The sequence below is a fragment of the Impatiens glandulifera genome, chromosome 6 (assembly GCF_907164915.1).
Source record: "Impatiens glandulifera chromosome 6, dImpGla2.1, whole genome shotgun sequence".
NCBI classification, from domain to species: domain Eukaryota; kingdom Viridiplantae; phylum Streptophyta; class Magnoliopsida; order Ericales; family Balsaminaceae; genus Impatiens; species Impatiens glandulifera.
This window is the reverse complement of record NC_061867.1, coordinates 34,245,314-34,317,402: the sequence shown is the minus strand read 5'-3', so window position 1 is coordinate 34,317,402 and position 72,089 is coordinate 34,245,314. Positions and strand designations below refer to the sequence as shown.

Below are 72,089 nucleotides of genomic sequence, written 5' to 3'. Positions count from 1 at the left end.
TTATCTTCTAGGCATCATAGTCTTCCTTCATGAACATGATATTTTTCTTAGGATAGACATGGTTTTGATATCTGAAGATCCTTAAGAATAGAAAACTTGGCTCTGATACCACTTGTTAGGATCAACTTCAACAATAGAGGGAGGGGGGTGAATATTGTTAAGCTAATTAACACTTTCAATTCGATTTTAATCCTGTTAGAGATTGAAAATATGTTTCTATTCATCACAAATCGTCGCAATCTCTTGAACGGATTCAAGAGCGAAAATGCTTGCTAAATTTGAAGCGGCATATGCAAGACAGGAAGATGTAGAAATGAAATAACACAAGAGTTTTATGGATGTTCAGAGATAAAATTCCTACGTCACCCTTCTTCTGTTTCCAGAAGAATATTCACTAGATGAATTTGATTTGAATAGAAACTACACATATCCAGTCAGAACACATGACTTAACAATTGCCTATTTTTGAACTCCTAGCTATCACTCTATTGAACAAATCATCTATGTTCAACTTACAATACTAAAAATATACTCAAGTAGTACAATAAATTATCGCTCAGATTAGCTTAGTGAATTACAGAATGATCGTAGAGAGAGAGTAAACACAAAGCTTAGCAATTTTTAATTTCTGCGATCAAATTCAAGTGCAAAAGAGAGTCAAGAGATTCGTCGTTGTACTCTAATCACCTTTTATATTGAAGTGTAGCATCGGTCGAATTCGTCTATTGGATACGTGTCAGCTTTCTGATGGATGTACGCTAAGGTGTACGAGATCATACTCAAGAATATAATCGTTAGATTGTGGCGTACCAAATTGTAAATATTTGGTAGAACTTGACGTATTGGAAGGTACAACGCAGACTAAGGGAATAATTGAGTACGTGGCAGTTAAATAGTTTTACGTGTTAAGTAGACTCAAAAGATTGGTGATAACGAACACTACTATTCTCTATGCTGATGAGTAGTGTAGATAAACGGACGCTTCTTCAGACGACTGCTGAAGCAAGGGGTCTGCTCGCGCACTTCTTCAGACCAGGGCATCTGTTGAAGTGAGACTACTGCTCGCGCACTTCTTCAGACCAGTCTATTTTGAAGTGAGACGTTTGCTTGCGCACTTCTTCAGACCAGAACGTCTATTGAAGAGAGACGTTTGCTTGCGCACTTATTTAGACCAGGACATTTTTTGAAGTGAGATGTCTACTTGCGCGCTTTTTTAGACCAGAGCATCTGTTGAAAAGAGACGTCTGCTCGTGCACTTCGTCAGACCAATGCGTCTGTTGAAGTGAGACGTCTGCTCATGCACTTCTTCAGATCAGAGCGTCTGTTGAAGAGAGACGTTTGCTCGCGCACTTTTTCAGACCAGACCGTATGTTGAAGTGAGACGTCTTCTCACGCTTCAAGACTTCTGTACCTACGCAAAAACATTTACAAAACTTAGTTTTGTTCACGAACAAATCATTAAAACTTTATTGTATTGATTTAAACTTATTCATTTAAGTTTATTTTAATCAATCAAAACATTTTTCCTTGATTAATTATTTCTCTAATAATTTTTTTTTGAACTTAAGTTAAGCACACATAAAATTTTTAAAAATAGAATTTCAAACGAGTCCTAAAATTGAAATAATTTCCCGATATTTTTAAATAATATTTAAAAAAATTATTTTTGTCCGAAATTTTATAAAATTATTTGAAGCATTCAATATAGAAAATTACTTAGATAATTAGAATGCAAAACAAATAGGTCTAGCTAAGTTTGGAAGCTCGGTGAGGCTCGGTAAGTAAGGACCTACTCTGAATTAGTAAGTAAGGGAGAAGGTAGAAGGTAGAGTTCCAAGAGGACTTGGGTTCGAATCCTCGACCTCACATCTCTTTTTGTTGATATTTTTTCCATGTGTCAAACACGTATGGTACACGGGACTTTTATATTTTTTTAACAATTATTATCTAAAATAACTTATCAAACCTACCCTATCTCTAATTAAGCCACCCTCATCCAATCCAATATAACGATCTTCATCTCCCCTCTTCTCTCATATAGGGTCACTACCGATTTTATCTTCTCTCATATATCTTATCTTCTCTCATATATCCACCCTATCTTCTCTCATATATCTTATCTTCTTTCTTCTTCTTCACCCCTCTTAGGAGCCTTTACTACCGATTTTACTCCCCCTATTTCACCACCATTGGAATTTATAGGATCACTAGTTAATAAATAATTGTATAAATGTCATATTTAATATAAGCTAAAATAATGTGATATAATGTGAAATTAAGTTTATGGCTTATGGTTGTATTTGTCATGAATATAAAGTGAGGATACCTAAGTGGGATTTTTAATTTTATGAAGGGCTAAATTAGAAATTACCTAACTATAATAACTAACTTAATGTTGGTTATATATAACGGTAATGGTCCCCATTTGAAGTACGAGCAATTCTCCTTTGCATCCCCATCAACAAAAGAGAAACATATTGTCGTACTCATAAAATGGAAGAACCATTCCATATAAGGAAAGTTCAAGGAAAGAGATTAAATAATCATTCAATCCATGTAAAGTTATAAAGTATAAGAAAGAGAAATAATGATTCATCAAATTAAGGTATGCTTCTGCCGCATTAAGATTTTAATTTTTCACACATTAAATTAGAATCTAATTAAAATAATTCTAACAATTGGTATTATTATTGTGAGAATATATATATCATTCAGCATAAGGTATATTATGGATTATGATAGTTTCAAATAATATATATTGACAATTTCAAATCATATCAATATTATTAGGAATATATATATTGATTATGATAATATTATTAAGAATATATTAGATTTGAATATAAATTAATGAATAATTGGATTTCGGTAATAAGTAATAAGAATATTTGAAATTTGGTCAAATAAATCTTGGTGGTTTATTATTTAATTTAATTATTATGACACATTACAAATTTCAAATTCAAGAAGTATGATTTAACTTACGGTATAATTTTATTTTTTATAATAAAATAAATTACATGTTTCTTGGAAAATTGTATATTATTGATTTTGGTTATATACAATAATATGACATTTAAATTTAAAATAATGATATTATTGTTCATTATTTGGATTGTATTGATTGATAAAAATAATCACCAAAGTGATAATGTTTGTTAAAATTAATTCAAGACAATTTTGAATTGTAGTATTGTTTAATTCATCTGATTATATTATTTGGCCCAAAGGCTGATAATTAATTGACAGAATTGCATTAATACTTGTGATGGTAAATATGTAATAATTATAAAGTCTTATTTATGTGAATAATTAATTCATCCAAAGATAGATTGATTATTTGACATGTCTTATTATTAATGTTTGATCATCACACCAAAATACTATTAGCAATTAATATTATTGTCCAAAGACTTGATATTAATGTTGCATTAAGTATTTTGAGATGGATAAATCATTATTTGAATTTAGTTGTTACTTAAGTTTATAATAAATGTGAGCAACTATTTTATTAAATATTCCAAGTGATTAAGGGTTATAATTTTTATTATGTCAAGTTAAATATAGTTTTTTAGACGAGACTGCAATATTGTTTTTGAGGATATTAAGTTTGAGGTAGAAATAATTTTGTCTTTAAAAATGATTTAGATCAATAATTCCTATTGTGTAATATTTGATTTATATCTCAAGTGTTTTTGACATTGATAAGGATTTTATTGATATTATGATAATGTTAAAAAGTCAAGAGTAACAAGACAATATTGATCAAATTCATTAAGTACAAACTCAACAACCTCAAAATCAAGTGTCTTTATGACAATCCAGTTTAATTGAATTACTCTTTAAGGACAATTTATGGTACTCGTTGCATATTTTGATATAGAGCTTCACCATAATAGATATTAAGGGGTTTTTCAATATATACATTGAAAAACAATTTGGTGCAATGAGAAAACTTTGTGTCGAGAGACCAAATTAATATGGTTTGCAAATTAAAGAAATTCATCTATAGACTTTAAGAAGAATCTCATTAGTGATAGCATAAATTTCACAAAATAACAATTCTTTCTTTTGGTTTTGAGGTGAATTTAATTGATTATTTGTGTATCACAAGTTCAGTGGGAGTAAACGTCTATGTATGGTTTTATATATGGGTGACATTTTGTTTGTCACAAATTTTGCTTGACATTAAGTAGCCAATACTTACGAGATATTTGAAAAGAACTAAGAATTAAATGCTAACATATAGAAAGTCGGAAAGTCTTGAGATCATTGAGTATTCTGACTTCGATCTTACGGAATGCCAAAACAGTATGAAATCCAATTTGGGTTATATTTTTCGCTAGCTGGTTTTGTTGTTTCTTAAAGAAGTGTCAAACAAACACTTAAGGAATCATCTAATATTGTAGCGGAATCTGTGACATGTTATTAGGCATCAAATCAAATAATATTGATATCAAGTTTCTTGTATGAAAAAAAAATCATACAAAGTGGATAAATTTCTATAAAATATTTATGCACAAACTCTGTGGTTATAAACTCCTTGACAATGAGTTTATCGCCTAATGTCTTTCTTGAAAATATTGCTCGTATGAGTATCATAGAGATCGACGATCTCTAACTTTAGTGGGAGTTTATAGTTTGATTGTCTTTCAGTTTAGTTGTTTTAAAGATATTAATAAAGTTTCTTATTCTGATCAGAAATTAAGTATTTTTCAGTTCCATACACTTTGTATAATTATGTTTAAAGTATGATCTCACTAAAGTCAAGTAGGACCAGTTAAAAATTGACATGAAAAGATCACCTTGCATGGAATTTTCATTCCTCACATTCATGATATGATTTGTCAATTAATTGTATTGATTTATGTGATCATTGTTGGGTCTAATTGTGCTTAAATACAACGACGGGCTCTTTGGTCCTATACTGATATGATTAATTCATAAAATTGTTTATACAACATATGATTGAGATGACATAAAACTTCAGGCGTATTATGGTTGATAAAATTATTTTTTGTACATACGTGACCGAATGGGAGATTGTTGGAATTTATAGGGTCACTAGTATAATAAATAATTGTACAAATGTCATATTTAATATAAGACAAAATAATGTGATCTAATGTGAAATTAAGTTTATGGCTTATGGTTGTATTTGTCATGAATATAAATTGAGGATACCTAAGTGAGATTTTTAGATTTCTGAAGGGGCTAAATTAGAAATTATCTAACTATAATAACTAACTTAATGTTGGTTATATGTAACGGTAATGGTCCCCATTTGAAGTACGGACAATTCTCCTTTGCATCTCCATCAACAGAAGAGAAACATATTGTGCACTATGTTGAAATTGATAAGAGTCAAAATCACGAAAAGAGAGAATTGATAATCGCAAATCAATTATTAATTGGTCTCACAATATCTCTCATAATGCCAAACGTCAACTAGAAGTTGTAGATCCCAATATCACGAGTGTCACGTGAAATATTGTGATTTTTGGTTATGAAGTTACAAATGATACTCATAGACATATAGTTAATTTTGCGACTAAAAAGTATTCTTGTAGACTTTGGAGTATACGTGTTATTTGTGTGTACATGTTATTTGGGAAATAATAGTAGTTTAGAAGATTATGTATCTCATTGATATAAAAAATATAGTTATTTAATAATATTTGTTTGGAATACAATCTTATAAGGGGCCATAGGCTTGGCATAGTAATCATTGAATTGAAAATTTTACTACACAAAGTATGAAAATCAGCTTGTAACCAAGAAAAACTATAAATCAAACTCTCGATGAATTGAAATCTCATGGAAAGAGGTAAAGAAAAGATATGATTATGTATTGCACTAATTGTAGCCAAGAATGACCTATAAAAAAGATGTAGAAATGGAAATGGTGGTATTGAAAATGTTCCACCGGGATATAATTAAGGTAATTATGACATTTTAGTTCACTATCTTGATTTGTTTTGAGATTTTAGATAACATTGATATTGTGGTACACTATTCCACAAATTTTGAATTTAAATACACTATTTTTGAGATTTTAGTTAATATTAAAATTTTAGCAATATTGATATTAGAGTTACACTACATTGCACTAATTTTGAATTTAAGTACACTATTTAGAAATTTTAGTTAATATTGAGATTTAATTAATATTTGGGTACACTATATTAAAGTAATATTAATATTGATATTGGGTGTGGTGTACAACTCAAGTTGCATAAGGTCAACCCACAATAGGCCAAACAATAATGTTTCAATCTACACGAGGTCAATACACAAAAAGCCAATCTTTAAAGGATCACGACTCACAAGGTCAATTTTCACGTGTCCAATCAACACAAGTCCATGTCTCACAAGTTCAATGTTCACAAGTTCAAAAAACACAAGTTCAACTCTCATAGACTCAATCTTGAGGATCAATCTATCTAGTCTACTTCAGAGATTATATGGAGGACCAAGTCAGAGATTATATGGAGGACCAAGTGTAGTTGGTGCATGCAAAGATAATGGTAATGGAGAAGGTGGACAATTCATAGTTGGTACAACTAAGTTACAACATGGTATTAGACCAACATGTATGACGTGGAATGGTGCACCAATGGTGTCAACGAGACAAATTGCAAGATGTGGTTAATGAATGAAAGAGCTCAAAACATTTTGGTAAGAAAATACAACTTTTTGTAATGATTAATGATGCTGTAATTGGTTGTACTAAATATTTAGGTGTATGGATGATTTATTTTGTTGGTGGTAGTAGACTTTTTGGTATATGGATGATGTTTTTTTGTTGGTGGTAGTAGAATTTTGGGTGTATAGATGATTTGTTTGGTTGGGGTAGAAGACTTTTGGGTGTAAGGATATTATTTTAGTTGGTGGTACTAAAATTTTAATTATAATAATTTTGCTTTTTGTTGGTTTATTTGTTAGGAATTTTGTCTTTCATTATAGAAAATATATTAAGATACAATGTTAAAAATAAATGAAATAAAATAAAATGTACGTAGAAACAAAATAACCAAATAAGATATTAATTTGAGTCACAACTACGCACCAAATTTGACACAGTACTTGAATTAATCACTAGGTTTAACGGAAAAATACCGAGTCAAAAACTCGAGAAACACTCACGAAAAAATTGTAAAAAAATTATCTCTTAGAATTTTAGAGAGAAAGAGTGTTAGATGATGTGATATGCGAATGATGTATTAAAGTTGAAGGGATTTTATAATGTTAGAAAGATAAACCATTAAATAAAATTAATGGTTGATCCAACTATGGTTATTGTTTGCCTTTTTATTTACTTTAACATTTTTTTATCAAAATAATTAAGACATTTACTATTTAATAACAACATTACATGTTTTTTGAATTTTTTTAATAATATTATTAAATTATCATAACAATTTATAATAATAAAGATAAGTTACACTAGAAATTAACAATATTTTGATAATTGCTCTTAAGGAATTTTAATAAAATTAATTCAAATATATATTTAGATTAAATGTCACTGTTTAATTCACGTTTAAATTTTATGTGAATTTTATTGTACATTTTAAATTCCATTCGTTTATAAAATTTATATAATTATTTTAAAATTTCAACATTCCCCCATTAATAATGGAAATTGAAAATTAACCCGGTAAAATGTTTAATAGTTGAATATGCAGAGAATAGGTATGTGTAATCCTTTCAACCTTCTTTTACAAAAGTATATAAATTTACTAGATGATTAGTAGACTTGTTGTCTTTAAACTATTATGTATTTTGTGTAAGTTATTACATACTTTCACATAGAATTTCTTCTTGATACATGTCAAACCCTCATGATTATGTCTCTTTTATCCATGGAATATGTGCCTAGTTCTATGAGATAGTCTAAAATTGAGCCGTACAATTCTATTAGAACAGCTCCACTTCTCTTTCATATAGGTGATCTCTTTGCTCACAAAGAATCATTAAAATCAATATGTTTATCCTCGTCAAAATACATATTGTTTCATTAGAGGATTAATTCTCAACAATAATCTTCCAAATTAGTACAATTAGGTTATTCCATTGAACCTAGTTTTTGGGAACTCTAGTCTACAAAAGTTGGGTTTTCCTAATACTAACTTATAGTATGCTCATGTCTTAAAAGACTTTCAAACAAATTCTATATTCAATAGTTTAATTAGTGAATCCAAAATATTATCTTTGACTAACATAGTCAAATATTATAACTTTATTAGAGAGTATAGTCTACTAATATTATGTCTAAGACATATATGTATAGACTTGTCATTCACTCTAAGTTTGTCCAATTTCAAATTACTATTACAATAATTAGAAATTTTCATTGGTACAATCTTAGATAATCTTGAAATATCTTAAAATAAAAAATGTAATTATTTGTACATGGTTATCATTTAAAGATTCTTTTATCAAAATATTGTTTACTTTTCTAACTAGTAGACAAAATGTCTTTGAACTATTCTTCCTTCTTGTAAACGATTACATATTTTTTATAGAAATATTTTATTTTTTTGACACAAATCAAAAACATATATTATATCATTTAATCTATCAATCATAATTTCCTTAAAAGATTGTCACACGTATATTGCACTTCCAAGTATAAACATATTCACTTGTAGACGTAAAGTCTTTCATTTGATAATATAAAATTATCATTTAATAACATGATATTTTGTGTAAAGCAATTCACTTTCTTAATGGATTTAATCATTTTTACCGTACCTTTTTGACGATAAAAATATCGTACACATAAAGACATGTAATTAAATAAACATTTTTATTATCTTCATGATATACACAATTGTCACTTTCATTGACTTAAATTCATTTAAAATAAAAGTATGATCAAAATTTCATATCATATTATTAAGATTGTTATAAGTCATAAAAAAATTTTGTAAGTCAATTTTTTTTATTAATATATTTTATAAAATATATTTTGAAGATATTAATTTCTTCAGATATGTATGAAAATAATATAAAAAAAAATGCATCTCTTTATTTTAAACCTCAAATTTGAAAGATAAATTTTAGCACAAACTAAGCAAATATAAAAAGACATTTTTTTGTTAATTTTTTATTAAGTTGCGAAAATATATCTTCTGTAGATAATATATTATCTTTTTAATTTATCATAATATATATAATATTTTTGGTGTTATTATCAATACAAATATTTTCCTCCACATTCGTATTTGTACCATTTTAAATCACACATATATGAGAAAAAATCCAAAATTTTCTAATCAAGTAATCGAGCGATTATTACATAATTCTTTTATTATACTTATAATTAAATTAATAAGATTACTATTTTGTGAATATTTAATTGAATAATAATTATATATAATTTATATATAAGAGATTAAAATATTTATTTATATATAAATCATTTTTAACATTATATCTATAAAACACTATAATGTTGAATCAATTAAAATATTCATTTCAACATATTATTTCTAAAAAAAAAGAATATTAATTAAATAAATATTCATCATTATGTCACATAATTTGTACAAAATAAATCATAATATTTCAAGCATCTTTAGCCAAACTTGAATATTTATTTTTAATTACATGTTTGCATTTGCTACATCTATGATCAAATTAAACATGCATTTAAGCCAATTATCAATTTTGGTCTTTCTAGGATTAAACAATGCCAATATTTTCTTTGGATAATATGTTTTATTCATTTTTCAATCTCCCATATTAATTGTAGTTAGAGCTTAATTCAATGTGTTTTAGCTGCAAACTCTCCAAAGTAGTTGTTTCTAAACTAGAAGTGTAGCTAATAATAAGTCATCATCTTTCTTGATTCAACCTAAAGAAGCAAAGAAATCAAGCAACTACTCAACATGTATTAATGGAGAATTATATTACACATACATATGTATTTGACTATTAAATGACTAATTTTAATTAAATTAAAACCATTCATTTTTTTCATAAATAATTACTATACAAGTTAATTATATAAATGATTAATAATTTTTTAGAAATCAAAACAGAATTATATATATATATATATATATATATATATATATATATATATATATATATATATATAAAAAAAAGAGATATTGACTAGGGCTGAGGTGGGCTTAAGCCTATCCTAAAATAAAAAAAAAATTTCTTAATTTTTAATTTTTTTAAACTATATAAATATAATAAAATAAAATAAAAATATAACATTTCCAAGTATATTAACGATATACACCTTAATTTTTTTTATAGATTTTAAATATTTCATAGGGCCTATCCTATTTAGTTTTTTTTCGGATTAATTTGGTTTATTCTCTCTCCTCTCTCCTCTCTCCATCATTTCAATCTCTTCAATCAATTTATTCTTTTATTTAAAATACCATTTTTATTCTTATAAATCTTTTCAAATTTTAAATTATTAAACTCTATTATCTAGTGGCACGTTTCATAATTTTTAACAATAGTGAGGACTTAAATGTCCCAAAACCTATTCTACCCAAATAAACTTATCTATATTTTATACCGTTTTTTGTTATCACTTTAGCCAAAATAAAACAAAAAACCTAATTTTGGACCGACCCCAAGTTTTACCTCGTATCTTAGATTTTATTCTACTAATTCAATATTCTCTATTCTCTAATTATTTTTCTCAAAATTCTCATATTTATTTTTCTAGTTTCAGAATAGGTAAAATATCTTTCTTTTTAATTGTATTCTTTTAATTCTCTTCATAATTTTCATGTTCTTATTTGGTATAATCGTTAATTTAATCATGTATATAATATTTATAACTGATTTTATGTATGTTTGATAATGTAGAATTTTGAGAATTTATTATGTTAGAATTACTTAATTTTTTTATTTTACTTTTTTTTATCATTGTACTCCAATTTTTCGATTAAATATTTACTGAGTTATTTTTAATATTTTTTCAACCTTATATTCAATTGTTGGATAAAATACTCAATTTTGAAAATTATGTATATAAGAAAATAGAACATCAATATGCTCTGTAAAGAAAAGAAAGACATTGATATCTTCATTCTTTAAGAAGATAGATCGCTCAACTAGTAAAGGTTTTCCACCTACACCTACGGTCTCTACAATCCAAAATTCATCTTTTAGTAAATCTTTAGACCGAAAAAAATCATCGAATCATTTAATATTGATGATATTTGTAAACTTGCAACGAAATTTTATCTTGAAGATTTTACAAATCAAAACATTATTAACTTTGAAATATAATTTGGTACATTATAAACTTGATGTGATGTCAAATTTGAATGTTTCTGTTGAGTTGTGTCAACAATTGACCGAAAGTGAGTGATCAAAAGTTTGTGTTATGTTGATTAAAATGATTAATCTTGTTTTAACATTGCATGTTTTTACCATTTACTGTTGAACGAGCATTTTCAACAAATGAATGATGATTTTCTTACTTAACTTATTTAAATATTATAATATTTTTAATATATATAATTTATTACATTAAATTCTAGCCCACTCTAACTTTAAATACTGGGTCCGTCCTTGTATTGACAGTCTTTTTTCAACTATAAATAATGACCACTTGACCACTCCTTTTTGAAGGATTTTGAATCTACTTCATCATTGATGCAACATTCATCATCTTTTTTTAACCTCACAGCTCGTATTTATGAAAATTAAATATAAAAGTTTTCGACGATAAAAGTTACTAAATAACTTAGTATACTTAAACTGTTTCAAAATTATTATGTATTTTGTCTTTAATTAAAAAAAACAATTATAAAAATACAATGTTACAAATAAATTAAATAAATTGTACGAAGAAAAAAATCACTGAATAAGATGTTGATCAGAGGCATGTGTTAGACACATTTTCCTGAAAATAGTTTCCTCTTCTCCCTTTTATTTCGAAGCTTATCGCAGATGGTTGTCTTCTATGATATAACGAATCTACTAATAATTCTATATTGAAATCACTAAGAAACAAACTTTAAAAAGTACATGAATCATTCACCGATTTAGCAGAAAAACGTTGAGTCAAGAACTCGAAGAACACTCACGTAAAAAAAATGCGGAGAGTATTATCTTTTATCTATAGAGAAAGAGAGTGTGAGACGTGAATAATATATTAAAGATGAGGAAATTTTATAGTATTGAAAAGATAAAACATTAAATAAAATCATCAATTAATCCATATGACTTCATTTACCGCGACATTTCTCTTCATTATGACTAATTATTTATCAATATTTAACACATTACTATTCAATACTAATATTACATAGCTTACCAATTTGTTAATAATAATATTAATTAAATTATTATAATAATTGATAATAATAATATTAATACTAATAGTAATAATAATGATAAAAAAACTATGTAAATTATATTACAAATTAATAACATTTTATTAATTGAACTTTAAGAAATTTTAATTTAATTAATCAAATATACATTTAAATCAAATTTTCCTCTTCAATTTACGTACTTAATGGTGAATTTTAATTGATTACACGCATTCTAATTTGAATTAATTAATGGAATTTATTGAATTAATTTAAAATTTAACATTTTTTTTTTTTTGATAATGGACATTATATGGAGTTAGATTTGGTCATAATTTGTTTATGTTGAATAAGTCTATTAGATAGAAAATATTTCCTTTAGGTTCTGAATTATTGGTGGGCTCTATCTATCCATGCACTAAAGGGGAAAAAGAAGAAAACAAGCAAAACAGACCAATGACTTCATCATTCTCCTCTTCTGATCTGTCATCTAGACAAGAACATAAAAAAGAGAATGTTGTTCAGACTTATTAAGAACCCCAAACAAATCTAATGGTCAACGGACCAATGGTATCATTCTCCTTTGATTATAATGCTTAGCTATAAAAAGAAAAAATAGAAAACATGTCAATAACATAAGCCTCGTAGTGTCACCAAACAACCACCTGATCGATCATGTTAATCTCTAATATTAGTTTTCATTACACCAAAAATTACAGATATTAATAGTAGAAAAATATTCAAACATATTTGTTCAACCTGAGCTTAGTATATCATTATTCATTTAAATGTTATAACAATAATATTTAATCAAATTCAAATTATTTTAATAAATAAATTAATATTAAACTCTTACCAACAAGGTAATAAATACTAGAATTCATAATTTTATTATTAAAAATTATTACGAAATTCTTAACAACTAAGTAATCAATTTCCAATTCTGACTATCACATACATAACAATACATAAAAAATTATTATAAATTTGAGAAATTTATCTAACTATTAATTTTCAATATTCAATAATCGAACACCATTCTTCAATTGATTTACTTTAGCCTTCAATGATTATTCTCCATTAATTAACTAACTCTCCAAATGTTTATTCTAATTCTCCAATTGTTTCAATAGGATATTTAATAACTCGATCTTACTTTTTTTTTTTCTATTTTAAATTGATTTCAGTTCATTATCTATTCATCAAAAAATTTATGTCGGCCACCACTTTCTACAAAATATAGAAACGTGAATAAAAATCCGCATTCATCCACCGTCATATCTTTAAAATATTCATAAACAAGATCAATAATTATTTGTTCCTAACAAGTGTATAATTTGATATAATATATAATGAATAAGCGATAACATACCACATTAAACTAATTTTAGGAATATAACAAATAAACAAGATCTGAAAATTTTTACTCTAAATCATGAAACCAATTCGTTGCGCAACTGCTCGAACTCTTGCTCTCTCCACTCCGATTTGCTTCTACGCCGCAAATCTCCTCGAAACGGTGTGGACCTCACCCCGGATACCATTCTAATGACCCTATCGTGCCATTGTCATCCAAAAACATTCTCATTCAGCTCATATTCGGACATAACGAGATTTCACTACATCATCTAACGCATCGCATCCTACAAAATGAAAAAAAAGTTGATTAATTAATTATAACATCATTAAGTAAGTGAAATATGAAGTACACTTATAATCTTCTAATGTACATGGAGATCCACCACACGAGTAGAGTCTTCTCCTGTTCCTTTCTACTGTGTATCTCGTAGAAAAAGTCAATGTGTGATGTCGCCTTACCCATAGTTCTCTCATGTGAATATTAAATATTAATCTTAACTATCAAAATATAGTTAACATATTATTGACTCTCAAATAAATACACTTACTATTTTTTATGCCACATGAGAGAATGACACACTCCCCGCATGTTGTGTCAATCGAACATTCTTCATGTTTTTAGAATTTCGCTCACTTCTTACCTATTTTTGAAAACATCAGTTAATAATTAGTTAAACTATAAATAAGGATTTATAAAGTTTAGAATTTAAAGATTCACCCGAAAATCATCTTGGAGAAAGTGGTCTTCCAAAATGTAATTACAATCATCTTGCGTATATTCATCCAAAATATGTTCTACGATAGTTGTTACATGCCCATCATGAGCCTTAACATGATTTCAATTGATATCACATCGGAACTTATCCCAAGCCACCTTAACATGTTCCATTATCTGTTGTCGATAATGCTCGATAAGATCCGGCACTGCCTCGAAACGATTTTGCAAATACATGGGATTAAGTTATTCATTAATTACTATTATGTATTAGAGAATAAAAGTTAATAAAATAATATATTAAAAACATATCATTACTAGCTTCCAAAGATGCTCTCTATCGGTGGAGTTCAAGTCTGACCAATGTAGCAGATAATATGATATCACAATGGGGTCCCGAACCACGATCCCAATATGTCTAGACCATATTGTGTTGTTGTCGCAACACACCTTCTCACTTGGCGATAATTGTATTGTTATTTTTTGACCCGGGGTCAATTTCGAGAGGGCAGTGTTCCTATTTTTACCTTGACCCTTTCTCTTTGATACAGATTCTGCAAAAGTATTAGACAATATTAATAATTGAATTTTTATGTATGCAATGAATTATAACATATACCTACAGGCTGGGAGGATGATGTCGTCGTCATCTCAACCTCTGGAAACGTTAGGTCTACATGGTTAGGTGAATCATCTAGCTCATTAATTACAGCCACCCGCCTCGAGGAGATCCGTTCTCCTCTAGAGATCCTCGAGCTTCCCAGACATGTCTCCTCTATAGGTTGATTGCTTATGCTTAAGTGTCATCTTTCCCGTTCAAAAAAAGATATTACATAAACTGATTAAATCAATATAAAATACCATGAAACCTTAATTTGATGTTCAAATAACGTGGGTTTATTGTCGTCACAATTTCCAACCCGGCCTGATGCCATATTTAGATTGTAAAACACTTGTTTCTCTTGACTCTCTAAGATAAACGACTCTTGACTCTCTAAGATAAACGGTTCATGATTCTATTTTTCAAAGTGCGCTTCATATTAACACTTATAAAACCATGTTTGTCTATTGTTATCCCCCGATCTCCTGAATGGACATCAAACCATTTGCATTTAAAAAGAATAACTTGTCTTCCACTAAAGTATTCAACTTCTTTAATATTCGTCAACACTCCTTAGTAGGACAATGTTTCGGCATCATTGTAACCCAATACAACAACACCACTATTTTAAGTGGTTAAGCATTCATCGTGCCTATAAATGTTGAATTTGTATCCATTAATTCGACACGACACGAATCCCTTCGCATAGCTAGTAGAACAACTTCCTAATATTCCTAAACTCTTAGAAATATTTTTCCCAAGTTGAAAAACCTAATAAGAGATGAGTAAGATTAACCTCAATAATATAATGCAATAAAATAATACAACAATTGTAACTCATACTTGTATTGCAATAGGCTACATCACGTTTATCACACTCTTCAATTTTTATGAAATGATTATCATATTCTCTCTTTACTTACTGCATACAATTTGAATGAAAATCTTAAGTCCATGCATGTAAATTAGAAGATAAATGTACAGGTAATTGAGTATTTACTTGTAAATAAATTCTTCCTCCGGACAATTCTTTAATATGTAGGAATGAGCTCTCTCTTGATCACCCGGTTCGTACGTGTAACTAATTCTATTTGATAACTCTTTTAAACATATAAATACAGATAGGGTTGAATATCGCCCTGAAGTACGCGGGGATCCTGATTTTCCAAATATTTCACACAAAAGCTAATACTTTTATTTACCAGATAAATCTCAATGATTGAACCCTCGCAAAAATTTTTATTTATAAGATAATTCTGTAATGTACCCATGTACTGCTCAATAGGGTACATCCATCGATAGTGTACAGGTCGTACAAGAAAAGCCTCGAACGCTAGATCAAGGCTGTCAAAATCGAGAGTTTACGTAGAATCGTTATCCAGTTGTAAACTCGTAAAATTTAGAGTTTACATAAAATTGTAAGAGTTTAATTTGAAAAAAATAATAGTTATATATTATTATTATTTATATATATAATTAAATATTTTATATTTAACCAATTTTTAAAAATTATATATTTTAATATAAAATTAATTAAAAAATAATAATAAGTAAATAACACTATAAAAAATTATACTTATAAAATTAATTATATTAATTAATTTATTTAAATAAATAAATAATAACTTTATTATTTAATTTTTAAATATAAATTTATTTATCTAAAGTAAAATCGTATAGAATTGTAAAATCGAAATTATTTATAAACTCGTAAAATCGTAAAATCTTATTATCGTAAATTTAAAATTGTAAGAATTTATATATTTAAGAGTTTACTTAAAATCAGAATCGTTAGCCTAATATAAAATTGTAAAATCGTATGATTTTAAGAGTCAACTCGAGATTTTGACAGCCTTGCGCTAGATGTACGGGCAAATGAACCATAATGTCGAAAAAAGATGGCAGAAATATTTTTTCGAGCTTGCATAGCGTTATAATATTATCAAGTTGAAGTTGGTCCAAGTCACATTTTGGGAATCTGAAGAGAAATCATTGTAGTGTTCATCAAACGACTTCCAAGTCATAAAATATGTGGGATGCCTCAAAATTTCATCAGTTACTCTACTATATCTGTAAGAACGATATCTGTAATAAATATATTACACTCATAATAAGAATTAGGTAAATAAGAATTTACTAGTAAAATATCATCTATGAGCAAATTTAACAATAGGTCGAATGATGTCCATTGACCAAAATTCTTAATATGAAGAAACTTAAAAAATGTGGAAGCCTTTGAAATTCGAAAACCTTCATACAAAATATGCATTGAATCATCATCCAACAATTTGTAGAATGTTTTATCATCATCAACCAAAACTTTAGAACTAGAGTGTTGAATGTTGGGATACAAATCATTGAAAATATCTTTCATATACAAGTCATCACCACAGTTAACAGTTTTTTAGTAAACACTGTATTCTCTTCTTATATAATATTTTCGTTAATATTATTTTCGTTATTTGATTTTTCATCATCATCATTATCAACAACATTAACACCATCATCAATAATATCATTTGTAGACCTCCTTTCACCGTGAAAATACCAAAAATAGTATTTCATTCTTATACTGTGTATAATAAAATGTGTATTCACAACACTAACACTTTCATAGTGTCAATTTAATATGCAAGGGCATGCAATCTTTTCCCTTCCAGTAGCGCATTGAGCGATGTTTAGGAATTTCGCAACGCCTTTCATATATTGTGGATGATCTCGACGTAGGAGCATCCAACTTTTGTTTGGAATTTCCATTTTCCACTGTAACATCTCCAACACAATTAATATATAATCTTTATCGATAGTAGATCTAGAAAACAGTATTATAATATAAACATTAAGATAAATGAATAACCAAAATCATCATCTACTTCTTGTATCAAATAAGAATTCTAAATATTGATGCCCCTTGAAAAGTTTCAGTATAGTGTATTGTTAGCACATAACCTCAACAACGATGACAAAATAGGACATATACTATTAGATCAATTAGAACCCTCTTTGTTGTAGTTAGGCATGCACTAACATGAGTTCATATTAAGTCTAACTAAAAACTTTGCTTCTCATCTGGATCATGAAAATTACCATTTGGGGACAATTTGTTAATTTTGTTCTTAATCTTTGTCATAGAGAACCTATAATAAAAACAATTTGTTGTTCTTCTTAGCAATTAGCATGCACATTATTTACATTTAACCTAGTTCTTAAATCCTATTTTTTAACATAATTAGTAAACCAATCATCTATAATCTATAAAATACCAGTCTATCTGTTAGTATTATCTAATTTAAGCATTTTTAAACAAACAATCAAACATAATATAACATAACAGACTAACAATTCCCCCCATAACCTCAATCATAAATAGATCAAAATGATAAGTGAAAGTAAAAATTGGTACTTGAAAGCTGGTCGGAAACTAATCTATGTGTTCTTGTGGAGCTAAAGATTGGGTCGTTAAATTGCTGCAATGCAATCAATATGTAACCTTGTTAAATCGCTGTAATTTGAAAAATCAATACGTTGATGAAAATCAGCAAAGAAATTAATGGTGAAGATAGAACCGTTGATGTAGAATGAGAATTCGTTGATGAAAATCAAAAAAAAAAATTGAACCTTGATCGTGGGAAATGAGTTGAAGCGCCGGGGAGAAAAGGAGCGACCGAGAGGAAGAAAAAAGAGGCGTCCGCGAGTTTAGGACAAAATATAATATTATCACTGAGGCCGTTGTCGGGTGTTCTTTGTGATAATATTAAAAAAGAATATCGTCGAGAGTTGTATCCCATTTTTCTCAGTTATAATACTTATCACCGAAGGAAACCATTTGCTTTCGGTAATATTAACAACTATCGTCGAAGGAAATCCTTTGTTCTCGGTGATATTAATATTCCCAAGAACATTATTTTACTCTCGACGATAATCTCGGTAATTGTTCAAATTTTACTAGTACTTTATCTTTAGATATTCCAAATTATGCATCCATTTTTGATTTAATATTCAAACTATTTTTCTAAAATTGTTAATTAGATTTAGGGGTTAAAGATTTTTAATATTTAGTATTAGAGCGAACTTAAATCTCTATATTACTCAGTTATCTTGAAATATTGGAAGACAGTCATCTACAATAAGCTCAAGTACAAACGGGAGACGATGAAACTGTTTTAAGGGAAATGTGTCTAACCCATGCCTCAAATCAACATTTAACTTTGGTGATATCGTTCTTCGTGTATTTAATTCATTTTAACATCATATGTATATATATTCTGTTATTTCAAGACAAGATATTTAACAAGTTTATCAAAGGATCAAAATAGTTTTTTTAGTTTTACATATTTTCTTATGATCTTCAATAGTCATATTTAGATTTTGAATTATCCAAAATACACAAAAATATGTAGAGAATCTTGTGATCTAAGTCTTGTCAATTTTTTTGATTCATTGGAGTTATAACATCTTGAAAGAATTTTGTTCATATCTCTCTTTTAGTCAAATACTCATACTACATTGTTTTAACCCCAATCTATTCTTCTCTACATAAATAAAAAATGTTACTCACCATATAAATACGAGAACTGACTTTCAGAGTAAAAAGATCTTGAACCTCTTCCGTCCCATCGATATGATTAATCTCATTACATAATTCATTGACTTTTCACAAATAATTACACGTTTCCCCACTTATCATTTTTTGAAGAGTTTCCTCAAGTTTCTCAAAATCGCAAAGAGATTTGACGATGTCAAACATGAGGGTTCTTGATTATCCCACCACTCTTGCACCTGCAGAAAAAAGTCGACCCTAGGCAACAACTTTTTTTTTAACATGGAAGGACAATATGCCTTACCAACTCCCTATATTCAAATGGGATAGATCGATGATCCAAACAACTCTAAGAAAAGGCCTTCTAAAAAGTATTTTCACTCCCCGAAAAATATATTCGCTAATAATAAACATGTCGATGTGGGACTAGAACAACCCACCTCTTTCATTACCTCTTCTAAATGTATATCACCCTAATTGTAAATCAACAAGGTTTTAAATAATCTTAGAGAATTTCTTCATAATGTTAGTCAATGTTCTAGCCCTAGTTCTTTTAGACGGGTGTCTCATCTCGTCCATATCACCCGAAAATGGATAGGCAGGTCCCATAAACCTGCCATTCCCGTCAATTCGCTACAGAATTTTGATTTATGATCTTGAAGCACTGACCCGTAAACCACCGATAACACACAACAAAAGTTGGTTACCATGTTCCTTAGTTGCACAGTCACAAAAACTCTTCCCACTATTCCATTTTCTCGAACAACTCGACGTTCCAAGCAGCTAGAATCTCGTATAACACCCTAATAAAGTCAAGAGTTTCACAACTACACAATCTCCAATTTTATAGATCCATAATAATTCACTAATTTATATAACAGATATTTGTATCATAAAAATAATAGATCCCACTATACATTCATCCCGCAAGAGATTTAAGGAATCATGTTACCATTTACTCATAAACATTCCATGTTAATAGTTTAATATTCTAAAAACTTAAGCAAAGTTTATCTTATTCGACTTTGAGGTAAGCATTCTCGATTTTAAAAATTGAGGGAGGTCATCTAACTTTTTTATCTCACTACTCTAATAACTATTTATCAAGTAGGGGATTTCGGATCATACACTTTGATTCTATTGCAATAATCTCTCTTTTAAGTAATTTATTTTCATTCAACGTCATGTAATGTGTCGAGAAAGCTCATCTAACTCTTCATTCACGTCGTAATGCTTATTTGATTTAACTGATTCTTCCTTTGTTCTCTCTCATAGGTAAAACATTAATAGTGTCACCCATAGGATCCAGAACTCTTGCTCATTTATCTCTTGCATCAGGTCTCATTCATTCGTAGCCAACTCCGAAACAGAATGTGGGGTGAATCCCTTTGTGTTTGATATATAACCACATTAGCATATTATGAGGCGTATTAATATTACTTATGTATCTCCTCTAAGTCGCTCAAAAATCGAATTCTGACTTGCTTAATACTAAAATCAATAAGGATAACATGTCTAAAAAGAAAGAAATATATATACACAAGAGTTGAAAGTTACACAAATTAAAGGAGAACTCATTTATTACTTAATAATCAAACGAATTGGATAACCTTATTTATATAAAAACTAATTTTGCATTCTGTTTTTTAGACAATTTGAGATTTAATTTCACCACGACCTTTTGAATGTAATGTATTCTTACTCTATCGCTATTTACTACTCCATTAGATAATATTTTAAATCAATTGCACATGCCAAGATGATTCGAACCACATGATCATTCAAATATAAAATTTTAAAATATTAAAATTATTCCTTTAAGATTTTTATTTTTCTTATGATCTTCTTGGCAATATGAACGTTATACTTGCAGCTAATTTTTGCAATAATCACTCTAAAGAATTTTATATGTATATTAGAATAAGAAGAATTGTTTTATCTTCAAAATTATGAAATAATGTATGTACATATATATATAATTATATAACAAAAATACAAAAATCAGGAAATACTATTTTATTGTTAGAAAAATATAAAAAATCTAGTCTGATAAAAACAAAAATGGAGCCATTTCTATGTTAAACTTGTTGTTAGCTAATGAACTTTCTTTGTTTGATAAGAATCATATATACTTCCAATATGGTACATTATCTCTAATGTCTGTATGATAGGTTTCCTGCATTGTCTAAAGTCGCCAATCTTTTAATTGGATTAACCATTTCAACATTTTCTTATAAAAATATCATTAAGTAATACATATTCAGACATCAAAAGAAAATAAATAGTTATATATTTAACTAATAAGAAATCTCTATAACATAACTACTAAACAAATTCTTTGTTTGTTTGCTTTCTTATAAATGTTGATTCATTCTAGCTCATGTTATCATATTCTTTAGAAGAAAAAAAATAAATTTCAATTTACAGCTAATGTGATTTAAACTTTCATCTTTATTATGAACTAGCATTTAGCTCGTGCATTTGCACGAGTAATAATATAAAAAACCGTGAAAAAAATTACGGATAACATTTTTAATTTTATTTTTAACCGTTTTAAATTTATGGGTGGGTCAACACATAATCCGACCCAAGTATCCATTTACTCAACATCATTATATATTAGTTAGTTAAAAAGTTGAACTTATATTAATATTAAAACGTCCCGCATTTATCAAATTTGGTGTTTGAATTAAATATATAAAGTCTTTTTACCCAAGTTGGTTAAATAGTTGTACTTGTTTTGTTAGGTTGCAAGTTCGAAACATACCTCTAGCATTTTTAATTTTATTTTTAACCGTTTTAAATTTAAAAACGGGTAAACCCACAATCCGACCCAAGTATCCAAATTAACCACAACTCTCGACCCGGCAATCCGGACACTTTAAAATTAAGCATCATTATATATATATATAGATTAGTTAGTTAAAAAGTTGAACTTATATTAATGTTAAAACGTCCCGCGTTTATCAAATTTGGTGTTGAATTTAAAATATAAAGTCTTTGTAGCCTAGTTGGTTAAAGATTTGTACTTGTTTTGTTAGGTTGCAAGTTCGAAACATACCTCTAGCATTTTTAATTTTATTTTTAACGGTTTTAAATTTGAAAACGGGTAAACCCACAATTCGACCCAAGTATCCAAATTAACCACAGCTCTCGACCCGGCAATCCGGACACTTTAAAAATTAAGCATCATTATATATATATAGATTAGTTAGTTAAAAAGTTAAACTTATATTAATGTTAAAACGTCCCGCGTTTATCAAATTTGGTTTTGAATTTAAAATATAAAGTCTTTATAGCCTAGTTGGTTAAAGAGTTGTACTTGTTTTGTTAGGTTGCAAGTTCGAAACATACCTCTAGCATTTTTAATTTTATTTTTAACCGTTTTAAATTTAAAAACGGGTAAACCCACAATCCGACCCAAGTATCCAAATTAACCACAGCTCTCGACCCGGCAATCCGGACACTTTAAAAATTAAGCATCATTATATATATAGATTAGTTAGTTAAAAAGTTGAACTTATATTAATGTTAAAACGTCCCGCGTTTATCAAATTTGGTGTTGAATTTAAAATATAAAGTCTTTGTAGCCTAGTTGGTTAAAGAGTTGTACTTGTTTTGTTAGGTTGCAAGTTCGAAACATACCTCTAGCATTTTTAATTTTATTTTTAACCGTTTTAAATTTAAAAACGGGTAAACCCACAATCCGACCCAAGTATCCAAATTAACCACAGCTCTCGACCCGGCAATCCGGACACTTTAAAAATTAAGCATCATTATATATATATAGATTAGTTAGTTAAAAAGTTGAACTTATATTAATGTTAAAACGTCCCGCGTTTATCAAATTTGGTGTTGAATTTAAAATATAAAGTCTTTGTAGCCTAGTTGGTTAAAGAGTTGTACTTGTTTTGTTAGGTTGCAAGTTCGAAACATACCTCTAGCATTTTTAATTTTATTTTTAACCGTTTTAAATTTGAAAACGGGTAAACCCACAATCCGACCCAAGTATCCAAATTAACCACAACTCTCGACCCGGCAATCCGGACACTTTAAAAATTAAGCATCATTATATATATATAGATTAGTTAGTTAAAAAGTTGAACTTATATTAATGTTAAAACGTCCCGCGTTTATCAAATTTGGTGTTGAATTTAAAATATAAAGTCTTTGTAGCCTAGTTGGTTAAAGTGTTGTACTTGTTTTGTTAGGTTGCAAGTTCGAAAAAAACCTCTAGCATTTTTAATTTTATTTTTAACCGTTTTAAATTTAAAAACGGGTAAACCCACAATCCGACCCAAGTATCCAAATTAACCACAGCTCTCGACCCGGCAATCCGGACACTTTAAAAATTAAGCATCATTATATATATATATATAGATTAGTTAGTTAAAAAGTTGAACTTATATTAATGTTAAAACGTCCCGCGTTTATCAAATTTGGTGTTGAATTTAAAATATAAAGTCTTTGTAACCTAGTTGGTTAAAGAGTTGTACTTGTTTTGTTAGGTTGCAAGTTCGAAACATACCTCTAGCATTTTTAATTTTATTTTTAACCGTTTTAAATTTAAAAAAGGGTAAACCCACAATCCGACCCAAGTATCCAAATTAACCACAGCTCTCGACCCGGCAATCCGGACACTTTAAAAATTAAGCATCATTATATATATATATAGATTAGTTAGTTAAAAAGTTGAACTTATATTAATGTTAAAACGTCCCGCGTTTATCAAATTTGGTGTTGAATTTAAAATATAAAGTCTTTGTAGCCTAGTTGGTTAAAGAGTTGTACTTGTTTTGTTAGGTTGCAAGTTCGAAACATACCTCTAGCATTTTTAATTTTATTTTTAACCGTTTTAAATTTGAAAACGGGTAAACCACAATCCGACCCAAGTATCCAAATTAACCACAACTCTCGACCCGGCAATCCGGACACTTTAAAAATTAAGCATCATTATATATATATAGATTAGTTAGTTAAAAAGTTGAACTTATATTAATGTTAAAACGTCCCGCGTTTATCAAATTTGGTGTTGAATTTAAAATATAAAGTCTTTATAGCCTAGTTGGTTAAAGAGTTGTACTTGTTTTGTTAGATTGCAAGTTCGAAACATACCTCTAGCATTTTTAATTTTACTTTTAACCGTTTTAAATTTAAAAACGGGTAAACCCACAATCCGACCCAAGTATCCAAATTAACCACAGCTCTCGACCCGGCAATCCGGACACTTTAAAAATTAAGCATCATTATATATATATATATAGATTAGTTAGTTAAAAAGTTGAACTTATATTAATGTTAAAACGTCCCGCGTTTATCAAATTTGGTGTTGAATTTAAAATATAAAGTCTTTGTAACCTAGTTGGTTAAAGAGTTGTACTTGTTTTGTTAGGTTGCAAGTTCGAAACATACCTCTAGCATTTTTAATTTTATTTTTAACCGTTTTAAATTTAAAAAAGGGTAAACCCACAATCCGACCCAAGTATCCAAATTAACCACAGCTCTCGACCCGGCAATCCGGACACTTTAAAAATTAAGCATCATTATATATATATAGATTAGTTAGTTAAAAAGTTGAACTTATATTAATGTTAAAACGTCCCGCGTTTATCAAATTTGGTGTTGAATTTAAAATATAAAGTCTTTGTAGCCTAGTTGGTTAAAGAGTTGTACTTGTTTTGTTAGGTTGCAAGTTCGAAACATACCTCTAGCATTTTTAATTTTATTTTTAACCGTTTTAAATTTGAAAACGGGTAAACCACAATCCGACCCAAGTATCCAAATTAACCACAACTCTCGACCCGGCAATCCGGACACTTTAAAAATTAAGCATCATTATATATATATATAGATTAGTTAGTTAAAAAGTTGAACTTATATTAATGTTAAAACGTCCCAAGTTTATCAAATTTGGTGTTGAATTTAAAATATAAAGTCTTTATAGCCTAGTTGGTTAAAGAGTTGTACTTGTTTTGTTAGATTGCAAGTTCGAAACATACCTCTAGCATTTTTAATTTTACTTTTAACCGTTTTAAATTTAAAAACGGGTAAACCCACAATCCGACCCAAGTATCCAAATTAACCACAGCTCTCGACCCGGCAATCCGGACACTTTAAAAATTAAGCATCGTTATATATATATAGATTAGTTAGTTAAAAAGTTGAACTTATATTAATGTTAAAACGTCCCGCGTTTATCAAATTTGGTGTTGAATTTAAAATATAAAGTTTTTGTAGCCTAGTTGGTTAAAGAGTTGTACTTGTTTTGTTAGGTTGCAAGTTCGAAACATACCTCTAGCATTTTTAATTTTATTTTTAACCGTTTTAAATTTAAAAACGGGTAAACCCACAATCCGACCCAAGTATCCAAATTAACCACAGCTCTCGACCCGGCAATCCGGACACTTTAAAAATTAAGCATCATTATATATATATAGATTAGTTAATTAAAAAGTTGAACTTATATTAATGTTAAAACGTCCCGCGTTTATCAAATTTGGTGTTGAATTTAAAATATAAAGTCTTTGTAGCCTAGTTGGTTAAAGAGTTGTACTTGTTTTGTTAGGTTGCAAGTTCGAAACATACCTCTAGCATTTTTAATTTTATTTTTAACCGTTTTAAATTTAAAAACGGGTAAACCCACAATCCGACCCAAGTATCCAAATTAACCACAGCTCTCGACCCGGCAATCCGGACACTTTAAAAATTAAGCATCGTTATATATATATATAGATTAGTTAGTTAAAAAGTTGAACTTATATTATTGTTAAAACGTCCCGCGTTTATCAAATTTGGTGTTGAATTTAAAATATAAAGTCTTTGTAGCCTAGTTGGTTAAAGAGTTGTACTTGTTTTGTTAGGTTGCAAGTTCGAAACATACCTCTAGCATTTTTAATTTTATTTTTAACCGTTTTAAATTTAAAAACGGGTAAACCCACAATCCGACCCAAGTATCCAAATTAACCACAGCTCTCGACCCGGCAATCCGGACACTTTAAAAATTAAGCATCATTATATATATATAGATTAGTTAGTTAAAAAGTTGAACTTATATTAATGTTAAAACGTCCCGCGTTTATCAAATTTGGTGTTGAATTTAAAATATAAAGTCTTTGTAGCCTAGTTGGTTAAAGAGTTGTACTTGTTTTGTTAGGTTGCAAGTTCGAAACATACCTCTAGCATTTTTAATTTTATTTTTACCCGTTTTTAAATTTAAAAACGGGTAAACCCACAATCCGACCCAAGTATCCAAATTAACCACAGCTCTCGACCCGGCAATCCGGACACTTTAAAAATTAAGCATCATTATATATATATAGATTAGTTAATTAAAAAGTTGAACTTATATTAATGTTAAAACGTCCCGCGTTTATCAAATTTGGTGTTGAATTTAAAATATAAAGTCTTTGTAGCCTAGTTGGTTAAAGAGTTGTACTTGTTTTGTTAGGTTGCAAGTTCGAAACATACCTCTAGCATTTTTAATTTTATTTTTAACCGTTTTAAATTTAAAAACGGGTAAACCCACAATCCGACCCAAGTATCCAAATTAACCACAGCTCTCAACCCAGCAATCCGGACACTTTAAAAATTAAGCATCGTTATATATATATAGATTAGTTAGTTAAAAAGTTGAACTTATATTAATGTTAAAACGTCCCGCGTTTATCAAATTTGGTGTTGAATTTAAAATATAAAGTCTTTGTAGCCTAGTTGGTTAAAGAGTTGTACTTGTTTTGTTAGGTTGCAAGTTCGAAACATACCTCTAGCATTTTTAATTTTATTTTTAACCGTTTTAAATTTAAAAACGGGTAAACCCACAATCCGACCCAAGTATCCAAATTAACCACAGCTCTCGACCCGGCAATCCGGACACTTTAAAAATTAAGCATCATTATATATATATAGATTATATAAATTCGCATCATTAATGTATTAAGATTATTAATTAATATTTATAAATGATGTTTATTTATCACAATAAGGCGGTTCGGACCGGAAATACATATACTATTTCCATCCAGTTTTATTTTTTAGATTTTTTTTAATATATTCCCATTCGTTTGGTTTCGGGGAATTCCAACGGGGCACCGTTTATAAAATATTTTAAAAAAATTATATAAAAAAATTATATAAATGAGTTTTTTAATATAATATATATTGTAATATATTGAAACTTTATATTATTATACAGAAATAAACTTATCACTTTTATCAAATATAATGAATAAATAAATATATTGGTGATTTTATATATTTAATTGTGCTTATAGTGTTAAGTATAGAATCGGGGTAAGAATGGGTCGGGGCGGAGACTCAAATATCATCACCGCTTATCCCCGTTCGGTTTCGGGGAAAAAACGCTTCAAACAAGATAATTCAGTTCAGTTATTACAAGGCAGTTTCAAATTGTCATCATCAGGTATGACTCATGGTGATATGTATATTAACCAGTTACTTATATTTATTTACATTTATTTATATGAAAATCTAACTATACTATTTAAACATATAACTAAATTAGCTTGTGTTAATTATTATTATTATTTTTGGATAAAGATGCTAGTCGAATCTATCGTCCATAACATTTATGTAAATTTAAGATGTTTTAAGCAAAAATTGAACATGTAATTTTAGTGGGTTAATATTATTAGTACAAGTATTGTAAGTTAATCATTTGGTAACATAAACGACAATAATCAATGTATATAAAATTAAATTTTAAAAGTTTAATTTTAATTAGGATGTGTTTGATGATTGGAATTAGAATTGGAATTGGAATTCGAATTCCATGAGAATTGGAATTGAATTACAATTCAATTCCTATGTTTGGAAAAATTATAGAATTGTAATTCAATTCCAATTACTATGGTTGGGAAAATGATAGAATTGTAATTCAATTCAAATTCTTATATTTGTAAAATAAAATATCGGTTCAAAATGTTAACTTCTTAAATATTTTTTTACGTTTTTAACACGTTTAATACGGTTTTGACATTTTTAACACATTTAACACGTTTTTGACATGTTTAAAACGTTTAACACGTTTTGACATGTTTAACACGTTTTTGGCACGTTTAAACACGTTTTTGACATGTTTAACACGTTTTCACACTTAAAACACATTTTCACACGATTAACATGTTTTCACGTTTTCGATATGTTTAACACATTTTTGACATTTTTAATACGTTTAACATGTTTTTTTACACATTTTGACAAATTTAACACGTTTTACACGTTTTTAACACGTTTTTCACGTTTTGGCAAGTTTAATACATTTCCACAAATTTTTCACGTTTTTCATATTTTGTTGCACATTTAACACGTTTTTGACATTTTTAATACGTTTAACATTTTTTTCACACGTTTTATAAAATGAACACGTTTTCACACTTTTTGATAAGATTAACACGTTTTTCACGTTTTTGGCATGTTTAACACGTTTTGACATGTATAACACGTTTAACACGATTTTGACATGTTTAACACGTTTAACATGTTTTTCACACGTTTGACACGTTTTTGGCACATTTTACACATTTTTAACACGTTTAACACGTTTTTAACATGTTTAAAATGGTTAACACGTTTTTGGTACGTTTAACACATTTTGATAAGTTTAACACATTTTGGGTACGTTTAACACATTTTTTTACGTTTTTGGCATGTTTAACACATTTTTGGCATATTTAACACATTTTAAACATGTCATAAGTGTGTTAAACAGGCCAAAATGTATTAAAAATGTCAAAATATGGTAAATGTGCCAAAATTTATCAAAACATGCCAAAATGTGTTAAACATACTAAAACGTGTTAAACGTGCCAAAAACATAGAAAACATATTAAACATGTCAAAAATGTGTTTAACGTTCCAAAAACATGATAAATGTGTTTAATATATTAAAAACGTATTAAACATGTCAAAAACGTAAGAATGTGTTAAACGTATCAAAAATGTGTTGAACGTGCCAAATAAGTGAAAAACTTGTTAAACGTGAAAAATGTGAAAAACGTGTTAAAAACGTGTTAAACGTGTCAAAAACGTGTTAAATGTGTTAAAAATTTGTCAAACATGTCAAAAACATACAAAAAAACATGTGAAATATATCAACGTGTTAAATGTGTTAAAAACGTTTTAAACGTGTTAAAAACGTTTTAAACGTGTTAGAAATATGAAAACGCGTCAAAACGTGTTAAACGTGCCAAATATGTGAAAAGTTGATTAAACGTGTCAAAACGTAAAAAACATGTTAAACGTGTTAAAAATGTGGTAAACTTGTCAAAAATATAAAAAAAAACGTGTTAAACGTGCCAAAAACATGATAAACATGTTTAATGTGTTAAATGTATCAAAAACATGAAAACGTGTTAAAAACATGTCAAAAACGTTTTAAACGTGCTAAATATGTGAAAAACTTGTTAAACGTGCCAAAATGTACAAAATGTGCCAAAATGTGAAAAACGTGTTAAACGTGTCAAAAACGTGTTAAACGTGTTAAAAACGTGAAAATCATGTTAAACGTGTCAAAAACGTGTTAAATGTGTCAAAGACGTGAAAAACATGTTAAATGTGTCAAAATGTGTTAAACGTGTCAAAAATGTGTTAAACGTGCCAAAAACATGAAAACATGTTTTTTTTTTTGGGAAAACGACTTAGCGTCATTTCATTAAAAATTCCCAAAAACGTGAAAAAAAACCACGAGTTTAAAAAACGGTAAATTCCAGTTCCTGCAGATATTCCAGTTCTGCTCCGTGCTTGGAATTCCTCTCCACGTTCCCGCGAGGGCGCTGCAATCCGATACAATATCTTTCCATAACTCGTCAATGCTCCTGCGGGTTCTGTCATATACCCTTGCATTCCGTTCTTGCCAAGTGTTATACACCACTGCTCCAAAGCCGCACTTGAACACGCTTGTTGCAAATCTATTTCCTTTGGCTTTGAGTAGTGCCGCTTCTTTGATTTCATTCCATTCGCTCGGGAAACTAATCAGCTCCAGGCTTTTATAGAATCTGTCCCAAAGCTCCGAAGCAATACAACAGCTCCCGAATAGGTGATCTATGGTTTCTTCATTTCCTATGCATAGAAGACAGCTCGCGTCCGGGATGCTCATATACTTACTGATACGATCACGTGTGCTGAGTCTTTCCCAGAAGGCGAGCCATAGGATGAACTGGTGTCGAGGGATAATCTTCGTTGACCATACAAGAGGAGCCCATTCTACTTTTTGCTCTTTTTCCCGGATTACCTCCCATATTTTCTTCAATACCAGCTTCCCATTGTCCTCAGCTTTCCATTCATGAATATCCGGTTTGTCGTGTAGTTGTATGTTACTTATATGATCAAGTATCCTCTTTCCTTCTGGAATTCTTCTCAAGAGCAAGTTCCAATTCCCGTATTTGATGTCTCTGATTTTCGCTTTTGCGCAGTCCCTTCTGATACGAGTATTTTGAAACTGCTCCTTGTCAATGATAGGCTGGTTTTCAAACCAAGGGTCGTGCCAGAATAGAGTGCATTTCCCGTCCCCTAGTCGGATGTCATAAAGATCTGCAATATCGCTTCTTAGTTTAAGAATCTTTTTTAGAGACCAGCTCATACCTTCGTGAATTTTGCAGGTCCAGATGCTAGTTTCGTGTTTCATAAATCTCGTATGCACCCATTTGATCCATAGTGACTCCTGATTGCGCTCCAAAGCCCATAGATGCTTGAAGGTTAGAGCCTTGTTCCACTCGATACAGTTCTTCAAGTCGATGCCTCCCTCGTCCTTCGGTTTGCAGAGAGCGGTCCATTTGACTTTCTTTCCTCCTCTTCCACTATTACCCCAGATAAAGTTTCTCATTAGTGTGTCGAGTTCCTTCATTACCTTCTTTGGAATGACCATTTTCTGTGCCCAATAGCCAACTATGCCCATAACCACGGTTTTGATAAGTTCGATCCTCCCTGCATAAGAAAGTTTTTTCGCTGCCCAGCCAGATATCGTGTTTTTTACCTTTTCAATCAGCGGCTTGCAGTGTGAGATCTCGATCTGCTTCGCAGTTAACGGAATTCCTAAGTACCTTATGGGAAATCTGCCTTCCTTGATGCCCATGATGTTGAAGATGTCCTGCTTTGTTTCGTCCTTCACGCCTCCATAAAATGCCACACTTTTGCTTTCATTAATAGTTAAACCTGTTACCTCAGAAAAGAACGTTAGTGCAACACTAATAGTTTTAATGGAATCAACGTCCGCGTGCGCTAGAATGAACAAATCGTCAGCAAAGCATAAATGTGTTACCTCCTCTACCTCACAAAATGGGTGAAAGATGTATGGACGATTCTTTCGGAACATCGCGAAGATGCTCTCAAAGATCGCCATGATAGCTACGAAAAGGTAAGAAGAGAGGGGGTCCCCTTGCCCTACCCCGTTTTTACCCTTGAAATAGCCTCTGTGGACTCCATTGACGCTAACAACAAAGCAGGATGATGAAACGCATTGCATAATCCAATCGATAAAAATCATAGGAAAAGCAGAAACAACCAGAAAGTCTCGAATGGCTTCCCATCTCAAAAGCTTTTATGATATATATTTTGAAAGCCACTCTCGGGGATATTTTCTTTTTCCCGTAGCCTTTTAATAGGCTCTGCATGAGAAGAATATTATGAGAGATTGTCCTACCAGGTATGAATGCAGATTGATTAAGATTTATTATTTTTCCTATAACATTTTTAAAACGTTTAGAAATGATTTTAGAAATGATTTTATAAATCACATTGCAGCAAGAAATTGGTCTGAAATCTTGTACTTTCTCAAGTATCGCAGTTTTGGGGATCAAGGTTAGGACCGCTGTATTCCATTGCTTTAACATCTTCCTGTTTTTGAAAAACTCCAGAACCCCATCAGTAACATCTTTACCCACAACCGACCAATTATCTTTGAAGAACTGTGCATTAAACCCATCAGGACCCGGGCTTTTATTCCCATCAATACTAAATAGAGCTTCTTTAACCTCAACCTTCGTGACCACCCTTATCAACTCGCGACTATCTTCTGCAGAGATTTTCCTATCAATAATTTGATACAAGGTATTCAGGTGACTTTGATGCTGCTTTCTTGTACCCATAAGTTGCTTATAGAAATCAATAGCCAGATCTTGGACACCCTTTTGACCCTGAACATATTCACCATCATCATTCTTCAGCCTGTACTCATTGTTTCTCATGTTTCTAGCCTTGCATTTTCTGTAGAAGAAAGCTGTGTTTTTGTCACCCAACGAAAGCCAGCGTCTTAATTTCTGTCTAACAAAATTCTCTTCAAGCAGACTCAGCTTCCTGAAGTTTTCAAGCGCATATCTTTCTGTTTCATTGAGTTGTTCATCACTATCATCCCTTAATAACTTTTTCTGAACCTCTTCCAGTTCTTCTCTAGCAGCCAGAACTCTATTGGAGATATTGCTGAACTTCTTCTTGTCAAAGCTTTGGAGATGATTCTTCAGGAGCTTAAGCTTCTCAGAAACCCTATACATGTTGGAACCTCTGACATCTGTTGACCATACGCTTTCGAGGATACCTTTGAATTTATCGTTATCCATCTAGAAATTGAAAAATTTAAAGGGCCTTTTGAACCTTTCTTCCTTTTCCCAGAACAATTTAATCGGGCAGTGATCCGATATACCCGGATTTAAAACATGAAGTTCACTTTTCGGAAATTGGTTAATCCAGTTTTCATTTACCAGACATCTGTCAATTCTACTTTTTCTAATTTGTTCATTCCCTCTCGTAGAAGACCAAGTGAAGAAGTTCCCAGAATTGGTAGGCTCGATACAACCCATATTAAACGTGTGAAAATCATGTTAAACGTGTTTAATGTGTGAAAAACGTGTTAAACATGTCAAAAACGTGTTAAACATGTAAAAAACCTAAAAGAGCGTGTTAATTTGGAATTACAATTCTGACCTAAAAAAATTGGAATTGAGAACTATCAAATTACACTATATTGAATTCTATTATAATTCTAATTCCAATTTTAATTCTTAATATTAAAGTGTCTAACAAATATAAGAATTGAAATTGGACCCTCCAATTTCAATTCCAATGCCAATTCCAGAATTACCAAACTATCATTAGAGGAATCATATTAACTTATAAAAATAAATAAATAATAATAATAAGCATTGTACGGTCAAATGACTAGCTTGTTAATAAAAGTGTAGCATTAATTATAGTCATTCTTTAACCTACTCAATTACTAAACTTGAATTACTTAAAATTTGTAGTCGATATTTTTCTCTTATATTCTATCTCCAATGTTGATGTTCACCCACATGAATAGTTAAATCATTCACTTATCCAATTTAAACATTTCTCTATATATTTTACTTTGAAATGAAGGTGGAATAATATATTTTATTTTATTATTTAGTAAAAAATGGTATGTTATATATAAAAAAGGGATAAAATATATGATCATATAATAGTGAACTATTTTATATTTAATTATTTAAAAAAAATATTAATTATTTTATTTTATTATATGCATATAAATGTGAATTATAATATATAATAAGTGTTATTTTATATTGAATTATTATATTGAAAATTTCTAACTAGTTTGATTTTGATTTAAAAAGTAATAATGTTATATATGTTAAGTACATTTATCTAGGTATGTGAGGTTTTTTTTTTGTTTTGTTTTGGCTTTTGATATTATCTATCATTGAAGGTTTGTTTGTGCTATTTAGAATTGAGTTTCAATTCTGTAGAAACTTATTTTTCCATCCAAATTTTTATAATTTATAAATAATTATTTTTGAAATAATTAATTTAAAAAAAAAAATTAATTATTTACAAATTAATTATTTATTTGTTAATAGAATTAAATAAGATTATTTCTTTTAAAAAATAATAATCACTTTTTATTATTATTAATTAATTAATTGATTAAGTTGATTAATAATTTGTTTTTAATTAACTCTTTTGAGAATCTTTGAAAACCTTGTGTGAACTTAGAAGGTGGTAGAAAGTTTTAAAAGATTTCTAACCCATTTAAAGTGCAAATTAAAAACCTAGAAGACTCCTCAACCGTGAGCACAAGGATTGAAGGCATCCTTCAAGACTTGGCATCCATAAGACTTGACATCCCTCATGATTTAACATCCCTTAAAACTGGGTATTTAAATAAACAAATTCTTTAGAAAAATGGGCCTTGGGTCCTAGGTATCTCATGAGTTTACCTAGTGCACTTGTACAAATACCAGATTTATCACTATCAAGTGCCCTAGGTTGCCAAACCGAAATCCATTTTTGCATACTAGGCTGCCCTCTTTAAAACTTACCCAAACAACCACCAATTAGTTAATTGGTCATAAGAGTTGTTTGGAAATTAAAGTTTCAGCTTTTAGAAATCAAGAACCCAACTATTTTGTAAGTTCTTGATTTTCCCTTCTTGCTTTTGTCTTTGTATTTTCAATAAATATATCATGTGTCTTTGCCTTTTCATTTCATAATGTCTAAATGCTTTAAACTCTTTTGTGTTTGGCTTTAATATTCTGCATCTATATAATTAACCTAACCTTGTAAATAAATAAAACATAACAAATAAAACAAAATAAGGATCTTTGATCCAAAACCCTTTTTAAAATCAAAATCAGCTCATGAATTAGTCATTTGAAAGACCTTACGTAAAATACCTTAGATATTGATTTAAATATGGATCTTCTTGAGAAAAAGCGATTAATAAGTTTTTTTTAACAATATGGCTCGAGAAGATTATGATTTAATATTAAATCTAAAACCTTTGATTGAAAACATTTCCAAAATCTAACCCAAAAATAAAAATATAATCTACCTTCACTAAATTTGTTTGATTTTATTTTTTATTGTTAGAATCAAGATTTTAATTTATATAAATATTTATACATCTATTAGTAACTATTTGGTAACGTTTCATGTTAATTGGGATCCATTTGGATCACCAAATAAATTATTAGTTAGGATTATGTTGAAAACCAAAAGAATAATAGATTTGTTGTTATAACGACGCTTAGGATCCACATACTACACCTGATGCTGACATAGGACCTAGAGGATGGACCTGCTGCTGGCCACATTTCTGCACTTGATACTGACCCAGGATCAAGCACCGAGGACCGGTGTGTTATGCACTCAAGAACCGAGGACGGATGTTTTCCACACCCGATGACCGAGGACCGAGCACTAAAAACTGAGGAATGAGCATTGAGGACTAAGGACCGAGGACAGATGACCGAAGTTTACTGCACTCGAGGACCAATGTTTTCCGCACTCGAGGACTGAGGACCACTACTGGTGACAAGGGACCGATGTTGGCTGTACCTAAGGACCAATGTTGCACTATGTTCGTCCGAGGGTGCAGATTCCGACCGAGTTGGGTTCACACATCGACTAAAATCAGGTTTAGGAACTATGGAGGTTAACAACGGTCCTTGTACGTATTTTTCATATTTTTATGTCTTATTTAGGCTAGGCTTTTCATTTAGCTTTGTTGGCTTTATTTTATATATGTTGTAGTTTATGTGATGCTAGGTTAGAATATAAAATATTTTAAAACATTGGAAAGCGTAATTAATTTTAAACAAAGACCAAAGTTAATTAGAGACCTTAGGGGCGTTGTGGGACATAGCGTCTAAAAAAACTATTTCCCACATGTAACCAAACGCCGAACTCATTTCTCTTAGATTTTCTAATTTTTGATAAATTATTTGGCGACTCTCTAGTCTTGTGAAAATTAAAATTGAAAAAAAATTAAAGTAGACCTATGACATACTTCCCATTAAAAAAACTCTCAATATCTTTCAAATTCAACGGAATAATAAGTTATAGAGTTATCTACAAAGCCTCGTTTTTTATAAACTTAAAATTTTAAAACCTTAAAATTATTTTCGTTCACATTTTGAATTTTTTCAAATTTTTATCTTTTATAAAAATAGAGATTTTCAGAAGAAAAAAATTCAAACGTCGATTCGACGTAAAAAGTTGATCACAAATTCAGTTTTTCTTGACTTTGTTAAGCAAAGAGGTAGTATTGACACTTGGTTCTCATTTTTTTTTCTGTTGTGTGGGATAGAGTTGATTTGTTCATCAATGGATTCCTTTGCCGACTCCTCCCTTACTCCTTGATTTTAACTAGTTTTGTTTCGTATTTAGTAGAATGTGAGATTTGTTGGGTCAGCTCATTTGGCAGCTGGGCCTGACAAATTAATAAAGCCCATTAGGGCATATTTAATTAAAAAAACACAATAGTTGATTGGTTCTCTCTCCCTCTTCCTCCATTGAAGCAGTTCTTCCTCCATTGAAACAACAAATTCTCCATTGAAGTAGCATATTCTTCTTCTAATTTCCTTTATCTCTTCTCCATTTGGTTAACTATCTTTAGTGATGATGATAATGTATGTGAATAACAAGTTAGGATGAAGTTAATTGATAATTTTATTATATTACCTCTAGACTTGTATTGAACAACATTGTATACTCATTTGATATAGTGGATGATTTAAGTGGCCGAAGTATCCCGTAGTTTTTACCTAATTTGGGTTTTCCACGTAAAATCTTGGTGTCTTGCTCTCTGTTTCTTTGATTGTTTGATTGTTTGATGCTCAATTGAATTGGCTGCCTATTTGATTATACAGAAGGGAAAAAAGAATTGTTAGGTCTTTGTTGTAGATTGTCTATTTCTGGATTGCTAAACAAGTGCTATTATTCGATTTCTCCAACAAGTGGTATCAGAGCTGAGTTCGTTTGGTGGTGATTCTTGTATAATTCAAATGGAAGAATCGTTGAGTAGTAATGGCACGATGATCAAACTCACAACTACCAATTACATAATCTGGAAGTCACGGATGGAGGACTTATTGTGTAATTATGATTATGAAGACACTATTTTGGGTGATAAAGGCAAACCAGAGGCTATGACATATGCAGATTGGAAGAAGTTGAACATAAAGGAGTTGGTAAAATAAGGCAATGGGTTGACAAAAGTGTGTATCAGCATGTGGCTACTGAGGTTAATGCTCATAAAGTATGGACTATTTTGAGTGAGCTGTATCAAAAGAACAACACTCAAAATAGAGCATTTCTATTTAGGAAGCTTTGCTCGTTGAAATATCAAGATGGGTCTTCTATGTTCGAGCATCTAAATGCTTTTCAGGGTATTCTAAATGAGTTGGTTGCGATAGGAATGAAATTTGATGATGAGCTTCATGCAATGTGTTTGATTAATTCCCTTCCTGATAGTTGGGAGACACTTGTAGTTTCAATCACCAATTTTGTTCCACAAGGTAAGCTCACTTTGAAAATGATGAAAGAGAGTGTGTTGAATTAAGAGGCTAGAAGAAAAGAATAGGGTTTCTCGACTCCAAGTCAGGTGTTCGTGACTGTGAAAAAGGGTAGAAGTAAAAGTAAAACTCCAAAGAATCGTAGTGGCAGTTCAGACAGGTCACGGGGAACATCCAGCTCGAGAAAAGAGATTACATATTATCATTGTGGCAAGCCAGGACACAAGAAGTATCAGTGCAGATCTTTGAAGCGGAAACAAAAGGAGAATAAGCAAAATGGGAGTAGTAAGGTTGCAGATGCGGGTGGTAACAACATCGATATTGTTTACGACAATGATAGTATCAACCTTGTTTCTTAAGATACACAATGAGTGGTAGACTCGGGTGCTTCTTATCATGTCACCAATCGTTGTGATATATTTGCTTCTTACACTAGTGGACAGTTTGGTTCAATGACGTTGGGAAACCATGTTACGTGTAAGATTATTGGAAAAGGAGATGTATGTTTGGATACTAACACTTCATGCTAGCTACTTTTGAAGAATGTTCGACATGTTCCCGATATTCGGATGAATTTGATCTCTACTGGTATTCTTGATGATGAGGGCTATCATAGTTACTTTGGTGAATGAAAATGGAAACTCACTAAGGGGTCTTTGGTGATAGCTAAAGGAAAGAAGGGACTAAGTCTTATGGGGGAGAAGCAAATGTAGTTAATGATTTTTCAACACAGCTTTGGCTTAAACGACTTGGTCACTTAAGTTAGAATGACATGCGAGTTGTCTCCAAGATAATCGATCTTCAGGGCTTAAATTCCACAGATTTTGAAGACATGCACATATTGCTTAGTTGGTAAGAAACATAGAGTTTCCTTCAAAAGTTTCTCTCCATCTAGGATGCCCAATATCCTAGATATGGTTCACACAGACAATGTTTTATGGATTCCTTGACTTTAGGTGGTGCTCATTATTACATCACTTTTATCGATGATTGTTCAAGGAAGGTGTGGGCCTATTGCTTGAAGACTAAGGATCAAGCATTGGATTACTTCAATTGTTTCATGCTGAAGTGGAGAGAGAAACTGGGAAGAAGTTGAAATGTGTTCGTTCGGATAATGGTGAAAAATACGGATGACCATTTGTGGAATATTGTAAAAGTCATGGGATCAAGCTTTTGAAGACTGTGCCAAAAAAACCTCAACAGAATGGAGTCGCAGAGAGGATGAACAGGTCTATAAATGAGAGAATTTTGTGTATGTTGTCTCATGCTAAGTTGCCAAACTCCTTTTGGGGAGAGGCAATGAAGACATCGGTTGATCTGATAATTCTTTTACCCTCAAGTCCTTTAGATGGCGACATTCAAGAAAGAGTTTGGAGAGGTAAAGACGTTTCTTATGATCACTTGAGAGTTTTTGGTTGTAAAGTGTTTGTTCATGTTCCTCGAGATGAGAGAGCTAAGCTTGATAGCAAGACAAGACAATGTATCTTTATTGGGTATGGCCACGGAGAATTTGGGTACCGATGTTGGGATCCGGTTAACAAGAAACTCATTAGAAGCAGAGATGTGGTATTCTTTGAAGATCAGACCATTAAAGACTTTGAGAAAAAGAAAAGCTGAAGTCTACGGAGAAAGAATTTCCCGATAATGGTAGGATTCGTACACCACAATCACAGCCCAATGATGTGGAAAATGCCCAAGTTGAGGTTGATGAGACTCCTCTAATTGATGCTGGGCAACCAGAGGAAGCTGGACAAGATGATGATAGTTCTCTAGAGCCATCCGATGATCAGCATATTAGAAGATCTAGTAGGCAGCGATAACCTTCTAATAGGTATCCTCCCAATGAGTATGTGATGTTGACTGACGGGGGATAACCAAAAACTTATCAAGAAGTATTGTCTCATGAAAACAAGAACAAATGGTCAGTAGCAATGTAAGAAGAGATACATTCCTTGCAAGAGAACAAGACTTATGACTTGGTGAAACTTCCAAAAGGAAAGAAGACTTTGAAGAACAAGTGGGTATTCAAGTTGAAGCATCAAGAAAATAGCTCACAACATCGATACAAAGCAAGACTGATTGTGAAGGACTTTGGACGGAAAAAGGGGATTGATTTTGAAGAGATCTTCTCACCGGTTGTGAAGAGTTCATCCATCAGAGTTGTGTTAGCATTGGCTGCTAGTGAAGATTTGGAAATTGAACAGCTAAATGTGAAGACTGCATTTCTCTATGGTGACTTGGAGGAAGAGATCTATATGAAACAACCCGAGGGTTTCAAAGTTAAAGGTAAAGAAGATCTTGTTTGTAGGTTGAGTAAAAGCTTGTATGGGCTCAAGCAAGCGCCTAGACAATGGTACAGAAAATTTGACTCCTTCATGGAAGCAAATGGGTACAGTAAGACTATTTCTGATCATTTTGTTTTCATCAAGAGATACGGTGTTGATGATTATGTTATTCTTCTACTCTATGTTGATGATATGTTGATTGTAGGGCAAGATATTGCGAAAGTTGAGAAGCTCAAAAGGGATTTGAACAAGTCTTTTACGATAAAGGATTTGGGTTCAGTGAAGCAGATCCTAGGCATGAAAATCACAAGATATTGAAAGAACAGAACACTTTGGCTATCACAGGAGAAGTACATTGAGAAAGTACTTGAGAGGTTTGCAATGAAAAGTACAAAACCGGTTTCAGTTCCACTTACATGTCATTTCAAGTTAAGTTCTAAACAATGTCCTACAAGTGAGAAAGAGAAAGATGAAATGAAGAATGTACATTATGCCTCTGCAGTTGGTAGTCTTATGTATGCCATAGTATGTACAAGACCGGACATAGCACACGCAGTTGGTGTTGTTAGTCGATATCTCTTAAACCCGGGAGAAGAACATTGGTTGTCTGTTAAGTGGATTCTCAGATATCTTCGAGGCTCTTCAAAAGTACGTTTATGCTTCGGAAGTGATACTCCTAGTTTGGAAGGCTTTACAGATTCTAATATGGCGAGTGATGTTGATTCAAGAAAATATGTATTAGGATTTTTGGGTACCTTTGCAGAAGGTGTTGTTTCGTGGCAGTCAAGGTTACAAAAGTGTGTTGCTTTGTCTACTACAGAAGCTGAGTATATTGCAGCTACTGAGGCATGTAAAGAGGTGTTATGGATGAATAAGTTCCTACAAGAGTTGGGCCAAAATCAAGAGAAGTTCACTTTGTTTTGCGACAGTCAAAGTGTCATTCATCTCTCAAAGAATTCAGCTTTTCATTCAAGATCCAAACACATCGACGTGAGATATCATTGGATACGTGATGTGCTTGAGGAAAAAGAGCTGAACTTGGAGAAGATTCATACAAGTGAGAATGGTGCTGATATGTTTACGAAATCCTTGCCTAAGGACATGTTTGAAGATTGTCGGGAGAGAGCGGGTTTATTAGAGCCCGCGAAGTTGCGCTGACGGGGGAGATTTGTTGGGTTAGCTCATTTGGCTGCTGGGCCTGACAAATTAATAAAGCCCATTAGAGTATATTTAATTAAAAAAAAACACAGCAGTTGATTGGTTCTCTCTCCTTCTTCCTCCATTGAAGCAACTCTTCCTCCATTAAAACAACAATTTCTCCATTGAAGTAGCATATTCTTCTTCTAATTTCCTTTATCTCTTCTCCATTTGGTTAGCCAACTTTAGTGATGATGATAATGTATGTGAATGACAAGTTAGGATGAGGTTAATTGATAATTTTATTAGATTACCTCTAAGCTTGTATTGAACAACATTGTATACCCATTTGATATAGTGGATGATTTAAGTGGCCGAAGTGTCCCGTGGTTTTTACCTAATTTGGGTTTTCCACATAAAATCTTGGTGTCTTGCTCTCTATTTCTTTAATTGTTTGATTGTTTGATGCTCAATTGAATTGGCTGCCTATTTGATTATACAGAAGGGAAAAAAGAATTGTTAGGTCTTTGTTGTAGATTGTCTATTTCTGGATTGCTAAACAAGTGCTATTATTCGATTTCTCCAACAAGTGGTATCAGAGTTGAGTTCGTTTGGTGGTGATTCTTGTATAATTCAAATGGAAGAATCGTTGAGTAGTAATGGCACGATGATCAAACTCACAACTACCAATTACACAATCTGGAAGTCACGGATGGAGGACTTATTGTGTAATTATGATTATGAAGACACTATTTTGGGTGATAAAGGCAAACTAGAGGCTATGACATATGCAGATTGGAAGAAGTTGAACAGAAAGGCAGTTGGTAAAATAAGGCAATGGGTTGACAAAAGTGTGTATCAGCATGTGGCTATTGAGGTTAATGCTCATAAAGTGTGGACTATTTTGAGTGAGCTGTATCAGAAGAACAACACTCAAAACAGAGCATTTCTTTTTAGGAAGCTTTGCTCGTTGAAATATCAAGATGGGTCTTCTATGTTTGAGTATCTAAATGCTTTTCAGGGTATTCTAAATGAGTTGGTTGCGATAGGAATGAAATTGGATGATGAGCTTCATGCAATGTGTTTGATTAATTCCCTTCCTGATAGTTGGGAGACACTTGTAGTTTCAATCACCAATTTTGTTCCACAAGGTAAGCTCATTTTGAAAATGATGAAAGAGAGTGTGTTGAATGAAGAGGCTAGAAGAAAATAATAGGGTTTCTCGACTCCAAGTCAGGTGTTCGTGACTATGAAAAGGGGTAGAAGTAAAAGTAAAACTCCAAAGAATCGTAGTGGCAGTTCAGACAGGTCACGGGGAACATCCAACTCGAGAAAAGAGATTACATATTATCATTGTGGCAAGCCAGGACACAAGAAGTATCAGTGCAGATCTTTGAAGCGGAAACAAAAGGAGAATAAGCAAAATGGGAGTAGTAAGGTTGCAGATGCGGGTGGTAACAACATCGATATTGTTTACGACAATGATAGTATCAACCTTGTTTCTTAAGATACACAATGAGTGGTAGACTCGGGTGCTTCTTATCATGTCACCAATCGTTGTGATATATTTGCTTCTTACACTAGTGGACAGTTTGGTTCAATGACGTTGGGAAACCATGTTACGTGTAAGATTATTGGAAAAGGAGATGTATGTTTGGATACTAACACTTCATGCAAGCTACTTTTGAATAATGTTCGACATGTTCCCGATATTCGGATGAATTTGATCTCTACTGGTATTCTTGATGATGAGGGCTATCATAGTTACTTTGGTGAAGGAAAATGGAAACTCACTAAGGGGTCTTTGGTGATAGCTAAAGGAAAGAAGGGACTAAGTCTTATGGGGGAGAAGCAAATGTAGTTAATGATTGTTCAACACAGTTTTGGCATAAATGACTTGGTCACTTAAGTTAGAATGACATGCGAGTTCTCTCCAAGACAATCGATCTTCAGGGCTTAAAGTCCACAGATTTTGAAGACATGCACATATTGCTTAGTTGGTAAGAAACATAGAGTTTCCTTCAAAAGTTTCTCTCCATCTAGGAAGCCCAATATCCTAGATATGGTTCACACAGACATATGTTCTATGGATTCCTTGACTTTAAGTGGTGCTCATTATTACATCACTTTTATCGATGATTGCTCAAGGAAGGTGTGTGCCTATTGCTTGAAGACTAAGGATCAAGCATTGGATTACTTCAATTGTTTCATGCTGAAGTGTAGAGAGAAACTGGGAAGAAGTTGAAATGTGTTCGTTCGGATAATGGTGAAAAATACAGAAGACCATTTGTGGAATACTGTAAAAGTCATGGGATCAAGCTTTTGAAGACTGTGCCAAAAACACCTCAACAGAATGGAGTCGCAGAGAGGATGAACAGGTCTATCAATGAGAGAATTTTGTGTATGTTGTCTCATGCTAAGTTGCCAAAATCCTTTTGGGGAGAGGCAATGAAGACATCGGTTGATCTGATAATTCTTTTACCCTCAAGTCCTTTAGATGGCGACATTCCAGAAAGAGTTTGGAGAGGTAAAGACGTCTCTTATGATCACTTGAGAGTTTTTGGTTGTAAAGTGTTTGTTCATGTTCCTCGAGATGAGAGAGCTAAGCTTGATAGAAAGACAAGACAATGTATCTTTATTGGGTATGGCCACGGAGAATTTGGGTACCGATGTTGGGATCCGGTTAACAAGAAACTCATTAGAAGCAGAGATGTGGTATTCTTTGAAGATCAGACCATTAAAGACTTTGAGAAAAAAGAAAAGTTGAAGTCTACGGAGAAAGAATTTCCCGATAATGGTAGGATTCGTACACCACAATCATAGCCCAATGATGTGGAAAATGCCCAAGTTGAGGTTGATGAGACTCCTCTAGTTGATGCTGAGCCAACAGAGGAAGCTGAGAACAAGATGATGATAGTTCTCTAGAGCCATCCGATGATCAGCATATTCGAAGATCGAGTAGGCAGCGATAACCTTCTAATAGGTATGCTCCAAATGAGTATGTGATGTTGACTGACGGGGGATAACCAAAAACCTATCAAGAAGTATTGTCTCATGAAAACAAGAACAAATGGTCGGTGGCAATGTAAGAAGAGATACATTCCTTGCAAGAGAACAAGACTTATGACTTGGTGAAACTTCCAAAAGGAAAGAAGACTTTGAAGAACAAGTGGGTATTCAAGTTGAAGCATCAAGAAAATAGCTCACAACATCGATACAAAGCAAGACTGATTGTGAAGGACTTTGGACAGAAAAAAGGGATTGATTTTGAAGAGATCTTCTCACCGGTTGTGAAGAGTTCATCCATCAGAGTTGTGTTAGCATTGGCTGCTAGTCAAGATTTGGAAATTGAACAACTAAATGTGAAGACTTCATTTCTCTATGGTGACTTGGAGGAAGAGATCTATATGAAACAACCCGAGAGTTTCAAAGTTAAAGGTAAATAAGATCTTGTGTGTAGGTTGAGTAAAAGCTTGTATGGGCTCAAGCAAGTGCCTAGACAATGGTACAGAAAATTTGACTCCTTCATGGAAGCAAATGGGTACAGTAAGACTATTTCTGATCATTGTGTTTTCATCAAGAGATACGGTGTTGATGATTATGTTATTCTTCTACTCTATGTTGATGATATGCTGATTATAGGGCAAGATATTGCGAAAATTGAGAAGCTCAAAAGGGATTTGAACAAGTCTTCTACGATAAAGGATTTGGGTTCAGTGAAGCAGATCCTAGGCATGGAAATCACAAGAGATTGAAAGAACAGAACACTTTGGCTATCACAGGATAAGTACATTGAGAAAGTACTTGAGAGGTTTGCAATGAAAAGTACAAAACCGGTTTTAGTTCCACTTGCAGGTCATTTCAAGTTAAGTTCTAAACAATGTCCTAAAAGTGAGAAAGAGAAAGATGAAATGAATAATGTACATTATGCCTCTGCAGTTGGTAGACTTATGTATGCCATAGTATGTACAAGACCGGACATAACACACGCAGTTGGTGTTGTTAGTCGATATCTCTTAAACCCGGGAGAAGAACATTGGTTGTCTGTTAAGTGGATTCTCAGATATCTTCGAGGTTCTTCGAAAGTACGTTTATGCTTCGGAAGTGATACTCCTAGTTTGGAAGGCTTTACAGATTCTGATATGGCGGGTGATGTTGATTCAAGAAAATATGTATTAGGATTTTTGGGTACCTTTGCAGAAGGTGCTGTTTCGTGGCAGTCAAGGTTACAAAAGTGTGTTGCTTTGTCTACTACAAAAGCTGAGTATATTGCAGCTACTGAGGCATGTAAAGAGATGTTATTGATGAAGAAGTTCCTACAAGAGTTGGGCCAAAATCAAGAGAAGTTCACTTTGTTTTGCGACAGTCAAAGTGTCATTCATCTCTCAAAGAATTCAGCTTTTCATTCGAGATCCAAACACATCGACGTGAGATATCATTGGATACGTGATGTGCTTGAGGCAAAAGAGCTGAACTTGGAGAAGATTCATACAAGTGAGAATGGTGCTGATATGTTTACGAAATCCTTGCCTAAGGACAAGTTTGAAGATTGTCGGGAGAGAGCGGGTTTATTCGAGCCCGCGAAGTTGCGCTAACGAGGGAGATTTGTTGGGTTAGCTCATTTGGCAGCTGGGCCTGACAAATTAATAAAGCCCATTAGAGCATATTTAATTAAAGAAAAAAAACACAGCAGTTGATTGGTTCTCTCTCCCTCTTCCTCCATTGAAGCAACTCTTCCTCCATTAAAACAACAATTTCTCCATTGAAGTAGCATGGTCTTCTTCTAATTCCTTTTATCTCTTCTCCATTTGATTAGCCAACTTTAGTGATGATGATAATGTATGTGAATGACAAGTTAGGATGAGGTTAATTGATAATTTTATTAGATTACCTCTAAGCTTGTATTGAACAACATTGTATACCCATTTGATATAGTGGATGATTTAAGTGGCCGAAGTGTCCCGTGATTTTTACCTAATTTGGGTTTTTCACGTAAAATCTTGGTGTCTTGCTCTCTATTTTCTTTGATTGTTTGATGATCAATTGAATTGACTGCCTATTTAATTATACAGAAGGGGAAAAAGAATTGTTAGACCTTTGTTGTAGGTTGTCTATTTTTGAATTGCTAAACAGGTGCTATTATTCGATTTCTCCAACAGATTTTACTTTGATAATTGTACAATGTTAGGATATACTTTTTTTTCTATTTTTCTATTTTTTCTATTTAATGAATTTTGTTTACAAAGAATTCAAAAAAAAAATAATAAAATAGTAGCACAACTCATCTTGTGGGAGTCTCCCTTCTTATAATAATATAAATCATTTATATATGAACATGTAATTTAATCATTAAAACACTCAGATTTTATTTTCCAATTAAATTAGGAGACTAGATGAAGATGTTAAGTAATTAATTTTTACAAAAATTAATATATAAAATCAGAATTACGAGAGTAGTCCAAATTTGTTCCTACAATTCTTTTGAAACTTATCATGCATTTCCTAACTCAATATTAGAGCACTAAAACAACACTTATAGAGGTGTAAAAGCAGTTAAGGTGAAACAAAATGTTTTATCCAACAATTTAGTTTTAGTTGTGATCCTCTTATACAGGGCCACCATTGGGTAAGCCCAGCAAGCCCCTAGGCTAGAGCAGCCCATCTTTCGAGGCTCCCATCTTAAAGAAAACAGATTTTAGTTTAGTTTACTTAATTCTCTAAACATAAAAATGTTTAGAGCAGTGGTTTAAGATGTAAGACGTGAATTTTAATTTGGTCACATATTTAAATCTCACCAAAAACACATTTTTTAAAAACTAAAATTAGGACAACTAATGTATTTTCACGTTTTTCTATTTTGTGGCAAGGGTGGTAACTGCTCCTATATTAGAGAGATTTCAACCCAATCCAATCTTTGATTTTTGGCTACCTTTAAGACACCACTTATCATGACATTAATTTGTTAAGTTACCTCCAGATGAATAAAGGGAAGCAAAGACGAAGCTTCTTACGCTACACTTTTGTAATGAGTTGCCTCCAAAGACAAATTAAGAAGTCGTACATAAAATGAAATCAACATGGTGTAAATTGAATCAAGAAAATATGTTAATTTGTTTCAAACATAGTTTATTTTCTAGAGATAAAGCCAATTAATTGTATTACTTTTTGTTTTATATTTTCCTTTTGATTTTGAACTCTATTTCTCATTTTATTACTTCATCCTTCTGTGTTTAAACTATTTTTTTAAATATTTAAATTGTATTAATCATTTAAAAAAAACATTGCAAAAATAAGATGATTCAAGCTTTCTTTCAAATATTGGCACACTGGACACTTAGTGTAATTAATCCTCAACAATATATCTCTTCACTCTTTTATCTGATCAATAGACCCCCTTTTAAAGGCCAACCAAAACAAAACTTGGTACTTAAAGTCTTTTTCTTTCCCAGGCAAGAGATGTGACAAATGACCCCAAAAGATTCAACTTTTCATTCAATAAGATCTTTCCTCACTTCTTTACACTAACATCTGATTTGAATATACTTAAAATTTAGCCAATCATTTATTGTCAAATAAACTTTAATATAACCCTCTATTTTTTTATATCAAATAACCATAATTCTTTTATAAAACCAAAAATCTCTTGCAACAATTTTGTTTTAATGAAAACAAGATACAACCTAAAGATGTGGACAAATTAATTACACTATAGAATTTGGTTTGTTATTCTCTAGTGATAAGACATATATAATACATACATTAAAAACAAGTGGGATTTACTGAGGTTGTTTCTTTCCCTGCCCCTAGAATTGATTCAGTGGAATTCATTGAGGTTGTTTCTTTCCTTGAAGTTGAATCAGTCCTCGGCAAAGTAGAAGAATTGATGAACTCAATACAATCATTAATAGCCTCTGCTCTATGTGAATCAATTATTGGTGCCATTGACATGGGCTTTGACCTCGCTAATTCCGCCGATGATGAAGAAGGTCCTGTTCTCCGGTTGGCCTTGCCGGAGAACAGGTTTAGGGCACCCACTACCTTGTTCCCGATCTGCCTAAGGAATCTAAGCGGGAAAAGACATGTCGGGGTTCTTCTGGGTAGCCTGAATCTGGCTGTTGTCGATGAAGATGACAATGGATTTCTTTTGGTCCCGTCAAAGAAGAAGAATTTCTTGCCGGAAACCTGTCTTGAGCATCCCTGCTTGGTGACTGTCGTTGCCATTGGACGGAGCCCCCTCTTTTTATGAGGAGAGAGAGAGAGAAAAGAGGTTTAATTATGGGAGAGAAGTGTCGATGTATTAATTGAATTAAATAGGACATTGTGATGTAACAGTTAAATGTGTTTGATTGTATATTGCTTATTATTGTTTGTTTTTTAATTAATTAGAGTACAAATATAAGTTTACTTTTTTATATTATTAATATTTTTTCATTTATTTGTATTATTATTTAATATTTTAATTATTATATTTAATCATTTATAAAAAAATTATTAATATATAAAATTTAATTATATTAAAAAAAATTATGTGAATTATATTTATTTAGTTTAAATGTTATAAATTGATTGTTATAAACTTAAAAATACTATTATTTATGACTTTTTTACCCTTTATTAATATTAATATTAAATTTGAATATTAGTTTAATATTTATTTATCTTATTTATGATTATAATAATTATATATATATATATATATATTAATTTATGAAACTAATACCAATTAAATTATTTTTATGAATTAAATTTTTATAATTTTAAACAATAACCTTTATTACTATTGTTTTGAGAAAAATGATTGGAAGAGAAATTACTTGGACATTTATTTGGTAAAAAATTTTTTTTTTTTCTTTCTTTCTTTACGGTTTATTATTTTTTCAACCAGTAATATAGTGACAAATTATTTTCTATTCATTCTCCTAGTTAAATTCATCCCTATCACTTATCTTGTTTTTATGATTTATGAGTTTGATTAGATATTGCCTTTAACTTTTATTTAAAGTTATTAGTTTGCATTTTATATAATAACATAATATTTTTTTTAATTAATATCAAAATTCAATTTAATAAAATTAGGCACAATTAAACATATTATATTTTTTTTTTAATTTAAAAAATTAGCTGGAACCATAATTATAATATTATTTTAACTTAATAAATCTTTAATTGAGAATGGAACTATAATTTTAATTTTTAAACATAAATCTTCTTATTTTAACTACACTATTGAGTTTATACATAATAAATTATTATTTTGTTATTATAAAAATATTTATCAGGATATAAATGACACTTCATTTCATAAAGAAAATATTTAAACAATTTATTAAAATATAGGTATAAAAAACCAATCATATAATGTCTAATTCAATAACTAAATCAATTCTTCATACATATATACATCCTATATCTTGGGTATGGGTGGTAATATTTATAACTCCGCATTCTCTCGGTTAAACTTGTTTCAGCATTTTGATTGTGTATAAAAGAATAAAAAGTCAAAAACCAAACAATATATTTTATTTACTATTAGGATAATACTTATACCAACAGTTCAAAACCCTCATACCTTTACCAAACGACCCTAAATGTATGATATAGTCAGCTTTTTGATATTTTTGTTCAACTTTTATCAAATATATATATATATATATATATATATATATATATATATATATATATATATATTAAAATTTACATTCCATTTAAAAAAAAGTTAGTTTTTATTATTTTATAATGATATCCAAGCTCAGGTAAACTATGAGAAACAATCAGACATAAACAAAAACAATTAGGTCATCATAAGACTGATTCTCATTAGTTAATCCAAGAAAAGTATTAAAATAAATAATCAATGAAGAACATAAAAATATATATATTGTAAATCCCACTATAAATGAAAAACAAACATATATATATATGGTTGAAATAGATAATAAGTTTAAATGGGTATTCCAAATTGGAAGATTATCAAAATTATATTTTAACTTAGAGAAAATTACAAATTCATTATAATTTATTTATGTTATTTTTACTAAAATATTTGTTAATATCATCATCTTGACTTTGAATAAATGTCTCATCCCTTTATTTCAATTTTCTCTTTTGACCTTTAGACAAATGTTTAAGAGGCATTCCATCAAAGTAGCCCAATAGTAAGAGTCAGTTTAAAAGACTTAAATGCCACGAGTTCGATTCTATCTGAAAGCGTTTTTAGTTTAAGCTGGAGGGTCATTATTGTGTTGTGTCATGCTAGTTTTCCAATAATTAAAAAAAAAAAAAATCTTTAGGAGGCATTTTACACAAGATCAATTCTACAACCAATTTCTTGTAGTTGACAAATTCTGAAATTGTCACAATTTACAATTTCATCAAATAAAGATTGAATTCATCTAGCTCTTTTCAAACAAAGTTAATTTAATCAACACAACCTAACTCAACAACTCATTTCATTCATACCATGAAGCAATAGAAGTATAGAACTAGGATTTCATCGTTTCAATATATTAGAACATCTGTTATAATTAATTGCTATGATTTTGAGTTCTCGCCTACAAATTCCAAAAATTCATTGATAATATAACAAATAATAAATCTATTAATTCAAGTAAAGCGCTAAAGCTTCACATATTTAAGACATCTTAACAAAATCACACAAGTCTATAAAAAAATACTTCTTTATTCAGCATGTAAGTTCAACAAATTAAAGAATCAACATGATTTGATGCAGATGATCAGATTAAGAAGGATTGGAATTGTTTGATACCTTTAAGGCCATGAGATGGCTAGATGGGAATTGGGGATGACAATCGCCATGTTACGCAAGTAGAAATCAAGGCGAGCATTTTGCATCATATTAAATATAATATAATATATATATATATATATATATATTAATATAAAAAAATTTGGGCCACTTAATAGGCGGGGCCATGAGGCAATAGTCTCTCTCGCCAACAAATAAATCTGGCCCTAGAACCGAGCTCGAACATTTTATAGTCGAGCTCACAAGTTTTTCGCACTCAACTCATTTACCTATTATTCGCGAGGAACTCCCTCAATTAAGAGGTGTCGTGGAAAGAATAAAACATTATCAGTCCAGATCTTTTATTACTGAATTCTTTATTCTTCTATTCCGGAACAATCAAAACACAGTATTAATATTATATTATTATATCTCATTCGGGTAAAAAAAATTCGGAACCTAAAAATCATAAATTTCTTCTAAGTTAAATCTCAAAAAGTGCATTTTAGTGAAGATTGCTTCACTTTTATATATATTGTTACATTGTTACTATGTAAATAAAAGTGAAACAATCTTCACTAAAGTGCTCTTTCTTCACTTTTATTTTCAGTATTGTAAATAAAAGTCAAACAAGCTTCACTCAGTTGCGCTTGCTTCACTTCTATTAGTAATGTTGTAAATAGAAGTGAAGCAAATTAACTTCACTCGATAATGCTTGCTTCACTTCTATCGAGCGAAGCTTGCGTCACTTTTATTAACAATATATATAGAAGTGAAACATGCTTCACTTGTAATTTATAATATATATTTATATATTATTAATAATTAAATCTTCTATTAAATTTAGTTTAATAGTTTACACAAATTGAATTTTTTCCCGCTGCACTCACACTATTCATTTTGTCTCTCATCAATTTTCAAACCCTACCACGAATCTTCTCCACTACAATCTTCTTGCAAAAATGACCTTTGCTAGTGATGACATTGAATGTTCTTTGAGGTCATTGGGATGATTATAATGCAACCTTGGATCCCTTGAAGTGTGTATCGACTTGCTGTTGAACATTTGTGATTTCTAACGTTACAAATCGTCCATCAGATTTTTGTCTTCTTTTTGTAGATTTGTTTATAGTATAGAACATACTTCGCTCTGTTCGCTTAAATTTCCAATTGCGATTCTGGCTAGGTTACTTTCTTTGTGTAGTATTATTTAGCACTGATCTGCACTAGTTGTAGTTGATTTCTTTATTCTATTATAGTGACTGATTTTCATAATCGTTGAAGCACTACAACAATTGTTGAGAATTGATTGTTGACACTGCCTTGGTTGTGGTATCTTGGATTCTACAACTTATTAGGGTTGGATACTTTACACACTTAAGAGTATGTCATCCCAATGACCCGTGCACGCCCGTTCGATTTGTTAAGTTAAGCAAAAAGAGTTTCTAAAAACCCTACTGATCTGGAGGGGATTCCATTTCTGCCCGCAAGCTGTAGCAAAAATAATAAGGAAATACATATGGTGTTGGGGAAAATTAAAAACAAAGTAAAGAAAAGAGTTAATTAAGAAAGAAAAAATTAACTTAGAAATAAACAAATGTTATGAAACATTAAACAACAGAATTTTGATGATGTTGAAATTGAATAAAGCTAGATGTTTAAATAAAATAAATCTAAGTTGTCTATTTATTTTTGTGCAGGTGCATTAGACTATGCTAATTTAGACGTTGTCTAATTAGGCTAAATAGACGTGAAACGTAGTTAGACGTGGTAGTCTAACTCTTTTAGACTTGGTCTAAAGGGAAACGTAGTTAGACGTGGTAGTCTAACTCCTTTAGACTAGGTCTAAAGGGAAATGTAGTTAGACATGGTAGTCTAACTTCTTTAGACTTGGTCTAAAGGACACGTAGTTAGACGTGGTAGTCTAACTCCTTTAGACTTGGTCTAAAGGGAAACATAGTTAGACGTGGTAGTCTAACTCCTTTAGACTTGGTTTAAAGAGAAACGTAGTTAGACGTGGTTGTTTAACTCCTTTAGACTTAGTCTAAAGGGATGCGTAGTTAGACGAGGACGACTAACTCCTTTAGACTTGGTCAGGGATGCGTAGTTAGACGAGAACGTCTAACTCCTTTAGACTTGGTCTAAAGGGATGCGTAGTTAGACAAGGTCGTCTAACTCCTTTAGACTTGGTCTAAAGGGATGCATAGTTAGATGAGGATGTCTAATCCTTTAGACTTGGTTTAAAGGGATGTGTAGTTAGACGTGGTAGTCTAACTCCTTTAGACTTGGTCTAAAGGGATGCGTAGTTAGACGTGGTAGTCTAACACCTTTAGACTTGGTCTAAAGGATGCGTAGTTAGACGAGGACGTCTAACTCCTTTAGCCTTGGTCTAAAGGGATGCGTAGTTAGACAAGGACGTCTAAATCCTTTAGACTTGGTCTAAAAGGATGCGTAGTTAGACGAGGACATTTAACTCCTTTGGACAAGGTCTAACGGAGCAAGTCTAATGCCTTGCTTTAGCAGCCGTCTAAAGAAAGCATATGTCTAACCACGATCAACTAGCAGTCTACTACTCCTGCTCCACTCACTTTTGTGCAGTCCGACAAGCCAACTAATTGTATAAAATGAACGAACACCACGTACGCAAATATCCTTCCAATTGCTTGTCTAGTACAAGACAATATCCAGTTCGTTACAGTCACGATCTATTTGTTCAGAGACTGCTGTATTATGGTACTATGTGCGGCTTTCAACGAACACTTGCCACGTGACCACAAAGTAGATCCGACCATTGATGTCCTTCTATTACAAATAGATGCTCAAGGACAACAGACGAATCATTGGCTTACAGGATTACCGAACAACTAATTCACAAGTTTATTCTTGCACTTAGTGATCTCTATCATCATTCAAGCTCAAGAGAAAAAATCAATTACTGTCTACCTGTGAGAATATTTTTGAGAATATTGTAAGTTTAACAGAGGTTGTTCTGTTCAACAGAGAGTTAGCTAGCTCAGTAAGTTGTATTCGATTCAAAGTATTTAGTGGATATCCTTCCGGTTGTGGAAAAAGGGGTGATGTAAGAGTTTAATCTCTAAACATCCATAAAACTCCCTGTGTTCTTTACGTTCTGCCATTTACCTTTCATCGGTTCAAAGCTTCAAACCGACGAACACTTCCACACTTGAATCCATTTTAAGAGTTCAAAAGATTTATGAAGAATAGAAACAGATACTAATCCCTCATATGATTATTATCGAATTGTTTATCATAAGTTGTTATCAATAGTTAGACCCTAGTCTCTATTGTTAGCACCGATCCTATCAAGTGGTAATAAAGCCTCGTTTTCTATTCTTAAGCTTCTAAAGAACCTAAATAATGAATAAAGATGCCAACTCCTCTAAGATTCCTATGTTTTCGAAAAAAAACTACATAGTGTGGAAGAAGAGAGTTCGTGCTCATCTTGCTTCCTTAGATGATGACATGTGGAGTGTCGTCACAGAAGGTCCTATCAAGACAGAGAAAGACAAATCTGAGTGGACACATTAAGATTAGAGGAAGAACAACCTCGATAACTTGGCCATGGATTTCTTATACAAATCTCTTGACGACAACATGTTTAACTACATCATATCATGTGAGTCTGCCAAAGAAGTTTGGGAAAGACTCACTCAACTCTGTGAAGAAAATGAGAAAACCAAAGAAAACAAGATTACGGTTGCCACCTAACAGTTCGACAACTTTAAGATGCGTCCTGAAGAGACGATGTTTGAGTTTGATGCAAGATTCAGCAAAATCGTCACCACTCTCTCTATTCTGGGCAAGACATACAACAACAGAGAGATTTCTATAAGATGAGGGAGTCCAAAGACGTCAATAAGATGGATCTTTTCGACTTTCTTGCCGATCTAAAGGCCTATGAGTTCGAGTTGAACTCAAGGAATGTAGAGGAGCACCCCACATCTACCATCATAACTAAGGCTTTGGTGACTGCTGAGGAGCCACTAGTTGCCATTGAAGTAAAGACGGTTGTCCAGCAACACAGCAGCGACACGATGACTCTCTTAGTGAAGAAATTCGGCAAATTCATGAAGAAGAGCAATTCTAACTCAAAACTCTTCAGACAATAACAATGATTATAAGACAAAATCTAAGGCTAACATGAAGTGTTTTAACTGTGGCAAACTATGTCATTACAAATTAGAGTGTAGGAAGCCAAAACGTGATGAGAAAAAGAAAGACAATGAGAAAGAGCTGAAGGCTGTCATGGCGGCTAACAACAAGGCTAAGTGGATCCAAAGCGACTTAGATGACTCATTCAGTGATAGTGATGATGAAGAGGATGCTTGCTTCATGGTAAGAGAAGAGGAAGACTTTGAGGTATTTGATTTCTCTTCAGAAGAGTTTATACGAGATGACTTAGTTACTGCACTCAATGACATGGTCATGGAGTACAAAAAGTTATTTGAATTTCAAAATGAAATAAGGTCAAAATCTGAAATCGATAAACTTATTTTATCTCAATCTACTGAATCAAAAGTTTTTGAAAACAACATGATCGAGCTTATCTGAAAATGAGAAACTTAAAGAAAAGGTTCAAACAATGTTTTCTGAAAACCAACCTTTAACTTATATTGTCATTTATTGGACAAGGTCTAGAGAAGCTGTCAAATATCAGATTAGTCTGTTAATGTCTACCGGATGCAAATCCGGTTTAGGGTATGTTGGGAAAAATTAAGAGTTAATTAACTTAGATGAAATTGTTTAGAAAAACTAAGTAAAAAGTTAATTAATAGAAAAATGCTAAATATTAATCAATTGAGTTTTAATGATGTTTAGATATGAAGGAAGCTAAATCGACTAATTGTTTTTATGCAGGTGCAATAGATTTGGCTAACTTAGACGTGGTCTAAGAAAACTCTAATTAGAAATGTTGCTAGTTAGACGTGCAAGTCTAACAGATACGTAGTTAGACGTGCTAGTCTAATAGATACGTAGTTAGACGTGCTAGTCTAACAGATACATAGTTAGGCGTGCCATTCTAACAGATACATAGTTAGACGTTCTAACAGATACGTAGTTAGACGTGTCAGTCTAATAGATACGTAGTTAGAGGTGCCAATTTAACAGATACATAGTTAGACGTGCTAGTCTAACAGATACGTAGTTAGACGTGTCAGTCTAACAGATACGTAGTTACACGTTCTAGTCTAACAGATACGTAGTTAGACGTGCCAGTTTAACAAATATGTAGTTAGACGTGTTAGTCTAACAGATACGCAGTTAGACGTACCTGTCTAACAGATATATAGTTAGACGTGCTAGTCTATCAGATACGTAGTTAGACATGTAAGTCTAACAGACACGTAGTTAGATGTTGACGTCTAACTCTTTCAGATTAGTCTGAAGTGATATATAGTTAGACACTTCAGTCTAACTCCATTAGATGTGGTAGTCTAATGGGATGCGAAGTTAGACTTTGCAGTCTAACTCCATTAGACGTGGTAGTCTAATGGGATGCAAAGTTAGACGTTGCAGTCTAACTCCATTAGACTTGGTGGTCTAATGGAACTCACTATTAGACATTGGCGTCTAACTTCCTTAGACTTGGTAGTCTAATGGACCACGTCTAATGCCTCGCTTCAGCAGCCGTTTGAAGTTGGCATACGTCTACCCACGATCAACTAGTTGTACGCTACTCCTGCTCCACTTTCTCTTGTAGACCAGTACGCCAACTATTTGCATCCAATGAATGAACGCCACGTACGCGAAGATTCTATCCACTACTTGTTCAGTACAGGACAGTTGCAGAAGGATATTCGGCGCACTACCGTTTAGTACGACCACGTTCCAGGAGCACAAAGTCTGTTGTACTCTGTCCTTTAGGCGACCATCCTATGGGCGCGTGCCACGTGTCCATGAAGAAGATTCGACCGTTGGTGTCCTTCTACTATAAATAGATGTTCAAGGACAACTGACGAATCTCTCGGTGTACTAGTTATTGAATTGAATCCCTCTCAATCATCACTCTTGCACTTACTCATTGAACATCATTTTCAAGTTCAAGAGAGAATTAAAAACATTGTTTAGCTGCGAGATATTATTGATCATATTTTAAGTTGAACAGAGTGTGTTCTGTTCAATAGAGTATTAGTTATTCAGTAAGCTGTATTTGATTCAAAGAAGTTTAATGAAATCCTTTCGGTTGATGGAAGAGGGGTGACATAGGAGAGTTAACTCCGAACATCCATAAACAACTTGTTATGTTCTTTACCTTCTGTCTTTTATCATTCATTGGTTCAATGCTTCAAATCCAAACAAACAGTTCCACACTTAAATCATTTTTCAAGAGTTTATGAAGGTTTGTGAAGAATAGAAAGTGATATTAATCCCTAATAGGATTTCTATCAATCCGTTTATCCGAAGTTATTATCAATAGTCAGACCCTCGTCTCTATTGATTATACTAATCCTATCAATTAGTATCAAAGCCCTGTTTTCTATTCTCAAGCAACAAGAACCCGAATCATGTCGAAAGATGCTAGCACCTCCAAGATTCCTATGTTTTCCAAAGAAAACTACATGGTGTGGAAGAAGAGAGTTCGTTCCCATCTTGCTTCCTTGTACGATGACATGTGGAGTGTTGTCACTAAAGGACCCATTAAGATCGACAAAGAAAAATTTGAATGGACAAGTGAAGATAAGAGGAAGAACAATCTAGACAACTTGGCCATGGAAATCTTGTACAGATCCATTGACGATAGCATGTTCAACTACATCATATCTTGTGAGTCTGCCAAAAAAATTTGGGACAGACTCACTCAACTCTGTGAAGGCCACGCGCAAACCAAAGAGAACAAGATTACGGCTGCCACCCATCAATTTGACAACTTCAAGATGCGTACAGGAGAGACGATGACTGATTTTGATGCAAGATTTCGTCAAATTATCACCACCTTATCCAATCTTGGCAAGACCTATAGAAACAAAGAGATTTTTATAAAGGTCATGCGAGATTTTCCCAGGGAGTAAGACATCAAGACTATGGCGATGAGGGAGTCCAATGACCTCAATAAGATGGAGCTCTTCGACTTGCTTGCTGATCTGAAGGCCTATGAGTTTGAGTTGAACTCGAGGAATGAAGAGGAGTACCCCACATCCGCTATCATTACCAAGGCTTTGGTGTCTTTCGAGGAATCACCAGTTGCCAACGAAGAAAATGCGTATGCCCAACAGCTCAGCAGCGACACAATGGCTCTTCTCGTGAAGAAATTTGGGAAATACATGAAGAAGAGCATTCCTACCTCAAGCTCTTCAAATAATGCCAATGATGATAAAAACAAATTGAAAGCTAATGTTAAGTGTTTTTAATGTGGTATTATAGGTCATTACAAGTCGGAGTGCAAAAAGCCGAAACGTGATGAGAAGAGGAAAGACAATGAAGGCGAGCTGAAGGCCCTCATGGTGGCAGACAACAAGGCCAAGTGGATTCAAAGCGACTTAGATTATTCATTATCCAGCGATAGTGATGATGAAGAGGTTTATTGCATCATGGTAAGAGAAGAGGAAGATTATGAGGAATCTGAGGTATTGGATCTCTCTCTCCAGAAGACTTCTCACGAGATGAACTAGTGGCTGCACTAAATGATATGGTCTCGGAGTATAAAAAGCTGTCAGAATCTCAAAACAAAACAAGTTCATAATCTGAAAATGATGGACCACCTTTTTCTCAATCCTCCGAGTCAAAAGTTTTTGAAAACATGGATGAGCTTTCATTTGAGAATGAAATTCTCAAGGAAAATATTCAAACCCTTTCTTCTGAAAACAAACGTTTAACCTATATTGTAAGCTCTTGGACAAGGTCTGAAGAAGCTGTCAAATATCAGATTAGTCTGTTGAGACCTACTGGATGTAAATCCGGTCTAGGATTTGATAGCGATGACTCAAATAAGTCCTAAAAAATTAACCTGAGCAACTGACAAGCTTAAGCCAATAAGATTTTGTCAAAAGGAGTTTAATTGATACGGGAACTAATCCAAGCTGTGAGGATTTAACTTTAAAGGATGAGATAACTTATGTTCCACCAACAGTTAGCTGGTTGAAACTTAAGTTAGATGCAGCTAGTAAGTCTGGAAAACCAAAACCTGACAAAAAGTCAAGGAGTTTTAAAAGAAAACTATTCTCCAAAGTTAAGGGATCAGTGGCTAGAAGGAAGGCGTCTGCTAAGTCAAAATCATACGCACTTATTACTACACAAAATGGAAAATCCATAAGAATAACTCAAATATGGATTCCCAAGGGACTGATTGATCGAGGACCCAAGTGAATGGGGGTACCAAAATATGTAAATATTTTCTTGTGTAGGTGATACATGAAAGCTACGGGAAGGAAGATCAGAGCATAATCTTCTGAAGATTTGTTCTAAAGGATCAACAGTGGCTCACGCCACTTTAAAGGACTAAGTGTTTTCTTCCTTAAAAATATTTTTGGTCTTGAGGACCTCAAAACATTTGTTTATTCATTTTATTCATGCATAAATTGAGGGGGAAACTTATTGTGTAAATAAAGATGCACGCAGACTTTAATCGGTCTATTAAATGAGGACGTTTAAAATAAAAGCAAGTACTTAGACGTATACATACTTACACAATCTAATGTGAAATGTCTTGGTGAAAACCTACACGGTTAGACGTTGAAACGTTTATAATACAAGGGTAGTTGGACGCTCACGTTTAACCAAACACGCGTCTAATATGTGTTGTTCATGCGTAATTAGACGTCTGCGTCTAATAGATAGTTAGACATCTATAAGACACGTGATTAGACGCATGCGTCTAATAGACTCATGCGTCTAACAGACGCTCAGTCCACACAGATTGTTGAAGTAAGTGAAACGTCTAACTATGTGTGCTATTAGACGCTTCATCTTCAGAACTAATTGAGGATAGCTGTCTTTTATGCGTTGTCATCTAATTTTCCGCTCAAAATATTGAACAATCATTTCCTAGTAACTTGAAGACGTGTGTCTCTCAAGGTTAAGGAAATTGACAGATATACCCTCAAAATTAATGATGACTACCTTTGAGAAAAGGTGTCTAACATTAAATTGGTGGGCCCCCTTGTGTTAACATTAAATTGGTGGGCCGCCTTGTGTTAAATGTGACGGTTAAGCCATGCGACTGTTGGGATTCTATTTAAGGACATCGTGCATGGGTTGGAAGTCTTTTACGATTACTAATTTCTTAAGAACCCTAGTTTTCTTTAACTTCTCTATAAGAAATCGTTTCATCTTCTTCATATTTTCTCAAATGGATAACAAGAAAATTACTCTTGGTCACTTTACTCTACAGGTGGATTTCTCCTCAGTTTACACTTTCGATTAACAAGATGTGGTTAATATATTCCGTTCCTTGGATTATTCTGGTCTCAGAAAGTATCTCAGCGGTTCGTTTATATTCTACGAGAAGGAAGTTCGAGAGTTTTTCAAGTCGGCGGTCTTGGTCGGAGAATCCATTGCGGCAACTGTGAACGAATCACATATATCTTTCAACGAATCTTCCTATGCGGAGTTCTTTGAACTTGCAACGGAGGGCCATACCTTTAATCTTGCATTTCTAGCAAAAACTATCACGGAGAGGAAGATGGTCTTCTCAAATGACGATTCTGAAATAAGGCTGAACGGAAAGAAGAAGGCTCTAAAGCAACATTTTATTCTCTTAAACGTTATCGTAGCAAAGGCTCTTCAAGGCAAAGCAGGCTCGTTCGATTCATATAGCCAGGATCGCTTCGACTACTTGATTATCATATCAAGTGTTGTAACATTCACAAATTACTACCTTAACTTTATTAAGAATCCAAAATCAATAATTTTAAAAAACTCAATTGTTCTAAAAATAATCGTCTTTAATATAGATCGTGCAATGAGTCCGTGAATGAATTCGAGAAAATTTTATAGACTCAGATTTATGAAAAGCATAAACTATAAAATTAGGTGTGAAAAATAAGTGTCTACAGCTAGTCTAACATATACGTAGTTAGACGTGCCAGTCTAATAGATACGTAGTTACACATTTTCATTCTAACAAATACGTAGTTAGACATGTCAGTCTAACAGATACATAGTTAGACGTGTCAGTCTAATAGATACGTAGTTAGACGTTCCAGTCTAACAGATACGTAGTTTGACGTGCAATTCTAATAGACACGTAGTTAGATGTTGGCGTCTAACTCCTTCAAATTAGTCTGAAGTGATATGTAGTGAGACGATGCAGTCTAACTCTATTATAAATGGTAGTCTAATGGGATGCGAAGTTATACGTTGCAGTCTAACTCTATTAGATTTTGTGGTCTAACGGAACTCACTGTTAGACGTTGGCATCTAACTCCTTTAGACTTGGAAGTCTAATGGAGCACGTCTAATACCTCCTTCAGCAGCCATTTGAAGTTAGCATACGTCTACCCACGATCAAGTAGTTGTACGCTAATCTTGCTCCACTTTATCTTTCAGTCCAGTACGCCAACTATTTGCATCAAATGAATGAACGCCACATACACGAATATTCCTCCCACTACTTATTCAGTATAGGACAGTTGTAGAAGGATATCCGGCGCACTACCGTTCAGTACGACCACGTTCCATGAGCACAGAGTCTGTTGTACTTTGTCCTTTAGGCGACCATCCAATGGGCGTGTGCCACATGTCCATGCAAGAAGATTCGACCGTTGGTTTCTTTCTACTACAAATAGTGGCTCAAGGACAACGAACGAATCTCTCGGTCTACCAGTTATCGAATTGAATTCTTCTTACCCATCACTCTTTTACTTACTGATTGTACATCATTTTCCAAGTTTAAGAGAGAATCAAAAACACTATTTAGCCGAGAGATATTATTGATTATATTGTATGTTGAACAGAGTTTGTTCTGTTCAACATAGTGTTAGTTATTCATTAAGCTGTATTTGATTCAAAGAAGTTTAGTGAAATCTTTCCGGTTGTTGGAAGAAGGGGTGACGTAGGAGAGTTAACTCCGAACATCCATAAATAACTTGTTGTGTTCTTTACCTTATGTCTTTCATCATTCACTAGTTCAAAGCTTCAAACCCAAACAAACAGTTCTGCACTTGAATCGTTTCAAGAGTTTGTGAAGGTTTGTGAAGAATAGAAAGTGATATTAATCCCTAACAGGATTTCTATATATCCGTTTATCCGAAGTTGCTAACAATAGTTAAACCCCATCTCTATTGATTGCACCAATCCTATAAGGATATGACAAAGCTATCCCAGATAAGTCTAGTGAAAAGTTAAACTCAGCAACAGACAAGTTTAAGCCAATAAGTTTTGTCAAAGGGAGTTTAACTAATAATGGAACTGATCCAAGTTGTGAGAATCTAACCTTAAAGGATGAGATTATTTATGTTCTTCCAACTGTAAGCTGGTTGAATCTTAGAAAGGAAGCAGCCAACAAGTCCGACATATCAAAACCTAATAAGAAGTCAAGGAGTTTTAAATAAAAATCATCCTCTAAAGTTAAGGGATCAGCTGCTTGCAAAAAGACGTCTGTTAAGCCTAAATCATATGCACTAATCACAACAAAAAATGGGAAATCTATTAGAATTACTCAAATATGGATTCCTAAAGGACTGATTGACCGAGGACCCAAGTGAATGTGTGTACCAAAAGCTGTAAATATATTTTTGTGTAGGTGATACATGATAGCTGCATGGAGGAAACTTGGAGCACACTCTTTTGAGAACATGCTATAGTAGATCAACAAGTGGCACATTTTCCACTCCCATGGACTAAGTTCTTCTTCCTTAAAATTATTTTTGGGTCTTGAGGACCTAAATCATTTATTTATTTGTTTTAAATATGCATAAATTGAGAGGGAAATTTAATGTTTAAAATGTTCAGACAAATGCACGCAGACGAAAGCTTTAATCGGTCTAATAAACGAGGTCGTCTCAAAGAAAAGCAAGTACTTAGACGTATATTTGCTTATGCAGTCTATGCTTCTGAGTTGGATAATTGTCTTGGTTTAATACCTATGCATGTTAGACGTCTGAAAGATAAGCGTAGTTAGACGCTCACGTCTAACTAGACACCCATGTAACACCTGTTGTTCAAGCATAATTAGATGTCTACGTCTAATAAACGCCTAAACGCCTGTAAGACAAGCGTGATTAGACGCCTGCGTCTAATAGACGCGTATCCAACCTAGATACCAGAATGTAGATAGCGAGTTAGACGTCTAACTACATGTGCAGTTAGACGCTTCATCTTCGGACTAATTGAGGACAATTGTTAATATGCGTTGTCATATAATCTTTCCCGCCCAAATATTAAAACAATTATTTTCTAAATTCGAATAACTTGAAGACACATGTCTTTTAATGTTAAAGAAAATAACTAATATACCCTTAAATATTAAGATATTGTTTTGGTAAAAACTCAGTTAATGATGACTACTTTTGGGAAAAGGCGTTTAAAATTAATTGAAGGGTTTTCTTTCTAAAAAAATGACGGTTAAACATGTGACTATTCGAATTCTATTTAAAGACATTTTTCATGTGTTCTAGGTTCTTACGCTTCCTATTTTTTTAGAACCCTAGATTTCTCTATGCCTTCTCTCTAAGAAACTTTGCTTATCTCCATACTAATTTGTTTCTTACACTCAAAATGGCTGACAAGAAAGTTATTTCTCTTTCTCACAACACCCTGTAGGTGGATTTTGATTCTGACTACTCTATCGATCAAAAGGATGTTGTGGAAATGTTCCGTTATCTTGAGTACTCTGGCCTCAGGAAGTATCTCTGCGGTCCTTATGTTTTCTAAGAAAATGAGGTCCCTGAGTTTTTCAAGACGACAAATGTGGTTTGAGATACGATAACGGCGAATGTGAACGGAAAATCTATCTCCTTTGATGAATCGATGTATACTGAGTTCTTTGAACTACCATTAGAGGGTCATACCTTTAACATTGCGCTTCCATCCGAAACTATTTTGGAAATGTAGATCGTCTTCTCAAACGATGGCAGTTGGATCAGACTGAACGGGAAGAAGAAGGTCCTGAAGCCTCACTTTATTCTTCTAAATGACATTGTCGCGAAGGCTCTTCAAGGCAGGGTAGGTTCGTTCGACCTGTATATGCAAGACCGTTTCGACTACATAATGACAATATCAAAAGGTAATTCGATCAACTGGGCATCTACCCTGTTTTCAAATCTCTACCAATTGGTTTATTCAAGGAACAAGCAGAGTATGGGCTTCATAGTCCAACTCGGCTAGTTCATGGAGTATCTGGGTGTTCCTATGAGCGGAGGTGAGGCTGTTAACCACTATCGTATTTTCACCAACTTCTCAGTGAAAGGATCCCTAAAATGGACGAAGCTCTCAAAGGAATTGAATCATGGTTCATCTAGCCAATAGACGAGTGGCTAGTTAGTCACTCAGTCCAAACACCAAGTTACATCCAACCAATCTACGGGCGCTAAAAGAGCCAAATCTTCAGTCATGGAGTATACGGTTAGCTCTAATAGCCAGAATAAAGCACCGAAGAAGGATTCTGGAGCAGTTGACTCAGATTCTGAAAGGGAAAGACAAGGAATTCCTCCCCTCACCACCATTCCAATCTCGTCTCTTTCTCCCTCCCCCGGCCCGATAAAGAAGCAGACTAGGTCGTCTGGTCTTAATGTTGATTAGATGAAGGCTTCTAAGGCATCCAAGAAGTCTACCAAGGTAACTTCCTCTAGTCCTCCGGCCGTAGTTCCTAGTATTAATGTTCCTGTATTGGAATAAATTGAAGGACCGACTGTTGAGCCAGTTGGTCCAAATATTGAATGCTTAGACAGGGAATTATCACATGTCCTTCCTGAAGAATCAGTAGTTGATGAGGCTATTGATAATGTCAATATTATTGATGAAACAAAGCAGGTAATTGCTCCAACTCCTACTACTGTTATATCCTCTAAATAAGCTCCTATTCAGCCGAATGTTGAGACGCTTGTTGATGAAATTGTTGAAGAACAACCTGTTGTTAAGGGAATAGAAAGAGTGTCTGTACTTCCATAAGGGGCCATTTTGAAGGTTATGTCCCCTTATGAAATCATGAGAGCAGTTAAGGGGTGATGCGGCATCACCATCAAAGAACTTATGCCCACCCCTAAATCAGTTGTAGTTCCTGGAAAGGGAAAATGCATTGCTGAAGAAATTCTAGAAACGGTTTCGAAGGTTAGTTGCATTGTGAATCTTATCATGGAACAAGTTGAAGAGAAAGCTGCTAAGAAGATTGAAATCTTCGACACCTGGGTGAATCACATGTTAATCACCCAATTCGATGAAATTATCTCAAGGGGGCAAAATTAAAAAGGAATGGAAGAAATTAATCAAGATGGAAAAGAGAGTCCTAAAATGGGCAAAGACATCTGAGGTCGTTGAAGCCCTCAAAAGAAAGGATCTCGTAGTAGCAAATATTATGGGTCATGCTCTTTTTCCCCTACTGGAGGCCACACATTCTAATTTCAACCCGCTTGACAGGGATGTTCTTGTAGAGAAGAATGTATTGAAGTGACTCGATTTAATTATGAATGACTACTATTGCATAGTCCATCAACATGTTCATCGCACCGATTCTTCTCGGTCGAATTTGTTTGATGATATGTCTTCTAATCAAAACAAGCCGATGCAAATTATTTAAGATGATCAGATTGTTTCTGAAGAGGAAGAGCAGGCTAATGCCCATCTCATTGATCTGGACAATATATCATTTGAAGAAAAGAGCTTAATGGCCCAACATATCGTTGAACAGACTCCTGTCTTGGTTCAATTTAAAATCAACATATAAGAGGAGGTAGTTGATGTTGAAACTAATCATTCGCCCATTCCACAAAAGGAGACATCTTGTGGATCCTCCTATATCTAAATCATAAAAATCTCTATTGGTTGAGAAAGAATCATCAAAGTTAGCTGATCAGTCATTAGGGTCATAGACTGATGGGATGAGTAGATTCTGAGAAGATGAGTCAAATATGGATTCCCTCTACTAAGGGGGAACAATTTGAAAAAGATGAGTCATCCTCATCCTCAGAAGAAGCACCATTGGAAGAAAACCCTATTTCTTCTCCTTTTGTTCATCGATCATCCCCCATCAGGACATCTGTATGTATTGTTGACAACGTTGCTGATCTACCTCTTCACTCTGAAGATATTTTAGAGCGTATTAATTAGGTATGTGTCGATATTCTAAATGAACATGATCAGTCTAAGGATGCATCAAAGGCTCCCTCTTCCCCTCCTAAAGATAAAGAACCAGAGCGTTCTTTACAAGTAAATGTGCATGTGAACCCCATTCGCACTGCTCCAGATTGTTCCCAAGTCGTATATTCGGCTGCTCAGTCTTCTGAAGAAGCTTCTCCTAGGGGAGCAAATTTTTGTAATTCAATCATGGATGTGTTGAGTTCTATGCAGTATAATATAATGGACATATCGTCTAGATTGTGTCATCTTAAAAAGGAGTCTACTTCAAGTAAATAGGATGCCTCTTCCATTCTTGCAACCCAAAAAGAAACTGAGAAAATTCTGAAGTGAAATAAATATGAAGTCAACATCCTTAATACTCAGTACAAGAAGTTTGAAAAGAATCTCTTTAAACGACAATCGGATCATCATGCTGAAACTAAGACTTTCACCCTAGAGCGTCACCATGATATAATATTCGCAATGGAACTTATTTGGGCACAAGTGATGGAGATGTCGAACGCGTTAAGCAGAGCAGAGGCTAAGCGAATTGAACAGGCTGATACTTTTGCAAGCCAATTTCAAGCTATAGAAGAGGATGAAGCTGCTGTTGAGAAGGAAAGAGCTCTTGTTGTTGCCGACCCTGATAATGTTAAAAAGGAGAAGGAAGCAAAAGAGGAGGTTCAACGTCTGCTAGAGGAACTCGATCAAAATCAAAGCGAAAAGCTACTAGAGGTGGCGAAGATAGTTGTGCACCAAAAAAAAGAGGTTCATGTCGTGGAGGCGACAGAGGTGGTGATAGTGGAGGTCGAGCGATCACTCGATTCCATAACATCCTAACTGGCGAATCAATGCTTGAAAGTAGGGAAGATCCAAGAGTGAAAAGGGAAGGACCCTAAATATTTCTCTCTATTTATCGTACTTTAAACTTATGCTTGAATACTTTGGTGAACTACTTAGATTTCAATCTTATTTGATGGGTGTTTATTTTGCTTTAATAAGGTTGCAGAGTTTTAACATCATCAAAAAAAGGGGGAAATTTTTGTGAAAAAATAAAAACAAAGTAAAGAAAATAGTTAATTAAGAGAGAAGTAATTAACTTAGAAATAAAAAATGTTATGAAACATTAAACAACGGAATTTTGATGATGTTGAAATAGAATAAAGCTAGATGGTTAAATAGAATAAAACTATGTTGTTTATTTGTTTTTGTGCAGGTGCAATAGACTATGCTAATTTAGACATGGTCTAATCAGACTAAATAGACGTGAAACGTAGTTAGACGTGGTAGTCTAACTCCTTTAGACTTGGTCTAAGGGGAAGCATAGTTAGACGTGGTAGTCTAACTCCTTTAGACTTGGTCTAAAGGGAAACATAGTTAGACGTGGTTATCTAACTCCTTTAGACTTGGTCTAGAGGTATGTGTAGTTAGACGACGACGTCTATCTCCTTTAGACTTTGTCTAAAGGGATGCGTAGTTAGACGAGGACGTCTAACTCCTTTAGACTTGGTCTAAAGGGATGCGTAGTTAGACAAAGTCGTCTAACTCCTTTAGACTTGATATAAAGGGATGCGTAGTTAGACAAGGTCATCTAACTCTTTTAGACTTGGTCTAAAGGGATGAGTAGTTAGACGAGAACGTCTAACTCCTTTAGACTTGGTCTAAAAGGATGCGTAGTTAGACGTGGTAGTCTAACTCGTTTAGACTTGGTCTAAAGGAATGCATAGTTAGATGTGGTAGTCTAACTCCTTTAGACTTGATCTAAAGGGATGTGTAGTTAAACGAGGACGTCTAACTCCTTTAGACTTGGTCTAAAGGGATGCGTAGTTAGAAGAGGACATCTTACTCCCTTAGATTTGGTCTAAAGGGATGTGTAGTTAAACAAGGACGTCTAACTCCTTTAGACAAGGTTTAACGAAGCACGTCTAATGCTTTGCTTTAGCAACCGTCTAAATAAAGCATATGTCTAATCACGATCAACTAGTTGTCTGTTACTCCTGCTCCACTCACTTCTATGCAGTCTAACAAGCCAGCTAATTGTATCAAACGAACGAACGTTACGTACGCAAATATCTTTCTAACTGTCTTTCTAGTACAAGACAATATTAAAGGATATTTGACGCACTACCAGTTTGGTACGGCCAAGATCCATATGCTCAGAGTCTGCTGTATTATGGTACTATGGGCAGCCTTCCAACTGACACTTGTCACATGTCCATGAAGAAGATTTGACCGTTGGTGTCCTTCTACTATGATAAGATCGGCTTTATCGATAGAGACGGGAGTCTGACTATTGATGAAAGCTTATGAAAAACGGTTTGAAAGAAATCATGTTAGGGATTTAATTCACTTTTTATTCTATGCAAACATTTGTAAACACTTGAAACAGATTTAAGTCGGAATTGTTTACTTGGGTTTGAAGCTCAAGATGAAAGATGAAAAGATGACAAAAATGAAGAACACAACAGTTTATTTATGGATGTTCGGAGAAACTCTCCTACGTCACCCTTTCTTCCAACCACCGGAAGGATTCACTATAATATGATTCGAATCAAATACAGTTTACACACACTTAGCTCACTATTGAACAGAACACACTATGTTCAATTTATAAGATGAAGAATATCACTCAGCTAAAGGTGTTTTTGATTCTAGCTCTCTCTTGATTCACACACAGTACAATAAGAAAGCAGTTTCACAGTAAAAGGCTTGATTTCTCTCTCTGGAATAGCAAGAAGAAATGTAGATTAACTCTTTGTAAAATATGGCAGTTCGTGAGGCCCATTGTCCGTTGTCCTTGAGATTTATTAAATACTGAGCAGGAGCTAATGGTCGAATCTTTTAGAATGATGCGTGGCACTCTTCCATTTGAAAGCCTCCATTGTACACAGCAGGTTCTGAGCACAAGGATCGTGGCCGTACACCACTGATAGTGCGCCGAATAGTCCATCAGAGATGTACCTACAAAACAAGTAATATGAGAAAAATTCTCTTATGTGGCATTCGTTGGTTGGTTGCATATAGCTGTTGTACTGATCTTCACTAGAAAGTGGAGCAGGAGTAGGGTACAGCTATAGCACGTGGGTAGGCGGGTGCCAGCTTCAAACATACTGCTTAAGCTGAGCATTAGACATGTTTCAGTTAGACGGATTGTGAAATTCAGTCTAATGAAGTTAAACATCCCCGTCCAATAACGGAGTCCATTAGACCGCCTGGTCTAATAGAATTAGACTTACATCTAATTACAATCACTTCAGACTAATCTGAAGGAGTTAGACTACACGTCTAATTATCCAATAACCATTAGACTGCACGTCTAACTCCACTGAGCTAGACTGCACGTCTAATTCCGGTTTTACCTCAGACTTGTCTGAAGGAGTTAGACTTACGTCTAACTTTCACTTAATTAGACTACACGTCTAATTATCCAATAACCATTAAACTGCACGTCTAACTCCACTGAGTTATACTGCACATCTAATTCCAATTCTACCTCAGACTTGTCTGAAGGAGTTAGACTTATGTCTAACTTTCACTTAATTAGACTATACGTCTAATTATTCAATAACCATTAGACTACACGTCTAACTCCACTGAGTTAGACTGCCTGTCTAATTCCGGTTTTACCTCAGACTTGTTTGAAGGAGTTAGACTTACGTCTAACTTTCACTTAATTAGACTATACGTCTAATTATCCAATAACCATTAGACTGCACGTCTAATTCCGGTTCTACCTCAGACTTGTCTGAAGGAGTTAGACTTACGTCTAACTTTCACAATCCATTAGACTGCACGTCTAACTCCACTGAATTAGACTTCACGTCTAATTCCGCATATATTAGATTGCACGTCTAATTCCGTTGAATTAGACTACACGTCTAATTCTGTATACATTAGACTATACGTTTAATTCCAAGATCTATTAGACTGCACGTCTAACTCCGCTGAGTTAGACTGCACGTCTAATTCCTTGCATCTATTAGACTACACGTCTAACTCCGCTGAGTTAGACTGCACGTCTAATTCTTTGCATTCATTAGACTGCACGTCTAATTCCGTTGAGTTAGAATACACGTCTAATTCTATGCATCTAATGCCAAAATTGGTCTAATGAGCCTCATTAGAACCAAGTCTTATAAAATATGATTTCGATACACTTGCATCAAAATGCATAATTCATTTCATCATCAAAATTCCAATGGTTAAATTATTTCAACACTTAGTCAAAATAATTTGACCCAACATACTACAAATAGATGCTCAAGGACAACGGATGAATCACTGGATTACCGGACTACCTAACAACTGATTCATAAGTTTACTCTTGCTATATCTGATCTTTATCATCATCCAATCTCAAGAGAGAAAATAAATTATTGTGTAGATGTAAGAATATTGAAAGTTGAATAGAGGCCGTTCTGTTCAACAAAGAGTTAGCTAGCTTCGTAAGTTGTATTTGGTTCAAAGTATTTAATAGATATCCTTTCGGTTGTGGAAGAAGGGGTGACGTAAGAATTTCATCTCCGAACATTCATAAAACTCCTTGTGTTCTTTACTTTCTTCCATTTACCTTCCATCAGTTCAAAGCTTCAAATCCGATGAATACTTTCGCGCTAGAATCCGTTTTAAGAGTTCGAAGGATTTGTGAAGAATATAAACAGATACTAATCCCTCACAGGATTATTATCGAATCGTTTATCATAAGTTGTTATCAATAGTTAGACTTAGTCTCTATTGTTAGCACTGATTCTATCATATGGCTAAATCTCTTAACAATGCTAGAAAGTCAGGAAAAAATGCAAAGATGTCAATTTATCAATTGGATACAAAGGCAATTTGAAATCAAGATCGAAGTTCCCTTCCGGTATATCTTCTCATCTTAGCTCAAACAAAGATTATGATAAGATGGATTATTGTGTGAATTTGGACTCTAAAACCACGTTAATGGATTGCTCTAGAAAAATATAAACTGAATCATATTAAATGTTGTACACTACATGAAAGTTTTGAGGGGTGTAAAAATGTTTTTAATGAAACTAATAGCATTACTTTGAATGATTTCGCTGTTATTGATAATATTCTTGTTATTCCTAAGATTTAAATTGTTAATATGATTGAGACTATAATTGCACATGTTAATATGAATCCTTTGGGTATAAACATTCCATTTGTTTCGAATTTTGAATTGAATCCTTTGGGTATTAGTAATCCGCCTTATGTTAATGTTAATATGACTGATGCTGATTGTTCATAAACCTTTAATATTATTTTTTACACAATTAGAATCCCACATTGAAAGATGATGAGAGCGGGAGAAGTTTCTTAGTATATAAAAGAAACTCTTTTCACAATTAGAATAGAATCCTACATCGGAAGATGATGAGAGTGATGAAAGTTTCTTAGTATATAAAAGAAACCCTCCCCTTTTGGTTTATTTCACTCAATACTTGTATATTTCTTCCTTATTAATTGATAGCCTTAGTGCTCGGAGACATAGGCAACATTTTGGCCGAAATCCGTTATCAAATTTTATTAGTGTATTCTTTAGTTTGTTTCTTCTTTTGTTTCTGTCAGGTTTTTTCCAACAAGTGGTATCGAAGCCGAAGGTTCGTCCTTGGCATGGCCGTTAAGTCTTCAAAAGGGGCATCAACTCCTTCGTCATCCTGGACGAGGATACTAATGTCGAAGTTGAAGTTTGCGATGGAAATCATTGATGGAACTGGGCATTTCGGCATTTGTCAAGGTGAGGTTCTAGATTATCTTTTACAGAAGGATCTAAATGTTGCTATTGAGGTCGGAAAGTCAGATAGTATAGAAGAAAAATAATGGAGTATCATGAATCGATTGACGTGCAGAACAATTCGATCGTGCCTGTCTAAAGAGCAGAAGT

General features: G+C 32.7%; 1 protein-coding gene across 1 annotated transcript; it reads right to left on the bottom strand.

Annotated features, from left to right (window-relative positions):
- Nucleotides 1-47,871: 47,871 nt before the first annotated feature.
- On the bottom strand, nucleotides 47,872-48,600 carry LOC124942882 (josephin-like protein). The gene has a single exon (XM_047483453.1). The coding sequence runs from the start codon at nucleotides 48,442-48,444 to the stop codon at nucleotides 47,983-47,985; it is 462 nt and encodes a 153-aa protein (XP_047339409.1). The 5' UTR covers nucleotides 48,445-48,600; the 3' UTR covers nucleotides 47,872-47,982.
- Between the last annotated feature and the right edge of the window lie 23,489 nt (nucleotides 48,601-72,089).

Coding starts and splice junctions, on each gene's coding strand:
- LOC124942882 (XM_047483453.1), bottom strand. CDS start 48,444: ATGGCAACGACAGTCACCAAGCAGGGATGCTCAAGACAGGTTTCCGGC.